The 72,089-nt window shown below is 36.6% G+C and overlaps 4 protein-coding genes across 5 annotated transcripts; 2 read left to right on the top strand and 2 right to left on the bottom strand.

Moving 5' to 3' along the window:
* Positions 1-26,376: 26,376 nt before the first annotated feature.
* On the top strand, positions 26,377-31,514 carry LOC105223534 (isoleucine--tRNA ligase, cytoplasmic). Its single transcript, XM_011201275.4, has 6 exons — positions 26,377-26,616; positions 26,677-27,295; positions 28,137-28,769; positions 28,951-29,795; positions 29,856-30,351; positions 30,563-31,514. The coding sequence occupies exons 1-6, from the start codon at positions 26,480-26,482 to the stop codon at positions 31,427-31,429; spliced, it is 3,597 nt and encodes a 1,198-aa protein (XP_011199577.2). The 5' UTR covers positions 26,377-26,479; the 3' UTR covers positions 31,430-31,514.
* Positions 31,515-43,689: 12,175 nt separating this feature from the next.
* Positions 43,690-48,503, bottom strand: LOC105223535 (DNA repair endonuclease XPF). Its single transcript, XM_011201276.4, has 9 exons — positions 48,071-48,503; positions 47,837-47,998; positions 47,173-47,769; positions 46,941-47,095; positions 46,272-46,882; positions 45,897-46,220; positions 44,613-44,852; positions 44,041-44,556; positions 43,690-43,972 (listed from the first exon to the last, which is right to left on the bottom strand). Exons 1-9 carry the CDS (start codon positions 48,364-48,366, stop codon positions 43,766-43,768), a joined length of 3,108 nt encoding a protein of 1,035 aa, XP_011199578.2. The 5' UTR covers positions 48,367-48,503; the 3' UTR covers positions 43,690-43,765.
* A 194-nt stretch (positions 48,504-48,697) lies between these two features.
* On the top strand, positions 48,698-52,195 carry LOC105223536 (uncharacterized). Its single transcript, XM_011201277.4, is given in 5 exon segments — positions 48,698-50,277; positions 50,355-50,420; positions 50,478-50,669; positions 50,672-50,752; positions 50,755-52,195. Coding segments are annotated over 5 exon segments (2,634 nt in total). The 5' UTR covers positions 48,698-48,788; the 3' UTR covers positions 51,561-52,195.
* Positions 52,196-54,061: 1,866 nt separating this feature from the next.
* On the bottom strand, positions 54,062-70,737 carry LOC105223537 (serine/threonine-protein phosphatase 4 regulatory subunit 2). 2 transcript variants are annotated; one of them, XM_049456456.1, is made up of 4 exons: positions 70,562-70,737; positions 68,882-70,367; positions 58,818-59,006; positions 54,062-56,482 (listed from the first exon to the last, which is right to left on the bottom strand). In XM_049456456.1, exons 2-4 carry the CDS (start codon positions 69,096-69,098, stop codon positions 54,675-54,677), a joined length of 2,214 nt encoding a protein of 737 aa, XP_049312413.1. In that variant the 5' UTR covers positions 69,099-70,367; positions 70,562-70,737; the 3' UTR covers positions 54,062-54,674. The 2 variants fall into 2 exon arrangements, with proteins under 2 accessions (XP_049312413.1, XP_049312414.1); XM_049456457.1 differs by having other exon boundaries at positions 54,062-56,479; positions 70,562-70,736.
* Between the last annotated feature and the right edge of the window lie 1,352 nt (positions 70,738-72,089).

Raw genomic sequence — 72,089 nt, 5'->3', positions numbered from 1 at the left:
GGACAAGTAAAATTAATGGCAAAAGATTTAGATATATCTTACGAAACTAACCGAATCCTTCTTCATACCCATGATTTGAAATGGCGCAACACAATGAAAAGCCTCTGTTGACTGAAAAACTTGTGGCAAAGCGACTTCCTTGGGCGCAAGAGAATATTGATAGAGATTTTGAAAATGTCATTTTTACTGATGAATGTTCTATATGGGCACGTTCTGTCCTCACGCAAGGCTGGTCAACTTCTATCAATAAGTTTGTTCAGCGGACCGTTGCAAAACGTGGAATAAAGGTGCATCTTTGGGGCTGCTTCTCAAAGCAAGGATTCGGCCACTTTGAAGCTCTTTACGGACAACCTAAATGCCGAGAAAAATGCTAAAAATCTACAAAAAGGCTTTATTGCCATCTGCCAAACGATGGTTCATCAGAAAAAATGAGGATTGGATTTTGCAGGAGGACAACGAACCTAAACACCGCAGCAAGCCTGTACTCAGTGGAAAACTCAATCTGGCATCGTTACATTGGATTGGCCGTCACAGTCGCCCGATGCAAACCCTATTGAAAATGTGTGGGCATATATTAAAAAGAAGCTTCGTTGAAGACGCATATACACTTTGAAGCAGTTGTCTTACGAAATTCGTCGGATCTGGAGATCCTGCCACTAGAATACGCTGTCAAATTAGTAGCAAGCATGCCTCGGAGATGCCAGGCAATTATCGACGCCGGTGGTGACTTAACATATTATTGACCAAATTGCATCATTGTTTGTAATGTGTACAATGTACATGTATATCAAAACATGATAAACTTAACCTAGCTATATGAAAAAGAAACTGCGTTTCCACATTAGTGATTTTGTTTATGTGTCTTATACTTTTGGTTTTGCGAATAAGTCTGATCTTTTGCCAAATAATTTTCATTTGCGGTAAGTCTTGATAGGTCTTGAAGATCAAAAACCTTCGAAGTCGGTGAATTGGAGACATTGCTCGAAGAGGATCCGTGTTAAACGCAAGAAGATTCAAAATTTAGCCAAACCATTTTAAAGCGACTGCATGGACTGAGAATAACTCAGAAACAAAGAACTTGCGGTCCTTAAGGTCTCAATAACAAGAGAGAAACGAAAAAGTAAATATGTTGCATGACAACGCTTGGTCTCACGTTGTTAAATCCGCTATCCCACCCGTCATATTCCCCAGATATTGCACTGTCCGCCATTTATTTATTCCGTTCGATGCCACATATTCTGGATCTGAGGTAGTTCCAGTGACAAGACGACATCGAAAAATTACTTGATTCTTGGAAAGCATCTCAAAATGAACAGTTTTACCGAAATGGTATGCGAGCTTTGCCATGGTAGGTTTTAACGATAGTCAGAAGAGACACATGCATATTTGAAATCATATTCCTTTAATATAAAAACTATTGCTTCTCCGTCTCCGAATAACCGTCAATTCATAAAAAAGATGTTTATCAAATAACAACATTGCGCGTTCAACTTATTCGTCACAGTTGGCTTTCTGTGTCTTTTTCTTACAGCTGTCACGCAAATATCCATTACGCACTGTCTTCTTGTTCACTTAAATGATTTATCTTTAACTTAAATGATTTCCATGACGCTTATGACGTCAGTTAACAGTTGACAGTTGACAGCAGCAAAGTTGCTTTTCAAATGTCACTCATTTTTGTGACGATTTTCGTACGCACAATTATTTTGGCATTTTTTTTCTCTGTTCAATCTTCACAAATTCAACGAAAAGATTTTGCATAATATTATTCCACACTTTTATTTACTCGCACAGTTTCAAGTCTAACTTTTGCGCTCACTTTCAATCACTAAATCAACTCACTTTTTCCCAATCTCATTATGTTTCCTTGATTATACTTAGATTATGTAACTAAAGTTGCCCCTTGTGTTTTTCTTGCAGCCATTTATTTGCAATTTTTTTCCACTTTCGTACATTTAACGGTATTTCGCTGTAAGTTTCACAGTCCAACGTCAATGATAGCGACTGTCGTCTGCCCTTTTCGTGTCGCTAAAAAGTAAACTTTCGTCACTTTTTATGTTGACATTACTGCTTTCGTGCCGTGTCGTGCCCTTGCCGCAGCACTCAAACCTTGTAGCCACTACCGAATTGCAGCAAAAATAAAACGTAGAGAATGCAGTATATAAATACAGAGCGGTAAGTTGAAATTTATTTTGTACCACAAAGTGTAAGACAGCGTCGGTTTATCTGCAAAAAATAGAGAAATAAAATAAGTACGGTCCGTGCGATTCCCCCAACTGATGATACCTTTTCATTACTTCATTTAGTTACGCATTACGCCACGTTTCCAATTTGGTACGTAAACTTTTTGTCATTTTCTCAGCGTTTTTTGCATTTGTTGTGCACTTTTTTGGCACTCTCTTACGCTTTTATTTGTCCCTGGCGTATTTCATTCGGCAGCGCACGTTTTGTGTGCACACCGTTACTCTTTCACTAAACTGTTGCTACAGTTTTTTGCTTATTTATAACCTAAAAAGTGCACAAAAGTAAACGCATAAAGTTTTTTGTTATCTTGTCTCTCACACCCTTCGCCTCTTTTGGGGTGCCTTATGCCCTTTTGTTTCGATTTGTTTGCAAATGAGACAATTACAAGTCCATAACTTTCAATGTCCGCTTTCCTTGAGGAACGGAGCTTTTTTTGTGCTTTTTTACGACACTCCCGCGGTATGTGTATAGAAAGTCGATTAAGCGGAAAGTATTTAAATTATCTTCAGATTACTTAAATACAGTTTTAGTGGTATAAATAGAACTCTATGCTGTTGTGGCGATATTGCACATATTGCAAGTGAAGTTGAGACCCGCATTGGTCATACTTAAAAGTAGAGCTTCAGCACAATTGCCGAAAAAATCTCTTAAATGAATTTTTATTTATAACTAACTAAAAGTTTTTTGTTAAATATAAAACTTTTTCAAATAGTTAAAACCACTTCTAAATAGAATTAGAGAAAGCAGAGTACACCAGTAAGCTCACTGAGATCGTCTAGAATAGAAAGACAGGCGTCTATATTAAAAAACCAATTGACGGATCTTAAGAATAAAAGTCGCTTGGAAGACTGAGTGAATTAAAATAATAGAATTGAGAATTTTTCTTTCAACATTATTAGCTTTATGTATAATTCCTAAATTGCCAATGTCCAATTATTTAGAGGCTCTGATGCAATTTTATTAAGGACGTAGTCGAATGTCTATCCTTACGTAGTTATAAAATTTATCTGAATACTAGTGAAGATCTAAAGATAAGATGTTAATTTCACTCTTTACATCCTTCCATTTGTTCATTAATTGGGTGTATTCCAAGACACGTTAACCATACCTTTCGATGTATAGAACTCTTCATCTAAAAAATCTCTTGCAACAACTCGCCTTGCTTTGCCGCTTTCACTCTGACGTTCTCTAGCATCGGTCTTCGTTCGAACTATTATCACTTCAGTCTTTCATTCGCTTCTCTCTTCCACTCCAACATCAACCTAACTTTGAACGAGTGAAGTTTAACCGCGATATATAAGTAGCTCATTGGTAGGGAAAGATTGATTTCATTAGAGTTCGTGTTCTAGAAATCATGGTTAGAGAAATATTGGTTTTCCCAAATGAAGGTCAGAATTTACCGGTAGCGCTTCTATCTATATGATAAATAAACTAATTCTCGTTAGCTACATTTAAGCTAACTTTAAGGGTGATCCATTTCGAGGGTCTCTACTTTTTTTTAAGAAAAAACACAGAAACTTCAAATTTAGTCGGTAATGTGCATTATCATTCGAAAGAACATTCTTTGGCATTTATTTTTTGAATATTTTCTGTTTCAAATGTTGTCTGCGGCTACGTCTCAGATGGTCCATCCGTTGGGTCCAATTCTCGATGACTCGTTCGAATATTTTGAACTGGTAACTGGCGAATGGCACTCGTGATGTTTTGCTCCAAGTTCTGAATCGAAGCGATTTTCGCGACATTTATCCTCAGAGGAAAAAGTCTAACGGAACGGAACGGTCACACGAATTATCTACCGAAGTGTTCTCTCAAAATTGGTGCGATGTGAGAGAAGTGACGCCGTCTTGTTGAAACCAAATGTCACCGGGATCACGATCTTCAATTTCAGGCATCAAATAGTTGGTTAACATGGTGCGATAACGATCGCCATTGACGGTTACGTTATTGCCGGCATCATTTTTGAAGAAATATGGACCGATGATTCCAAAGGCCAACAAACTGATCCAAACCGTTGCTTTTTCTGAATGAAATGGCAGCTCTTGAATCTCTTCAGGTTGCTGTTTGTCACAAATACCGCAATTTTGCTTGTTTACATACCCATTGAACCTGAAATGGGCCTCATCACTCAACAAAATGTGGCTCGTAAACGTCGGATCTACTTGGATCTTTTCAAGAGCCCATAGAGCGGCTTCAGTTTTTGCACCAACTGTGTTTTGTACGCTTGCAATTTAAGATCTCCACGTAAAATGCCACAAGTCGTTCTATAAGTCCGTTCCAGTTGCTGGGAATGGCGACGGTCGCTTCGTTATATACTGTTGTGGGATTTGTGAATTGATTTTAGAGGTCCCTTGTAAAAATTCTACTCTGCGAAGATCAAATGAAGACATCTAGTTTATGTTGATTAATGGAGAGAAAATAAATCAGGGTGTGCAGAATAATTCTGGATAGTTCCTTCGAATCCATTATACTTCTTGAGCAGACTAAACTACATTTTACGAGTATAATATAGGCGCTATGATATTAGTGAAGTACGAGTATGTAGTAAAGACGGCTTTTCTTAAGCTCCAATTGCTTGAATATGTAAGTACAGGGTGTTGAATAATTAGCTCATTATAATGCCTAATATCTTTTAGACAAAAAAATATTGTTTGAAAAAATATATTAATGTTAAAAATTAAGAAATCGTTGCTAATTATACAAAAATAAATTAAGAGCACATTTTCATCATTTTTATACACGAGCTCCAAGCAATCTCACTCAATAAACAGCAAACAGCAAAAGAGAACAGTTTGATATTTTTTGCTCTAAATTATTTCCAATATTTACACAATAAATTGAAATCAATTGCAATTATCGGCTGGCCTTACAACTCATTCGAATTGCATTACTGCAATTAGATACTATACAAATGTATGTACTACATTAGGGTTGGACAATGTAAAGTGTTGATTATTTTATATGTTTTTTATAAGCTACTTCATGCCTACAAAGTCATGGTAAACAGATGCTCAGAGCGTTATGCTTACTCAGCTGATGCTAGAGAGCTGAAAAGAATTTTATGAAATTCGAACACACAGTAGAATAGTACTAGAGTGGAGAGACTTGCTTTTTATTAGCCTTAAATAAATGATTTAAGTTAAATATCCTTCGAACTTTATTTGAGGAGAGTGAACTCTAGCCTACTTTAAGCTTTGATTAAGTGAAAATTCTTCCGACATGAAAGTTCCAAGTTATTTACATGGAAATTTTTAACCAGCAGAGTACCTATGTAAATACATAGAATTAGGATTTTTAATTCTTTACTCTATCTAGACTAGCGTTTCCATCTACGGAATACTTGATGTCGATAAGATCTTTAAGTTATACATTAATCTAGGATCAGAAGTGAGTATCATATTCAACAGCTAAAACAACTCACATCTCTCTTTAAGTTTCTAATATAGAAAAAAAAGTGGAACCAAGCCATGCTTTCGTTGAATACAAGCAATGGAGAGCTCTCGGAATTATCGTGAGAATACTGAGCTTGGAATTCATGAAAAGAGGTTAAAGTAAAGAGCAAGAGTTGATGCCCCAAACCTACAACAGCGAAGTTGCAAAGATCACATCACGGACTCCGTCACAGTTTAGGAATGGAGATGAGTAAAATAGTTTTTTATTTGTCATTGAATTTTCAAACTTAAACCAAAATTTGGCTGGTTTCACATCTCAGACTTTGGAAAGCTGTAGTTAACATATCACTATCTCTAATATATAATATCCATTAGAAAAACGAAATGGTATGCAGAGTGTAATGAGATATAGAAGTTTGATGCAAAGGGTCTCATGATAAAGATCACAAAAGGAATGTCGTTTTGTTTTTTGATATAAGGGTACCTGATCCCAGCAGAATCCTAAGAAAATATAAAACTGATAAGCTTACAATGAAGTGCGCTTTCGTCCAATAATCTCAGACTGGATAGAGGAGCCTTTATATGGGACATACGTTCCGATTTGCAAATATGTAACGTCAATTTCAAGCTCAAGGTAGAATACAAGTATGTTTATTGAGTTATTTGCTCTCAACAAGATTTACTTTGGTCTATTTATAGAGTATATAATCAAACGTTTCTATGGACATACATGAGAGTACAAATTAATTAGAGATTGGAACGCATATCTTCAGTCAACCATTCGAATCAATTAGACTCGATATTAATTACCACACTAGAATTGCGGCAAGCTCAAAGCTTTGTCGATCTATGATAATTTTAAATAATTTTTAGAACTACTTTCTCGGTCTACAGAAAGAGTTTAGTCTTCCAGAACTGCAGCTAAGTTAAAGTTCTCTTATTTAAATTCAAAGAGAAAATTTTTCCGCCCTTATACAACAACAAAAAACTAATCAATGGTTGTCCTAACAAGAAGCGACCCAACGGAAGCTCAAAAAGCTAATAAACCCATTTGAATGCAAGCAAATGAAGTTACATACTTACATACACTTAAAAATATTATAAATATTTACAGAACAGAAATGCCGTTATATATTTGCAAACATTTATACATATGTACATAACTGTTCATACACTGAAAGCTTTGCATTTGTTATGCAGTCACATCTCAAGTGTCGTACAAATGTTTTTTTTAGATTTTCACACCATTTCCATTTATTACACTGTTACTGCATATTTATTTCTAGTCATTATGCCATTTTTCCCATCACGACTACCATAACTATTTTTATGGCTTCCTTATGTAATCAACATTACTGTATCTGTATGTGTGCAAGTCTCACTGCTCACCCTTCAGCGCAGGCATTCGAGCGTGTCCTTTCCATTTATTACTGCGGCAATGTTGTGGAAATTATAGTGGAATTATATATCAACAAGTATCTTAAAATAGCATACAACAAAGCGCAACAAAAAAGTATCTTTAATTTTTTTGTAGCATACATTTTGGCGCGCTAAACAATTCAATTTAAAACTATGCAATATTTTCACAACTCCGGAAAAATGAAAACTTTCCGTTACTTTCACTTTGCTTTTTTGTTAGTTTAATTTTACTGCTCACTTTTGACACTTCTTGGCAGCGTGACTTTAAATGCACAGCAAATTTTCACGCCAGCGCCTAAATGTATGCCAAAAATTTCACTCTCCACTGCATTTGTGCTATTTTTGTCATTACACCTTTGCAATTTTCCATTTTCCATCACATAAAAAATGATCGGAAATGACAATGACAACGATAAACGTTAAAAGCGCACAACGATGCTTGATGTTTCGTCGCACATGCACTTGTGTACGTAGATACTTTGTAGACGCCTTATTGTAGGCAATGTTTATTTAGATGTTTGAATATAGAGAGGGTTGGACAAGGCAGGGTGCAGGCATTGTTTGTTTAGATAATGTCTTAAGTATGAGAAGGAAGAAGTTGGTAATAAAATGTAAAAATTTAGTATTGAAATATTTGAAAGAGAACAGAAAGACAGCAGACCATACATATGTAGGGCATTGAACATAAAATTTATAATATTAATGTTAAAAGGAAATTAATATAAAGTATATAACTTAGTATATAGCATATAAAACATGTAATATGCAATAACAGTAAGCGTATAAAAAATATAAAGCATAGAACATGGAATTTTTGATATGATTTTGAAAATAGCTCTGGAATGTAGGACATTGCAAAGAAAACGTAATTCATTTTCTAAATAAAACTTAGAGTAAAAAACATAGAATAAAGAATAGAGAAGATATTATAATTAACATTTCCCAAAAACACAACTTAAAACTTACATTTTGGATTTAGAATATAAGATGGTGAAATATATTGTAGATTATACATAGAATACGAGGTTTGACAATTAAGTAATGAGACTGATTTTATTGCCGCGCTTGTGGTAAACCTGTGACCTTGAAATTCCCTTTCTCTTTTTCCGGCATCCCTCCCCTCTCTATTGATATATGTACCATCGCTCTAGCTTGTTTAGTTCGCCTGCTGCGTCAAGTTGAGTAGACGTGTGTCAGACAAAGTTTAACCGACGATTTTGGGATGAAAAAGTTGTGCGCGAAGATAGTTCCAAAGAACCTTTCTGAGGAGCAAAAGCAGCATCGAATGACCGTCGCAGAAGACTGTTTGGAACAAGTGGAAAACGATCCCACGCTGCTTGATCGAGTTATTACAGGCGATGAGAGCTGGTTTTTCCAATACGACCCGGAAACCAAACGCCAAAGCTCACAATGGTTGTCTCCGCGCGCCCCCCGCCCGAAAAAAGCTCGCATGAGCAAGTCGAAGGTGAAAACGATGATTATTGCCTTTTTTGATAGCCGTGGAATCGTCCACAAAGAATTCGTTCCACCGGGGAAAACTGTGAATCAAGTCTACTATTGCCAAGTACTCGAAAGATTGCGAAAACGAGTCAACAGGGTGCGCCCAGACATCGCTCGTAACTGGATCCTTCATCACGACAACGCGCCGTGCCACACCGCCCTCAGCGTGTCCCAGTATTTGGCCTCTAAAGGGATCGCCGTGTTGCAACAGCCGCCTTATTCGCCCGACATGTCACCCTGTGACTTTTTTTTGCTTCCTAAAACAAAATCGGTGGTCAAAGGAACCCATTTTGAGTCGATTACGGACATCCAGGCGGCCGTGACGAGGGTACTCGCGGACATCCCAGTCGAAGCGTTCCAGAAATGTTACGAAGCATGGAAAACGCGCTGGAATCGCTGTATAGCTGCCCAAGGGGACTACTTTGAAGGGGATGACAGAGTTGTGGCATAATTTTCAAATATACGGTTTTTTATGGAATCAGTCTCATTACTTAATTGTCATACCTGGTAACATAGCATGGAATAGAAGTAATATAAAAGTCATAACATAAACAGATAACAGATCAATTGAAAAGTCCCCGTCCTGCCTTAGTAAAACACATTTTTTGTTAGCTAAATGCATTATTTTTTTTACAATTCTCTTACAGGGTGATGCACTGATGATAGCGATCCTCTAGCCTGTTGATATTTTGATAACATATTTGTAAAACGATTTGTCCTTTGCTTCAAAATATACCTCAGTTTCGGCGTTCACCTTTTAATTCCAGGAAATTTTCTTCCCAGACAGCATTCTTTAGAAATCTGAGAACAGAACATAGTCCCTGGGGGTCAGATATAGAGAAAACGGTGAATGCTGAAGGAATTCGAAGCCCATTTTATGGATTTCAGCCATCGTTTCCACTGACTTGTAAAACGTGACATTGTCTTGGTAAAACAGCAGTTTCTTTTTCTTCAAATGCGAACGGTTTTCACCTATTTCGTCCTTCAAACGATCTAATGACGCTATATAATAGTTGCTGTCGATGGTCCTCCTTTTTGTCAAAGTAGTCAAAATTATTTCATGCGCTTCCCAAAATACAGACGTCATAAGCCTGCCATTACGGCCTAAAATTATACCATTCCTGTAAGCACTTTATAAATACCAACAAATTTGTGTTATGATTTAACAACGCCTAAAAGCATATGTAATTTCGTTACTACCCATAATTGCACGCATACTAATTATTAAGCCGGTAAACTCATTTTGCATGCTAAGGTTAACCCAGAATCGATAACAGCGTAAATAATTGCACATCTTAACGCCACAAATAGGCCATATTAAAGGCTAATTGTAGATATTTGATGAAATGTGTAATGAACGCATATGCATAGTTTCAGGCGCTTAAGCTTATTTTCAAATATGCACACTTTCGAGCTTCGGTTATTGCATAATTAAGTGTCTAAATGAGAGCTTGGCGTTAAATAAATCAGCAAACGCTTGGTTGAGGCATTAAGTGCCCTAAACAGGGGTTGCAAAATTGCAGTTAAGAAATATTTAGATTTTGTATTAGCGAAAAATATTGAATACTGCTTCGGTCATAAAAAAGTTAAGCGTGCAATTCCAATGCCATTACAGACCGACAATTAATATCCGGTTTGCGATATCCGCTCGATTAAATAAAAACGCCGGAGGCTAAGAACTTTTTGGTTTTGGAAGTAAATTGAAATAAGGGAAGATATAAAAATACTGTTATTGTAGTGGTACGCAATTTTTTATGGGTTTGAGTTTAGAAATATAACTGGTAAGCATTATAAGTATATGTTAATGTATAGCGCAGATTTTTCAGAAATTTTTATACTGAGAAAAGGTTGGTAATTTATTATTTTAGGTAATGTATCCAATTAACCTCTGCAAAATTTTCAAATTTTTTTTTGGCTAATTTTGAGTGATTTTTCGATTATATTAAGTTCGGGTGCAAGAGAATATTTTATACTTTTGCAACTTGACAGAATCAAAGTCTGGGAAATACCTTGAGAAGGCAAAACGACAAACAGAGGATCGGAATCCAAACAATTATATATAGTATATAACCCATACCTTACATGTTCGCATAAGGTTTGGAAAGAAAATCGAAATGGACAGTCAATACATATGTAATATTATATGGGAGTCGTGTGAGGTATCAACCACGATTTTATCTATTTTTTGCCAATACTACAATCAAAAATCTGTTATACTAGGTAACAGTATTATGATGGGGCTCTCAGGGAAGTAATTAGAACTGACTCAGCAGCTTTGGACGTCTGTATACCATTGTCCAGAAAGGATTAATCCCTTAATATCATAATATATCTCTGACACACTGTAAAACTAGGCATGGTTGTTTGTCTGATTTCAACGATTTTTCGTAATTGACAGAGAATATAAGAAGAGTTCCACGTACCAAAATTTTGTCGAAATCGGTCAGTCGTGGTCCCCAAAATGTGGGATCTCACCAAAAAGGTGGGCGATGCCTACCCGCATCCTCCAATTTCCCAACACCGGCACCTCCCATAGAGGCATATTTGAACATTGATTTACAGTAGATATGCAAAGTTTTTGTTATATGCAAATTTTTCATATTTCAACCGCATTATACACGGTTTATTAATGAATTTAAATGTCTGATTATGATTTGAATTGCAGAATCGTTTATAGGCAAATATCGCGATTTTTTTAGCAAGCACTGAAATAGTCTGCATTTATTCTATTTGATTGTCAAACATATGATTTTTGTGGTACATCCACAACAATGGCGCGTCATGATCTAATACCTCACAAACCCAAATTGTCATTTTGAAAATGATTTTAAAAACTACCACGAGAGCAAATAAGTTATTGGAGAACTATATCGCGCATTGAAAATCAATGGGAAGCAAGGTATCCGCTGATCCCAGTATGAAATGAATAAGAAAAAGTCGCACACGTAAATTTATAACAGAACACTCTGTTGTACCCTGGTTTACCCAAATTCGTTTCGCAACAATAGAATTGTTTTAGCGGAGCTGTCGTTGCTTTTCTAAAGCACAATGAATTTTCTTTAACCTTAAATGAGATTATGTGCCTGACCGTAAGTTGGTTGCCAGCATTGGTGCCAGACGAAATGCTCTTAATCACTTCTCAGAGAATTTTTGGAGAAAGCTCATATTCCTTGACAACTTTCTCCCGATCGCACATTTAATGCCGCTGAAACTGTACTGATGAGAAGATCCAAAGGATCCAAAACTCAAAAGCAACGTCTGGCATTTCTGTGTTTCTTATACAAGTACAGACGTGCCACATAATCTGCATTGACAAAGTGGGCTAAGCCACGGTACTTTCAGGGAAAACAGCTAACCGGCTGGCCTGTAATATAGAATTGCTTAGATGGCGATTTTTAAGTTGAAAACAAAATTGTAAAAGATCTGATAAAAATCAGTAATTGGTTTCAAAAAGGGTCGATTTCATGTGTCAATATGGTACAGGTTTAAAAGCAATAATCTTTTTCATTACAGATATGAACGATTCCCTGAGAAGGCTTTTGAAGACATTAGAAACTTTTAATCCCTACAAAGTTCTGAAGATAACAAATGCAGAAGAAAATGAATGACCGATTTTTTGTAGTACATAACTTTTGACAGTTTTCAAATGAAATGAATTGACTGAATTTAAATATATAATTTTATTCGAATAATACATGATACGATATGTACCCGAAGTGAACATTGTTATATTTTTAGTTGCTTTATGGGGTATTATGGTGAGTAGACGGGATTATCTCCGATTTCATCGCATTATTACCAGTGTCCGGTAGGGATGCTTACTGCCCATCTGCAATAGCAAACCGTTTTTAACAATGCCGGAAAACATTTGTACCAAGTTTCATATCATCAAATTTTTACTCAGTTACAGCTTTGCAAAGACGGATGGACGGACCGACAGTCAGATCCCCACCCCGGATTTCACCTAATCTCGTCATCCCGATCATTTTTATATACAAAATCTTATATTTTTTTTAGGTGATACAACTAAGCGTTGGGTTGTAGACAAAAACTATTATAACTGGTTGTCCAAGGAAAGGTCTTTCAATAGCTTTTTTTTTGACATATTATACGTTGAGTCGTGTTCCGAAGCTGTCATGTTATGTTTGTTTGGTATATGAGCCGTATCTGCATAGTGTACACATAACCGTGGAGAATCGAATCGGTTCCATACGCAGCAAACTCTGTCTGACGTAATGGAATGACTTCGAACGTAATTTTACGTCGAGATCTTAAATTGATATGTTACAGTGTAACAGCAAAGAACTAAAGCCGCTCAAACCTTCCCAAGTGACACGCTGTCGCTCTATGGGGCTGCTTGAAAAACTCCAGGTTTTTGAAGCCAAACTTTTATGTAAAGCTATGTGTAATAAATCAGAATGTGTCGTAAGTCGAGAACCGAAGGGCAACTATGAAGAGATTCAACGGATGGATCATCTGAGGGCGTAAGCCGCGACCAACATTATGAAAGATATATATCTTCAAAAATGTCAATAATTATCCTTTCGAATGATAATCAAAATTTCCCATTTATATGTTGAAATTTCTGTTTTTTTCTTTGAAAAGTATAAACCTCGACATGGATTCACTCTTAGTGAACGCTGTATAGCACATGGTTTCATCAATAGTATAAAAAATCTAGATTTACTAGATAACAATAACTCCTAACTCACTATTGATCATTGTGAGAATAGATAATTTCCTGGTCTGTCCCTCCTGGCTGCATCGGGGTTTTATGGTAATACACTCTTTGTAGTTCTCTCCCGAGTCCCAAATCAGACAATAAAATTAACGGATAACTTTCAGAAACAAGCCATTTCCTTCCTTGAAACAACACATTTTGTTCTTCTGGCTTTTGTCCAAATTTAAGAAATGTATGAAAAGGTAGTCTAATTACTGTATTTGAACGGCCAACAAAAATATATTGACTTGGACGTTTTGCAGTGGCGCACCCAGAACACTGTGAGATATAGATATAAAAAAAACTGAAAAGAATAAATCGCGATTTCAGAGCATCAGATAAAAAACACCATTTCCATATGTCAAGCTTGGGTGGTTTTCCTCCTCCTCGGAAAATATTAGTGAATTCTTTTTAAAAGCAACGAATACTTAAAGTTATATGCCATAATATATGTTATATATAGGACATCCTTATGAGTTTCTTTTGTGAATAGATATATATGGTCTTAGGTGTAAAAATTTTAGAAAGTATCTAACGTTCCGATAAATCCACGAAAACTAGTTTCCCAACTAACCAGGTTTATCCCAAAAATATATCGTCTTTCGAATTCAGATACACAACAAATATTATATTTGATGGCGGGCTAGTTCGGTAAAATGTACTGGTGTTATGGGTAATGTTGTTGGGGATTCAAGTGCGTCCCATAGTGTCAAAACAACCAATTGCGAAGATCCTATAAATCTTTTGAAAGGATGCATTCTTATTTCTATGAAAGGACTTACTGATATTAGCATGAAATGTACGCACTTTAAAAAAAGAACAGATCTTCCTTCTTCTGGAAACTTTTGAAATCCTTCAAAATATTCTTAAATTAAAAAGAGCGTTAGAAGCAGTTTGGCTCACGCGTTCACGCACAGCCGATCCGTGAACCAGTATATGTAGCTTCCTTAATAAATACAAATATATGCACGCAACAAATTGCATTCGTATGCCTGAAAATATGCGAAAATGTTTTGTTTTTGCATTTGCATACGCAATTTTATACGAAAAATTTGCAAGTTAACAAAATTGTGTGAATATTATTGCATTCACAACAAATTGGAGGAAAAGCCAGCAATCCATTCTAATATTTATAGACATGTGCCGACAATATGCTGAGTAGGTACGAGTGTAAACAATGGCAGTGCTGGTAACTATATACAAAGGTAGTGTCGAATGCATAACCTACAAAAAGTTTTGCTATCAATATTTAAATAGAGTACACCCAGATTGTCCGTTTTGGCAATGAATAAGTCGATAACACATATCTTGAGTATTCATTAGCCTCAAACATATATCCTTAAAGTATAGTTGGATATATATTAACTGTATATTTATTTAAATTTTTCTTCGATCTTCGAAACATAATTAGAAATTATCTTTGTACTTACTCTAAACAAGAAATACTATAAATGCCTTGAAGAAAGACTTCAAATGATCAGCATGATGCGCTTAGTCGTTTCAGCCACATCAGTTTGGCTATCTGTATACACGCGGACTAGTCCCTTATATTTAAAGATTCATATCGGAAAATTCGACGAAATTTGGGGTAGATTATTTTCCAAAGCAACAGTAAAATCTACGTACAAAACATTCATATCGGGCTACTGTAGCGTACATAACTAAGCGGTCTAATACTAGAAAATTATCTTTTTATACCCTGTAAAGTAAAACACCAGCCGCTGTGTAGCCGAAGTTAACCCTCTAGTCGAGGTATGTTTAAGTAATGAGACTGATTCCATAAAAACCGTATATTTGAAAATTATTCTACAACTCTGCCATCCCCTTCAAAGTAGTCTCCTTGGGCAGCTATACAGCGATTCCAGCGCGTTTTCCATGCTTCGTAACATTTCTGGAACGCTTCGACTGGGATGTCCGCGAGTACCCTCGTCACGGCCGCCTGGATGTCCGTAATCGACTCAAAATGGGTTCCTTTGACCACCGATTTTGTTTTAGGAAACAAAAAAAGTCACAGGGTGACATGTCGGGCGAATAAGGCGGCTCTTGCAACACGGCGATCCTTTTAGAGGACAAATACTGGGACACGCTGAGGGCGGTGTGGCACGGCGCGTTGTCGTGATGAAGGATCCAGTTACGAGCGATGTCTGGGCGCACCCTGTTGACTCGTTTTCGCAATCTTTCGAGTACTTGGCAATAGTAGACTTGATTCACAGTTTTCCCGGTGGAACGAATTCTTTGTGGACGATTCCACGGCTATCAAAAAAGGCAATAATCATCGTTTTCACCTTCGACTTGCTCATGCGAGCTTTTTTCGGGCGGGGGGCGCGCGGAGACAACCATTGTGAGCTTTGGCGTTTGGTTTCCGGGTCCTGGGCACGACTAAGAGCACTATCACCATACACTCTTACAATTTTAGCGTACGTTTCCGAAGCTGTTTCGCCCAATCTGGCGCAAAATTTTATCGCGACGCGTTGCTCTTGATTTCGTTTTTCCATTTTCGTGACGAGCACTACAAACACACGTCTACTCAACTTGACGCAGCAGGCGAACTAAACAAGCTAGAGCGATGGTACATATATCAATGGAGAGGGGAGGGATGCCGGAAAAAGAGAAAGGGAATTTCAAGGTCACAGGTTTACCACAAGCGCGGCAATAAAATCAGTCTCATTACTTAATTGTCAAACCTCGTTGTCTCGTTTTATAGAGTTTCGGGTACAAAAGGCTATAGGGCTCTCGTCATAACATATGTTCCAACAAAAGCAATTAGTTCGTTTTATATTAAAAATATTACATGTGCCTTTGCGACTAACCGCGTACTCATCCCAGACTTGTCGCATGCTTTGCAGGTTACAGGCTGAGTACGAGTCTGTATAAGAGTAACTATGCAAGTTTTAAAATAAAGCAATTTATATTAATGCACGAAATTGAATATCGAGTAAACAAAATATGCTGTATCGATAGTTATTTGTAGTTATTTGTACCAAAATGCAACTCTGCGTGCACACTATTCGCAAATGTATAAGGAAAATACATATTATATTTGCTTTTGTATATTTATTTTTCAAAAAATTTCTATAAAAATGTATTAGTTGCATATTTTATTATTTAGACTTTGAGTACAGTGTTGCAAAATGTATGCATCTATCTCTATTTATGAAAGCTTTTATTATTTTAGAAACAACAACAACAATATATTTACCAATTTTACAACTTTCTTAGGAGTTGTAAGTTAGGGTGGAAGTGCGCAATCAAGGATTCACAACGCTGGGCACAAAATATTGAGACAAAGGCGTATGTTAATGGTCAGAAGTGAAATTTGTTGTTTTTTGTAGCATTTCCCAGAGGCACGGAACTATAGATTTAGATGCAATTTTATATTAGGTCTTTATTGGCAGCTTTTTTATAGTAGGAGGCAGCATCGAAGTGCCGGAGTGTGAAACTTTAATCCGCTAAACCTACTCTATTCCCATCTCCCAATAGGACCACTGGACTAAGTATTTTTTCATGGGAGAGAAGAAGACATTTAAAGCTCCTCTATTGTACGGACTAACTGACACCTAATCTGTTGTAAAAGTCTCAATCTTATCATAATTAGAGCTGCCGCTTCGCTGACAGCTTTCCATCTTATTGAGGACTCGCTCACAACTGCAGTCAAATTTTCCACCGCGAAACTACCTTCATGTGTGCGTGCCTTATACTTGAAAGGGCAACGATACAGTACGTGTTCAGAGTCTTCTATACACTCTGTACATGTCGGAAAATATGGACTAAAGTCATGACGATATTTGTATATGTAGCTTCTAAAGCACCCTTAATCACTGGGTAATTGGTTTCGGTGTAAATCCACGTCCACATGCTGTCTATCTACCCACAAATGTGTCCGGAATCAGTCTGTGGGTCCACCGTCCTTTGAGTGAAGTTTGAAACCATTGTTGGTACAATGTGATGCTTTTGATTCTCTCTTCTTTTTTTGCTGCTGTCTCTGATCATTGTATAGTTATTCACGCGAATTCGTCTCCCTGAATGTCAATCGGCGTCTTACTGGACTGGCTAATAATTACCTCAGCAGCGTCGTTTAATATGGCTCGGAAAGCACTTATCGCGTGCATTACAGAAGCTTAGTGTTAAAGAATTGCTTCAAAAAGCTACAGAGCGAAGATAAAAAAGAGAAATCACTTAAACTTCTGTAACCAGAAGTAATGGCTTCTTAATGGACGGAGCCACTTTGAGCTTATTTAGTGTCGTAGATGGCATGGATTGCTCCAGATTGTCTAATGAGGGTCGATGGATTGACATGCAGGACAACTGGAATGTAAGTGGCATTGTAACCACTTCTTCGCCTGCGAAGCCCTCTCTCTAACATATGTCGCTATGTATGAATTCGTCATTTCCGTAAAATTAATACGACTGAGTAACACCAAAAATTCTGTAAGGATCCAGAAACACTCCTTCAAGCCCTTCAATATCAATTAACAGATTAATTCAATGCTGAAGAAAATAATAAGAGCCGCTAGCTAATTAGAGAGGGTACAATCTTATAAGAGTATACTTACTGCTGACATATAGTACATTGTTGATATTGATATCATTACCTTAACAACCGCGCCGTTAGTTCTGCTTTTTCCAGACTGAATAAGGAAGCGAAGCATATGAGTCTGGTAGTGAACGACGACAAGAAATATCTTCTGACATTAAACAGACAGTTATCGCGAATTGGCTTCGTCGTAGATAATTTCGTCTATCTCGGAACCACCATTAACACCAACAACAATGAAATCCAATGCATGATCACTCTTGCCAACAAGTGTTACTTTGAGTTGAATGAAATTGAAAAAAAATCTTCTTTAGACGAACAATAATTGATGTCAAACTAGTATAATGTGGATGCATAAGAACATCTTATCCAAGCTCTCGGAGCTTCTGACAAGTCACTATCCAATTTTTGTCAGTAAAGCTTCTATATCGAAGCTCACAGTGGATTATTATATGCCAACACCAAAACATAACGGGACCACCAATCTTAGCTTGGCCACCATTTTCGTCGGCTCAACGCGATTCCAGCTGAACCTTTTTCGCTGGACGTGGTTCACTTTTTACTTCCAGTAACCAATCGTTTTAGGAATGGCTCGAATTTTTCGCGATTCAGCAGATACTCAGAGATCTAAATTCGGTACAGGAGTTTTTTTGCATTGACCCATGAAGACATACATCGAACTCCCTCTTTAATTCAGCTTTATTTGCAATGTTTTTCTTCTGGATAATCAAAATATTACTGGCAAGTTAGTCGGACTCAAGGTCTCCATTATTGTTTAGATAACAGATCGTGGTGAATCAATGATACCGGAACGTAATCGACGAAAAGCAAATGCGCACGAACAAACCCTGTAATATCATGATGATAAAGACTATTTACGTTTTCAGCTACCTGGCTTGCAATTTCGAAGAAAGGCTTTAAAATGTGGTACATTTTCTCTTTGCCGGTGGTTTTCAAGTACTAAGAATAACGCTTTCATTAAATCTGTGCAGTTTGAGCTCTTACTATTGTAGTCTTACTGCTACCACATCGTCTCTGCTACCATATTTGAAAACTCTAAATACACTTTGGTTCCAATCATTTGTCACTTCTTCCAAAAAAAAAAAGCTGCATGCAACCACCACGACTTACCGCACAAACCAGCTAAACCACAAATAAAGCACCGCAAACAGCACACAACCACAATACAGTTACCGGCAGTCATAACATGCCGCTGCAAGAGTGACAACAAGTGCAATAATAACAAAAACAACAGAAAAACAACAGTTGCAAATCCACACAACTCCAATCCACGTGCAACAACATCCGGCACACGGCCGTTGGCGAAGTCCTTGCCCTGCTCCAACTACCCACAACCAACGTGTTGTCAAGTGTTTGCGGTGCTTACCAGCAGCAACGAGCTCAGCAGCGACTGTGACACATATTTTTGTTACTTGTTTTCTGTTTTTTTGCTCCTGTCGGTGTTATTGCGAAGCGAGTCGACGTTGACCTCAAAACACAGCGCAAGAGCCAAGCCTGCAACCGAATGACCATGCAACAAGCCAACCGACCAACCAACCAACCAGGCAACCGGGCAACAGGGCTTCCATGCCATTGCATCCAAAAAATCATCGAGTACACCACCGAAAGCGATACCGAAAAAAGGGCGATTAAAAGTGTACCAGTGCATGCTCCATTTTGCCTGCATTTGTGTTTATGTTGGTGACAGTTGACGCGCTGTGTCCGCCATTTGTTGTCGTTGTCCAATGCTGCAGGGCTGCAATTTTAATTTAAACGCGCACGTTTCGATTACTTTGGCAGCGCACTTTTTTCGCGCTGCTTCCACATCCGCTTTCGATGATCCGCTTTTTCCTTTGGCTTTGACTTTGCTACAGCTGCAAATATTTCATTTGCTATGAGATTTGGATTTTCATTGCTCACCAGCTGTTGCTTGGCGCTTAGTTTGGTGGCTAATGGCAATTGATATCGTGGCTTTGAGAGCGATGATTGGATTTTAAGGTATTAAAGTGATTGTTGCGCTACTCAGAAGATAACACGCAGGTGTCAATAGTGGAAAAATTTTTAATACGAATAATAATTTCAGCAAATGCAGGATATTCTCCTAGCCAAGCCTTGACGACTGTCTTGAAAGCTGACAGTACAGCGGCTGAGATTGCATTATTATAAAATTTAAACTGGATCTATCTCGACTTCACTGACTACAGAACAATGTGGTAGAGTAAAGTTTTCGTATTGAGAGAAATTTTGTTCGACGTCTCTTCAATAGATTTGAACGTAGTCAGCTCGACTTCAAACACTCGACTAGGACATACTCTGTAACACCTGAGAACCTAATCGCTATCAACAGAAATAAATTGAAGAACACTTGTCAGTATCTCTCAAACTATTTTATCCTTTTGAACCGCCCTGTGCTTCTGATGATGTTCATCACTGCAAAGTTGTATCTCTGTAACCTTCGAAATAGCAATTCCTTTCCTATACAAAGCCTTGCGTTCACTTGGAAGATGTTCTGAAGTCTCCCTTTCTCCTACTTCTTGGCAGCTTCTACATACAATAGTCATTGTATAAGTTTATTTCCTTATAGAGTTCTTATGTCATTCCTTTTGAATTTTGCCATGATAAGCCAGCCGGCGGAAGACCTGTGACGTCGAAAACCGATCAAATCATGGAAAACATCGAGTTAGACCGGCATGTGGCATCTCGTGACATCGCCCAGAAAATGTGAGTTAGTCACCAAACCATTTTAAACCATCTGCAGAAGGCTGGATACAGAATAAAGCTTGATGTTTGGGTGCCGCATGATTTGACGCAAAAAACCTTCTGGACCGAATCAACACCTGCGATATGCTGCTGAAAAGGAACGAACTCGACCCATTTTTGAAGCAAACAGTGACTGGTGACGAAAAATGGATCACATGCGACAATATCAAGCGAAAACGGTCGTGGTCGAAAGTCGTGAATCGTCCCAAACAGTGGCCAAGCCGTGATTGACGGCCAAGAAAGTTTTTCTGTGTGCTTGGTGGGATTGGAAGGGAATCATTCACTATACCACCCAGGCGATCGACCAGAAGCGTCGAGAATTGGCCAACAGGAAAGGTGTAGTGTTCCACCTGGACAACGCCAGACTACACTTCGTTGATGACTCGTCAGAAGCTACGGGATCTCGGATGGGAGGTTTTATTGCATCCATCATATAGCCTGGACATAGCGCCAAGTGATTACCACATGTTCCTGTCCGTGGCGAACGCCCTTGTTGGTGTAAAGTTGAACTCAAAAGAGGCTTGGGAAAAGTGGCTGCCCCAGTTCTTCGCAAATAAGGAAGCGGGCTTCTACGAGGGGGGTATTCTGAAGTTGCCCTCTAGATGGAAACAGATTAACGAACGAAACGGCGCATAACTTTTGTAAAGCATTTAATAAAGAGAAAAAAGGCGGAAGGGAGATTTGACAACCAATATGAAAAAAGCGAGTGACATGGTGCTTGAAAAAATTATTAGACAAGTGTGAGAAAGATGGCATGAGGCATATCTCGCGAGTCCGTTCAAATGACTTTGATGTATATTTTAGGCATGAAACGCATTCTTGCACGACTCGATAAAGCTGATTTCTTTTTTTTCAAAAATAGTAACAGGGCTCTTTGGACATGCTTGATCGTGCGAATTCCGGTTCAACACTCATGGAGACCACCATAACTGCCAATGGAACATCGGTTTATGAGTTTGCCATGTCAACAATCATCGGAATGCAGGGGAAAAACGAGCCGATTCCAAAAAAAAGAAACCACGGCAAAGCCACCTTCTCAGTGATACTCATTGTTTTTTCGATATTCGTGATTTTCTACACCATGAATTTGTTTCGGAAGGACAAACCTTCAATAAGGAGTTGTATTTGGCCGTATTGAGGAATTTTTATAAGAACATCCTTCGAAAATGGCCGGAATGGTGGAAGAACAATTCATGAATTTTCACGATGACAGTGCACCATCGCATTGAGCCACTGTTATGACCGAATTTAAAGCCAAGAATACAATGAATACCTTCAATCAACCACCATATTCACCAGATTTGGCTCCATGTGATTTTGTGTTGTTTCCGAAACTGAAATTGCCGCTCCTTAGAACCCGTTTCGGTCGTCGATCGAGTAGACAAAACAAAATTCGCTGAAGGTGCTGAAGGGCATCCCAAAAAGTGCTTATGAAAAGTGTTTCGAGAACGGTAAAGCATAAGTATACTATATCTGGTGGGGATTACTTTGAAGGCTACAAAATAAATATTGTTGAAAAATTAAATATTTTGCATTTTATTTACAATTTCCGGGAACTTTCTTCTCACAATCTAAATACATATGTATATTTCATATTCCTTCTGTTAGTTACAAACTTCGTGACAAAAATATTACTTTAACCTGTTCAGGATATAGCTCTGCAAATTTTTCTGTATAGCTTTTACATTGAGAAACGTGATATTCTTTTAACGTTATGAATTTTAACGTAAATACGCATATACAAAAAAATTCAACTCTTCTTGTTTCCGCAGAGACTAATATACTGTAAGAGTATGAAAAATTTGTTGCGCTCTTTTTATAATCACCGGACTTAGAACAATCTAATTGCAAACGCAAAATAATTGAATCAATTTTATTCAAGCAAATTCAATTAAAAATGCCCAGCAGCAGCATGGACCCTGCAGTGGAACTGGCGGAGCTGTGAATACATTAATTCTATTTGTATTTTTGCAATTGCATGGTTTGGTCGGAAATCTAATAAGTGAAGAAAATAACGGAACATGCATTTCACTTCTGCTTTTTTGAATGAAATTGCATATAAAGTGTAAAAAGAAAAATTAATCAGTAAGCAATCGCTATCTACTGGTAAAGGAGAAAGCCTAGTAAGGCTTGGCGAAACATGTTTGAAGTGGAACTGCTTGCTTGATAACAGCACGTTGCAAAAAGTATTTTCATCTCTTAGTAACTGATAACTTTTTTGTGGTGTATAATTTTTAGAAGGATCAGTGAATTAAAGTTATTTTAAGAAATTTTAATGAAAAGTTCTTTCTGGTATAAAAAATGCATTCAAAAGCTTCTTACCACCCAAAAATAAATAACGTCTATGACAGGGTTACGAGACAGGGTTATACGTACGGACGGAAACCTAACAAACGCACACATTCATTTTTGATTAAATAATAATACATGATAGAAATAAAGTTTACGGGATATTTTTTTTTTTTCATTTTTGAAAATTTGACAATTTTTTTTTAATAAAAAAAAAAATATAAAAAAATCGACCCACTCCGGGATTAGCAGGGATATTTGTCAAATTAATTGAAGTTTTTTTTAGAGGAAACCAAAAAAAAAATAGCGAACTTCCAAAAAATTACGATTTTACTTAAAAAAAAAACGATTATTTTATATAATTGATCGTGTTAAATTTTGTGTATTTTTTCGAAAAGTTCATTCAAAAACAAAAATTTTAAAAAAAAAAAGGGTCCCCAAAAGTCAATTTTTACAAAAGTTATGGCTTTTTGAAAATAAAAAAAAAACATTTTTTGAAAAATTCATAACTTTTTTGATGTTGGGCAAAAAATCTTGAAAAAATTCTCAAAAATGTTTTTCAAAGGGTAGAAAAGAATGGATAAGTTTCAGCAAAATCTAAAGGGGGTGGGTTCAAAAGTGGTCGATTTGGTATGGAATTCCCCATATTTATATTCTTTTTTTTAAGAAAATTTATGTTTCAATTCTTTCTAAATTTTACTATTTATTTACTTCCAGATTTTTATTATATTTCGTCAAATTTTCACATTTTTTGAGATTCCGCCAAAAATCACATATCAAACATGTCTCCTCACATACTTATACATATTTATCTCAATTTTTTTTTTTTTGAAAAAAATATTAAATTGTAATTTATAACCCTAAAAATTACTATGTGCACCATTTACGAGCTGAAAATTAGTCCAAAAAGTACCAGATTTGAATCAAATGTAAACGAAATTTAATAATATATTTTATTATACGTGAATATTCTTTTATTAAAAAAAGTTTTTTTTTTGATATTACTGTCTTTATTTACTTTCAAAGGCCAAATTAGCGATTTTGATTCACAGTGAAACAAGTTTTTGAATCCCGTTATTTGAACCAGTATGAGAAAAGTAGTGCATTGTTAGCCACTACAGAGCAGTAAAAAGGATTACGAAAAGAGATATTATTTTCGGTGTTAAAAAGAACTAGTCTAAAACTACTAGTTAATGAAAATAGCCCTCTTTTAAAAATGTCATTATTATACGTCAATATTCTTTAATAAATTTTATTTTATTAACTTTTTTACTAACAAAGCTTATTAGGTTCAAAGGTCAACTAGTTTTTAAATTCCCTGCTTTGAACTAGTATGAGACTAGTAGTACATTGTTAGCCACTACAGAAAGGAGTACGATATCATTAAGGTCTATTATTTACAATTTTCGGTGTTAAAAATAACTAGTCCGAAAACTACTAGTTACTGAAAATAACCCTCCATTAAAAATGGTTAAATTCCGCCAAAAAAAAATTATTTTTTAGAGAGTTATTTTATTACGTTAAAATAATTTAAATATTGTTTGTTTATTACTGGATTTTTTCCATTTTAATACTTAACCTCTAAAGCATGCCTAAAATAAAGAATTTGTTTTTCCACAATTAAAGCAGATTTCGTTTCGCCTTTTTTGAACTAGTATGACACTAGTGAATTGCTGGCCGAATTCTTATTCGTCATGTCTCATAAAAAAAATTAAACAAGTCGTTTTGAAACTAGTACGATTCTGATACTTTTAAGACTAGTTCATTTTCAAAATGTTATTTTAGTTATACTACAAACTAGTATTTTTGATTTTTGTTTCATTTACTTCTCCACTATGTGCATGAAACAACAAACAAAAATACTAGTTTGTAGTATAAATAAAATAACAGTTTGAAAATGAACTGGTCCTTAAAGTACCAGAATCGTACCAGTTTTAAAACGACTTGTTTGAGTTTTATTTTACTATTAATAAAATTGAACTTTTACACGTTTTTTATTAGATATTTTTCACTTCATTTTCGAAGTCCACAAAAATGATTTTTTTATAACTGAACAAGATTATCTTTCGTTTCTTTTTCGAATTAGTATGAAAGTTATACATATGTTTTTGAACGAAATCTCCTTTTTTTAAATTCAACCTGGCATTACTATTTAAGTGTGGTAATACTGGTCTGAAATGTACTAGTTAATAATTATAAATTCCAATGTGTAAATGAACTGGTCCGAAAAGTACCATATATGTACAGTTCGAATATGAATTTTGAGTGAGTTTAAAAGAATAGAAATACAAACATACATGTATACCTACGAGTATTCACATACATACAAACATTTATGTATATACCGCTTGTAATAGTTATTCACTCAGCTGTTAGCGCTCTATTGCTCATGCTGCCGTTGCTTGGCTTGCTTGCACTGCAATCGAACTATATATTGCGTCATACTTTTATGCTCATGCAATTTTCTTATAAAATTTCATACTTCGGTTTGCGATTTGCAGCGTTGTCGGCAGCAGTTCACAGTAGTTATTACTCATTTGTTAGTAGTGGAGGAGTAGCAAAGTATCAGCTGATGTTATGTAAACAAAGGCACAGCTGAGTGGTGCGCATGTCGAAACGTCAAGGGGAGTCCGAGGTTGAGTTTCTATTGGATTCCAAGATGGCCGACTTTAACCGCAAAATGGTTGCATTGTGTTATTTTCTTAAAATTTATGGTAAAGTTGTCCCAAATATATTGGTTATGTATACAACTTTAATATATTTTCGAAAGAAAATCGTTTTATTTAAATATATATGCTTAAAAAATCAACAATATGAGCAAATACATAAAAATTTACGTTTTCTATTTATGCCTTTTTTTAACTATGGTGAGTTAATAAATGTTCACCACTGAAGATTGTTAGGTGCATATAAGCAACCATGCCAAATAGTGGGGTCCAAAATATGCTTATTCACAGCCAAATTTATATTTTTGCAAGACAATTTGCAAGCCAATTTGTTTTGATTTAATGATTTTAATCTGCAAGCTGCATAAATTACCTAAACGTATTAACATACACTTAAAATACTGAAGCTCAAGATGCCGACCCTTCAAAATCCCGACAATATTCAAATATCTTGCCAGTATTGCTATTGAGCCTGGCAAAATAGTGTTGCCTAAGCTAATTTTATTTATTTGGTTAAGTCTATGAACATTAATTTATTTATTGTTCAAAAGAATTATTGTGATAAGTAATACCAAATTTTTCCACAATAGTAATTTCCAATTTGTCCATGAATAAGTTAACTAGAACGCTTAAAAATATATGGAGTATTTATTTATATCAAGAAGATACAATTAAAATTTTTGAGAATTGAGAACTAGTATTTATAAATGTATAAATATAGTACTATAAATTTATAATTTAATATGATAGCATTTTCCCTTTACGCTAACCGTTTTAACCTCTCGCCACCCTTATTCACCAGATGTGGCCATGATTTTTTATTGTGAACGTACACTTGGGTGTAGGTTAAAGACTGTGAATGCTCACTTATCTTACTCCCTTGTAGCATGGTTCGGACGTGCTGAAAACCAAGTGATAGTGATACCTTCTTACCCGTGGTGATACAAGAGACGTGGCAATGGAACCGCAAAGCGATGACATTTACCGCGTGCCGGAGACGATACACTTCCCAACAGAAGAGCTAAATATACTGGAAAAATGGCGCAGAGAAAACACTTTCGATCGGTGCATGCAGCTATCCAAGCAGAGGCCAAGGTAAGCAGATAAAGTGCAGTGCTACTGACAAACTCTCACACAACATGTTTGCAAACTTAGGTATACATTCTATGACGGCCCACCTTTCGCCACGGGTCTGCCGCATTATGGCCACATTCTGGCCGGCACTATCAAAGATATCGTGACACGCTACGCGTATCAGCAGGGCTATCATGTGGAGCGTCGTTTTGGCTGGGATTGTCACGGTTTGCCGGTTGAATTCGAAATTGATAAACTTTTGAATATCAGCGGACCGGAAGATGTGCAGAAGATGGGCATAGCGGCGTACAATGCAGAGTGCCGCAAAATAGTTATGCGCTATTCAAATGAATGGGAAACAGTTGTGACACGTATGGGACGTTGGATTGACTTTCGTAATGACTACAAAACGCTCTATCCCTGGTATATGGAGTCGATTTGGTGGGTTTTCAAGCAACTCTATGACAAAGGACTTGTTTATGAGGGTGTTAAGGTGATGCCCTATTCGACTGCGTGCACAACGGCGCTTTCTAATTTCGAATCCGGCCAAAATTACAAAGAAGTAATGGATCCTTGTGTGGTGGTAGCATTTGAAGCGGTAAATATGGCGAATACATACTTCCTCATTTGGACAACTACACCGTGGACGTTGCCGTCGAATTATGCCTGCGCCGTGAATCCGAATTTGATTTATGTGAAGGTATGTACAAATATTATTGTATCTAATTAACCTATAGTGGAATGAGCTAAGCAGTGTCAAAAGTTGAGCGCGTGGTAAAAACGCAGAAATGCGCCATATTTATTGTTTTCATTTAAACAATTTTGCCATTGGTCAGTACGCATATATAGTTTTGTACACATCTAAGTTTTCAATTACAATTTTTCATAATATGAGTATAAAATATCAAAACTGAAAACAAAATATTAAAAATAGTTTATATATTTATAAATAATAGCATTCTACTCTGATTTTGAGTTATTTTAAGAAAATTGCAAACTTATTGAAGACAACTTTTATAATTACTATTACCGGCGTTGTGAGAGCAATCAGCTGACACGTTTCTACGGCAAAAATCCAAATGCCGTGGATTCCTACATTCCATTCTACAATGGATTCCTACGACAAAGAGGAAGGGAGTTACATTGCGCACCCATAAGATAGGTCGTAGGGTCTATTAGTTATTGCTACTTCTTTCACTTTGACGAGAGCCGTATATTTTATTTTTCTACCCATTTACGTCAAAATTTTCGATGAGCTCCTTTAAAAAACAACTAATAGACAAAGTTTAAATAAAGTTACCGGTTCTTTTGGAGTTTACTATCACTTTTTAAGATGCGGCATACTTTCGAAGCACTACAAAGCTCCTTTGTTTTAGTTTCAAATCCTTAAAATAACATAAAATCGAGGAGAATTTGTTCTGTAATTTTCGACTAGGATAGACAGCCAGTATATTGATCAGATTTGGCGTTACCGATCACTTTTCTTATAAAAATATTTTTATTAGCCTTTTGTAGATATTAATATTTTCTATTTCTATTAGATTCTCGACAAGAAAACTAACCGCTATTATATATTGGGTCAAACACGCTTAAATTACGTCTACAAAAGTGAAGACGATTATGAGATTATCACAACATTCAACGGCAGCAGTTTGCTCAATGAACCATATAAGCCACCGTTCACATATTTCGTCGAAAAAGGTTTAGCCGTAAATGCATTTCGTATACTAGTCGATGATTATGTAACCGATGATAGCGGCACGGGCATCGTGCACAATGCGCCCTACTTCGGTGAAGACGATTATCGCATTTGTCTGAATGCAGGTATTATAGAGAAATCCAGTACACCAATTTGCCCGCTCGACGAAGTAGGACGCTTCACGGCGGAGGTCACCGATTTCGCGGGTGTATATGTTAAGGATGCCGATAAATTGATAATAGCGAAACTAAAGAAACTCGATGTACTAGTCTCAACCGGACAAGTTAAGCATAGTTATCCATATTGCTGGCGTTCAGATACACCATTAATCTATAGGGCGGTGCCATCATGGTTTGTACGCGTGGAGCATATGTCTCGGAACTTACGTGAATGCAGTGCACAGACTTATTGGGTGCCGGAAGGTGTACGCGATGGCAGATTCGGAAATTGGTTGAAGGATGCGCGCGATTGGGCGGTGAGTATTGTAAACTTTTATTATATTTCATTATTCAGGCAAATTAAGCAAGAAATTCTACGTATATTATTTGACTAAAGTATGTAGTACTAAGCGTCAATAAAACTACACGAATTTTATGTTTCTTAAATCATCTTCTTTCCATTATCACCCTTTTTTGCGCCTTAAATCTATATTTTAGATAAGTCGCAATCGTTACTGGGGCACTCCCATTCCGATCTGGCGTTCACCCAGCGGTGATGAAGTCATTTGTGTGGGTAGCATAGAGCAATTGGCAGCATTATCTGGAGTTAACATCAAAGATCTGCATCGTGAGACAGTTGACGAAATCGAAATCCCCTCTGCCGTACCAGGAAATCCACCATTACGTCGTATTAGCGCCGTTTTTGATTGTTGGTTTGAATCCGGCTCAATGCCGTATGCGCAACAACACTTTCCATTTGAAAATCAGAGCAATTTTATGAGCAACTTTCCGGCCGACTTCATTGCCGAGGGCATAGATCAGACACGCGGTTGGTTTTATACGCTACTTGTTATTTCGGCGGCTTTATTCAACAAGGCGCCATATAAAAATCTCATTGCGAATGGGCTCGTGCTGGCCGCTGATGGACAGAAAATGTCGAAACGTAAGAAAAACTATCCAGATCCAATGGATGTGTTACACAAATATGGCGCCGATGCTTTACGTTTGTATTTGATAAACTCGCCGGTGGTGCGCGCAGAGAATTTGCGATTCAAGGAGGAAGGTGTGCGTGACATCATCAAGGATGTGCTGCTGCCATTATACAACTCCTATCGCTTTTTACTGCAAAATATTGCGCGTTACGAAAAGGAAGATCTGCGCAACTCATCGCATTACGTCTACAACAAGGAGCGCCATGTGAGCGGACAAACCAATCTACTCGATGTTTGGATAGTTTCGGTAAAGGAGTCTCTTATTGCCTTTTTCGCAAAGGAGATGAAGCTATATCACCTATATACAGTAGTGCCACGCCTTACTAAGTTTATAGATCAGTTGACGAATTGGTAGGTCCTCTATTTAATACAAATTAAATACAGCAAAAATAATTTATTTTATCTTTTAAGGTACATACGCCTAAACCGTCGCCGTCTTAGAGGTGAGCAAGGCGTCGCGGACTGTCTCCAATCTCTAGACACGCTCTATTCGGTACTCTTTGACTTGATCCATCTACTGGCGCCATTCACGCCATTTCTATCTGAATACATTTACTTACGTCTGCTACCATTTCAAGAGAAGGCAGCGAAGAACCCAGAAGCAACTTCGGTGCATCATCAAATGTTGCCACAAGCAAATTTGAAACTTGTTCGTCTTGATATTGAGAAATCCATGTCTTTGATGCAAACTATCATCGAATTGGGACGAGTTATGCGTGATCGTCGCACAACGCCACTTAAATGTCCGCTCTCAGAAATAATGGTAATTCATAGAGATTCGGAGATTTTAGCGTCTGTGGAGCGTTTGTCCGACTTTATTCTTAATGAGCTAAATGTACGCAAGCTGACACTCAGTTCCGATAAAAGTAAATACGGTGTAACATTACGTGCGGAGCCGGATCATAAGGTAAGCTATGTTGGGAAGTATAATATATTAACGTATTTAAAGTCGAGGCATTCGGAACTCGTAAAGTACTGTATTTATTAGAGTTTTTATCGACTTGAACGCCTACAATACTGATAGTTAACAGTAACATGCTCTAGCGCTTTCACGTTTAGAGTCCTGCCTCCTAGAATAAACGATATAATTTTGCTTTTCCACTTTCATTTTATTTCAGATATTGGGTCAACGCCTCAAAGCCGACTTCAAAGCTATTATGAATGCAATAAAATCACTCAAAGACGAAGAAATACAAAATCAACTCTCCAAAGGCTACTTTACTATACAAGGTCATCGCATTGAGCTCTCAGAAGTGCGTCTAATTTATTGTGTGTCAGAAAATTTGAAGACGAACTTGGAAGCAAATAGCGATAATGATATACTCGTCTTACTGGATATGACTCCAAACGCCGAGTTGTTGGAAGAGGGTACAGCACGTGAGATCATCAATCGTATACAAAAGTTAAAGAAGAAAGCAAAATTGATACCAACCGATGAGGTGGTAGTTTTCTATCGACTTATCGAAACGGATTCCCAAGAATCAGAGCGTAAAGCGTCTAACGAAATAACAACCGTTATAGGAAAATACATGAATATGATTACAACAACCGTTAAATCGGCGCTTTTACTATATAACGACGAAGATAAATGCAAGCGAAACGTTATCATAACGGAATTAGTAACTGTTAAAGGTGTAAACTTAGAACTGACTATTTGCTCAGCGAAAAAGCATAAGACAACGTCAGTAGAAAACGTGAATATTATGCTCACCGATAATCTAACACCGCGTTTTGGAAGAGATAGACGCACAAGTTTGCTTTTGAAGCATGTCGAAACTGGAGAATTTATTACACTAACACAATTACATGCCGAGATCGATTTGAACTTTGGCCTTTATGGCATAAGTTACAACGTTTACTGGTTTGATAAAGTACAACAACAATTACATACACTAACCGCTAATGATTTAAATGAAAAACTGTATGGGAAGCAACTGGTGGTGGCGCTGAAGGCGAGTGATGTGAGCAAAGCGACTTTTCTGTGAAAATTTTAAAACATCAATTATAAATTGTTAAAAAGCAGTTAGTTTCATGAAATAAATTTAATTTATTAACAATAACTTAAAAAAACTTGTTTAATTATTTCTATAAAATATAATGCAGAACGCAAATATAGACTTCTTAAGGGGGTATTCTACTCTAGAAATCAAATTTTGGGAAGTTTTTTGAATTAAAAAAAAAACCAAAAATATTTTTACTATCCATTTTTTTATGGTGTTTTTATTGATATCTTAAGAATACAGAAAAAAAAAATTTACAAAAAAATATTAAAAATTAAAATAGTTAGAGGGGGCGAAGACCGGTGTAAAAAAATGGCGCATCCAGGTGACATTGATCCTGACTCTCCTGGTGGTCTGAAAAAAAAAATCAAAAGAAATTCTTAATCAGTAAGGATGCTGTTATAGTCCCTACCTCAGCGACTGCCTGAAAATAAAAATCATTTTTTACGCTTTTTTTTGGAAATTCCTGAATTTTTTTTTAAATATTAAAAACAAAGGATAAATGATTATATAAAGATAAAGGATTATATAAAGAAGGTTCACACAAAATCAAGTAAATCGGTTGTATAGAACTTGAGATAATGCCGGTACCGTGTGAAAAAAAGTAGTGAGTCTACCTATCAACCGGGCTAGGTACTGCGTCACTAAAGTAACTATAGTTCTTAAAATAATTTTAATTTTTAAAAATCTTTTGGAGGATATGTTCTTTAGGGTCTAAAGTTTAAATATATGAAAAAAATCGAAATTTTCAAAATTCTAGAGTAGAATACCCCCTTAAAGGAATAATTATCAATGCCTTATTATTTGCTGCTAAGGTTTACTTGCAAAATCGGACTTTCTACGTTAGATGCCATGATGCTGAGTCGGATTTTAGACCTGTTCGTGCTTGTGTGCCAAGGCAGTGTACTCGCTCCTGTGCTCTACATTCTTTATACAGTAAACCTTCCTGTCATCAACTCTGACTCCACGGTAACCTACAGGTATGCTGTTGATACTGCGCTGCTAGCCTCAGGTGGCACTACTGCTTCCAGAAAACTGCAGATACAATTGAATGCTCTAGAACCATGGCTCACCAAATGAAATATTGGCATCAAAACTCAAAAGGCTGTACAAGTAGTATATGTCCTCAAGCACAAAACTTGGCCTCAAGTGGCTTTATATGGTTAGTTGTTAGCAACAAACACATGCACAAATAATTTGGGGATTACGAGTGAAGACACTTGCAAAGATCACGTAAAAATAAAAAGAACTCAACTAAGATTAAAGTTAGCGTATCTACATATACTGACTTCTGACGCCAAGATCCCATCTTAAGTAATACTTATAAAGTAATACTTAGGTGGATCCAGGATTTTTTTGTTTAGTACTCTCCGATCCAAACGGGGTTAGATCGCCGAAAAAACAGTCCTTGGTCAGATGAAATCCGAGTCAATTCCGGTGCGTAGAACCGGCTGTCATGGGAATTGCCAAAAATTAAGATCGATTCGTTCTCTAATAATCCTCCCGAACTTTTAGAACTAATTTTTATTATTATGATTTTTCTTATTTTAGAGAAATCTTAAAGAGTATTCAAGCCAAATTTTGAAAAAATTGTCCGAGTTGTTAGAGCACCAAAAGGACTATAAATAAATCAATTCAAATTATAATTTTGATTCCTTTAATGGAGATATTTTTGAATATCTAAACTATTAGGTTAGGTACGATTGATGATCTGTTGGTATGTCGAAGAGATCTCACTTAGATTGTTATGTTCAGTTCCTTGTCAGTCAAGATGAATGAGAAACTTCTGTATTTGGATATTAGCTATCGGCAAAGCGCTCTGAACTTATAACAAATCTGTTTTATTTCTATTTTCGCTTTCTCACTTGGATGTCTAAATCAATGAGGTTCCAGGTATTTTTAGCTTGATCTGGCAAAAGTGGGACATTCGAGGAGGTAGTGTTGAGATGTTTCTATGTCATATTCATCCAAGGATCTGACGCAGCTGACATATGGTAAGATGTTCACTATTGAAACATGTGAAAATATGAAAACTGGTGATATAATTTTGCAATGTCTTCGGAAAGAGTGTGATAAGATTACTTACTATAAAGGGTTAGGTTTGTTCTTCTAACGAATATTTAATTTTTTGCTAATTATTTCAAAGTGAACGTTCAAAGACCTAATAGTGAACAGCTTTTAAAAATAGTGGAGAATTTTTTCTGAAACTATTTTAAATATAAACAATTTGTAAAAGGCTCTCCAGACTACTTTAATGACTAGAAGTGAAGCTAATGAACCAGATGATAAACTAATCAGTTAGAAATACAAATTTTATTTGATGAGATTATTCAGGATAAGCTGGTTATGTTATTTCTACAATTAGCACTATTGAAATGATAGAAAGAACATAATTCAATCGCACAGATTGGATCAATGAATAGATTAACTGAGAGAAAACTTCGGTGAGCAATTAATATGATGTTTTGGGATGGTCGATTGGCTCCAAGACCGTGAGATATCACACCGTTACAGTTTTACATTAGGGGATATGTAAAGTCTAAAGTCTATGCGGATAATACCGCTTTGATTTACGCCTTGAAGCACAACAACACATGTGTCATTCGCCAGTTACCAGTCAAAATGTTCAAACGAGTCATCGAAAATTGGACTCAGCGGATGAACCATCTGAAACGTAGACGCAGCCAACATTTGAAATAGATAATCTTCAAAAAATAAATGCCAAAGAATGTTTTTTCGAATTATAATGAAAATTCCTCATTAAATTTTAGGTTTTTGTGTTTTTTTTTCTTTAAAAAAGTAGCGTACCTCGAAAATTATCGTTATTTAGTATTTTTTGTTAAAACATTATTATTAAAATTGGAACTTATTGGTATTGGAACACCAAAATGCATGGTAAAAGTCATGTTTAAAACGGTACATAGAAAATATAAAAAGTTCCTACTGATACTAGATAGAAGGGACTGTAGATTCATGACCGCAAAACTCACTGGTCACAGTCTATTGGTGGCACACACCTGCAGAATGTGGCTGACAGATGGAGAAGACAGACGTGCCAAACGCAGGCATCTTAAACTACTCCTCATGGACTTCGTTACTTATCTATACGTGGCTTATTTGCTTACCAGTCTAACCTAACCTAACCTAAGATCTTGAAGTTGGAAACTTCAGTTGAAAGCCTATGCTTATGTTATTATAAGGTTAGTGATGATTTACTATTTATGAGAGTCGCGACAAATACCAATTCATTCAACTCATGCACATAACCTTTGAACCTTAACAACAGTAACAAGGAAACAAACCCCTACATTATGCGTACATAGAGCATTATTTCTAAATTATCCAGATTTCTTACATCCTAAACAAGCACTAATGTAATTTCAAATGATTGTGTGTGTGTGTACAAATATCTGTCACACTAATTCCTGCAACAAAGTAGCAGCTCACAATGGCTCATGTCAAATACCAGCACTAAATCAGTTGCTTTACAGCTTTGCACTACATCCTCGCAACCACTTTGCACAACTTTAATGCCAGTGCACACACCCCCGCAAACGCGCTCTTCAAAAATTTCGACTGAGTCAACGCAATCTTTAAGTGCTGAAACATGTTCAAGTGTGTTGCAATTCGAGTGCTCGAACAAAGTGTTTGTATGTAGGTGCAAATGCGTATGTACATATGTATGTACATATATTTACTTATATAAATGCAACATTTCGATGTGTGTGAAGCTCAGCTGTCGCAGCATCTTCAATTTATCTTCACTGTGGCGTATGCCGTGCACCGTTATGCCTTAATGCTTGCCTTATTTCCCGCTGGAATGCAACACGATGCGAGATATTTTAATTGTTTTTGTTGTAGTTGCTGTAAAATTGTTGTTGTGTTTGCTGCTTTATATTTTGTGGGGGTTGGCTGTTGTTGCTGCAAAAAAATAGGTTGTTTTTGTAAATATTGTTGTTGTTGTAAAAAGTAAATACTGTTGTTGCTGTTGTTGTAGTAAAAAATAAAAGTGTTGTTGTTGTTTTTGTTTTTGTTGTACAAAAATGTTGTTGTAAAAGAAATATTTTGCTGTTTTTGTAAAATTTAATGTCGTAAAAACAACAATGTTGTTGTTGTAAAAATAAATTGTTGTTGTTGTTGTTGTTGTTGTAAAAATAAAATTGTTGTTGTTGTTGTTGTAAAAATAAATTGTTGTTGTTGTTGTAAAAATAAAATGCTTGTTGTTACAAAAAGTCGGTTTTAGTTGTTCTCGTAGAAAAAATAAGCAGTGTTGTTGTTGTAAAAATTAAATGATGTTGTTGTTGCATGCCCTGCATTTGCTAATGCATGCATATGCATGTCTATGTTTCCATGCAATCTTTATATGTATATGTATGTACATATACCGTAAATGCATGTGTGTTTGTTCGCCTACTTAAGTAAGTAAATGGAAATTTCCGTTGTATTTGTCAGCGGTCGCCCATGTCTGTCACAGCTCTACCACCTGCCCGCCACCCACCATTTAACCGCCGACAAGCCGTCTTCGCTCTTACTAATTCGAAATGTTATATTTTTATTTCGCGCTTCGGGTCATGAGTGTGTGTCGCAATTTCCCCGAGTATCTTTTAACACTTAGTTCCGGCAGTTTTCTTCACCTCACACACGCGCACACACATGCATACAACATTTGAATAACATATATGAGTAACATATGCGCTTATGTATTAGTATATATTGTATATATGTATGTATATAAAGTCGCTTGCAGCCGCTGGCACACATTGCAACCGCACAAGTAAGCCAATCCCGCACAGAGTTTTGTGGTTAAGTGCTTTTGGTTGCTTGTTGCCAGCTCTTCTTCAATGAAATTCCGCTTTTTCTAATATATTTGTATATAACGGTGCGGGTGCGCGGTGCAGTGAAAACCACTGACAGTGCTAATCATTGTAGAAATCTGCTGTAGTTAATTACACGCTCCGATTGCAACTGCAGCGATATTTAAATGTGTATTAATTCATCTTAGTGGCTCGCTGAAGCGTTAAGCAGCTTAATTGGTGTTTAGTGCTTAGTGGACCTTTAACGGTTTGCTTTAATTTAATTTCTAAATACTGAAAATTCAATTAATAGCCCTGACAGACGACAGCGCTAATATGCATTAGCGGGCTTAATTTACATTTATTTGCGCATATGACCCATGTTAATGCAAGTTTGTAACGCACAAAAATTCCGTGCATTTTGGTTGATTTGACTAAATTTGAGTAGGCAACACTGCTCAAAAATGGCCGATTTTTGCTATTTATTGACAGATGTCGCACTTTTGCTATCTATTTTTCCAATATTCTTAACTTTTTTGCACACTTTTTCCGCATTACAATCAATTATTGCTATTAATTTCACTCTATTTTCTTTTAACGTAGAAAATAATAAACGTATTTTTTTTTTAAATTTATATTGATTTTACAAAATTAACAAAATTTCTTTTAATACTTTATCTTATTCATTTTTGTTTCACTTTTTTTTTTTTAATAAAGAAACAAATTTCACTATCAGCTGTCTAAATGCACAGGCCTGCCGTCTGTCACCATAAAATTTCAATTCGCATTAGCGTTGCTTAAGGCGCATTAATTTTGCTCGTCTGTCAGGGCTATAACACTACATTGGCGACGAGTATTGCCCCTTTTTTTCTAACTAATGCATATCGTTATCAAATAGTACAGTTAAACATTTAGTCTAAGAGCTTATAAGTCAAGTAGTAGCCAACAAAGTAATACAGCGCACTTCTTTGGGAGACGTTTGTCCTTTATATTTACTCTTTTTATGACCTTACGTCTAAGTTTTCCACAAATTATAGTTGTATTAGCCATTAGCAGCCTTAAAAACCTCAAATTCCTGACAAATATGGATCCAAAAATGACAGAGACAAAATTTCACGACGCCACGAGCTGTACACAAACAACTATGACATAAAAAGACTTTCTTTGTCCCCCCTCAAATTTATCCCATTTAGCCCCTTTACACTTGTGCCAACGATTTTTCCAATCCTCGAAACGGTTATTAAAGGCAATTTCTGAATAGCTTCGCACAAACGATGCATAACACTCAACTAGTAATTCTTGTGGGCAGTTTGGCCGGTCGGATGACACCACACCTCGATGATCGAAGAAAACTGTCAACATAACCTTGATTTTTGACGTGGTTTTTTTGACTTCGACTCACCTTTGCCAGGATATTCGGCCGACAAATCGTCTGTTTCCGGGTCATAAGCATTGATCCAAAATTAATCGCCAGTAATAATACGTTTCATGACATCCCGGTAGTTGGAAAGCATTTTTTCACAGACCTTATTGCGACACTGTTTTTCGAAAACATGTAGTGATTTTAAAACCATTGATTATTCTTAGGCCCAAAAAATCTTTTAAAATGGTTTTCACTGATCCTTCCGATATTCCAACGATTGCAGCAAGAACTCTAAATGTTAATCGTCTATTCTCAAGCACCAAGTCCTTTATTTGATGGCTCTGTTGATCACATTTGGTCTTGACGGCCGTCCATTACGTTGTCATCAAAAGCTTTCTTCAATAAATTTGCTGTTTCGTTACCTATTTGGCATGTAGCGTCGGTTTGTTTTTACCAAACATCGTCCACATCAACACACCTCAATTCAGGCTCGAATAGTCAACATTATGACCTTTATGTTTTGAAGAAATATGGAATATCGTTCCCTCTGCCCACAAAGCACACCAACCTGTAACATTTTGAGCAGCAACGGCGTCTCAACAATGGTTTGTAGGTTATCAACACTCCAAATAGGACATCTTTATTTATTAACGAACCCATTTACCAAAAGTAAACTTCATCGCCGAAAAAACTTTCTTTTCAAAATCGGGTACGGTAACCATCTCGTTTAACCCATTCACCGAAAGTACGACGCGCTTGGTGGTCACTCGGCTTTAATCTTCCTGCAGTTGGATTTTTGTAAGTCCGTAAAGCAAGATCCTTCCACAAAATCTTCTATGAAGTTGATGGGTGCAGCAAAGTCCCTGCAAAAGACGATAAACAGTGTGTTCTACCGATAGTTATGAAAATTAAATCATATAGTGTATTTTATAAATAATAAGAACGTCTACACTTTCTTATAAGACTTTAATATGCAGAAAAAAATTGTTATTTTTTCGAGTTTTTGAGTTCACTCTACACAGCCTCTTATTCCTCTATAAAGACTATGCCTCAGCCCATGCTTAACACCTGCTTCTCGTTCGATTTTCTTCTTTCTTGCAAACATCTTATTGTCTCAACGTTATATCTTATCCACCCCAGCCACGGCTGTTAGTAATGATGATTACGTATACGCAGTGTCCTACATGTAACGAAACACCTCGCTGTTATCATTGATAGACCATTTTCTTACTAAACACATCACAGCAACGCCTGCCGCGTTATTTTTCAGCAAATTACATGTTATTATTGTTGCAGCATTTCGATTTGACTTGGCGATAATAGCTCGCAACGCTAAGCAGAATGCCAGCAGCACGGCATGTCAGTCAGCACCCACTTAGCGAAAGTTAGCTGTGCAAAAACAAGAAAATTCTCTGCCAATGGCCGCATGTTGATTAGATTTTATATTTTGTTTTGAAAACAAAAGTATTTCTACATACTTACATATATATATGTAGAACTGTGTACTTCAAATGATTTGGGTAAGTGGCCCAATTCGCCTGCGAGCTTAACAGTAATGAGGGTAAATACATGTTTTCGCTTTAAATTTTATTGCGAAAAGACTTTAAATCCATTTCTAAGACAGAAGCTATAAGTACATGTATTTGCATGATGGCAACGCAGAAGACCCTGATGAACGTTAAGCATAAAACGTCATAAAATATAGAGCCCCGCCAATAGCTAACCCCTTGTAAAAGGTTTTTCGCTATCTAGCCTACTAAGGGGAGAAAGTTTCATGGAAAGGTGCTCTATCAAACTCAGTTCTAGAAATGCGTTCCTTAATGAAGCTCTACAGTATTAAGAATCTGACACTCGGGTCTTCTCATTGCGAGCAAGCTTGCAAGATCGGATATCTCAATTATTTTCACTTTATTTCTTAAGGATAAATATGGGATATGGGCTTATCTTCGCAGCAGATTTCTTGACTTGCGAACGTGAAGGCCTTCTAAAGCCTCTCAGCAAATCTCAATTTTTGCATGAATACAGTTTTAACCTCTGAGTAAATCTCTTTACTTCACAGATATAGTTTAGACTCAGATCTGCTAACAAATCATGCTATCATTCCATGGGTTGAAATTCCCGAATAGTAAGGGTGGGCCATCTAACGTTTTAAATTTGAATTATCTATATTTCGACATTGGAAACGTCAAATACCATTCGGAAAGTGACAGATATTCAGTAAAAAGTCTAAAATTTACGAAATGGGTCACTATTCACTATTCTACAGTTCGCAGATTGGGCAGAAGATCGTTTGACCGAGGATGGTCAATTTTACCGAAAAATCATCTTTTCGGACGAGGCTCATTTCCACCTCGATGGTTACGTTAACAAGCAGAATTGTCGCATTTGGGGCACAGAAAACCCGCACGTAATCGTCGAGAAGCCAATGCACCCAGCACGAATCACTGTATGGTCTGGTGGAATCATCGGCCCATTTTTCTTCGAAAATGAAGAAGGAACCGCAACCATCAATGGTGAGCGATATCGCGCAATGTTAACCGAATTTTTCTTCAAGCAAATTGAAGAGGAAGACTTGGACAACATTTGGTTCCAGCAGGACAGCGCTACGTGCCATACAGCAAACGCGGCACTCAATCATTTACGCCCTATCTTCGAAATTTAAAATTTTATATGGCCCACCCTATACTTTCATATCATTCTGCAGTATAAATTGTCCGTTATTTCAAAAAAGCGGCAAAGGTCAAAGTAATCTTTTCCCAGCTAGCATTCCATTTGTCACATATCGACACAAAAACTCGGGTTTATTACGCTTGAACATCTCCAAACACTGATCCTGAGCTCGTACCGCTTTTGGGCGTCTAGACTTAGCATACCAGTCCTTTATGGTCAAGTCCTAAAGTCAGGTCGATATGGCTCAAGCAGCTTACGAAATCCGGTCTTAGACCAAGTATCCTGTGGGTAGCCAAAAAACATACGTTTGAAAGAGAGCTAAAGTGAGAAGGCGAAACATTCCTCCCCAGGGTTGTGCGCTGGGTTTGAACCCCAATCAACAAACAGATTGAATCTTATCAGTGTGGCTTCAGACCTGTAAAATTAGCAACTGACCAGATATTCACCATGTGCCAAATGTTGGAAAAGACCCGTGAAAGGAGAATCGACACACACCACCTCTTTGTCAATGTATCTATCATCAATGTATTTATTGAGGGAACATTTCGGTGAGCAAATAATTTAACGTTTTTGCCCGTTCGAGCCGGTGAGCATAACATAATACATGTCTTTCGCCAGTTACCAGTTCGAAATACTCGAACGAGTCATCGAAAATTGGACTCAATGGACGGATCAGAGATAATCTTCAAAAAAAAATAAATGCCAAAAAATGTTCTTGAAAGATAATAAACATTCCCTATTAAATTTAAAGTTTCTATGTGTAGGGAACATCGAAATGGTTGACCCTTTTTTATAAATGCTTCTTTTACCGAGCTTCTCTCATTTGTGGCCTACACATCGAATTTGTCGGACTTATGTAGAGGGTTCTACTAACTTTTTTTGCCAACTTCAAAGCTGAGAAGAATTGAATTCAACTCTTTAAATTTACCTCGACTTATGATGCGGCGGTTACCAACCACACAATTGAATCGATTGCGGCAGTCGCCAAAATGCCTTCAAAACTCTCTCACATCATTTAATGAGGTTTGCAAAAACAATGTACTCATATGTAAATAATTACTCAAAGTCATTTATGTAATTGAAATGCTCATTATTGCATACGTGAAATATTTGCGTTTATCTGATTGATTTATTTTAACAATTTGCCACGTGAATTAAATGGCACCTCCACATTCCAAACAAGTTTTATGTGCAGCATACCAAACCGCTGTTTGGTGTGGATAAAACCCAGCAGTAAACTTGACTCTGTGGAGACCAACTCGAAATCGTTGCATACCGGAGCAACATCGTTCCGAAATCGATGGATATTTGCATTATGACAGAAGGAGAAGGAGGAAGGACACCGCTTACGTGATTACAGCCGAGTCAACAACAGCGCGCCAGTCGTTTCTTCTCTTCGCTACGTGACGACAATTGGATATTCAAAGCGAAGCCAGGTCCTTCTTCACTTGGTCCTTCCAACGGAGTGGAGGTCTTCCTCTCCCTCTGCTCCCCCCGGCGGGTACTACGACAGCCAGAAGGAGTTTAGAATTCTGTAAAGACAATCCCATGAAAGTTGTTGATAACCGCTTGATAAGTACGAACCTTTTCAAAAAAAAAACTAATCCTAATTGTAATAAAAACAAACGTCTGAATGGAAAGTATATATTGGTATGTTTGTATCTTTCGAAAGAAGGCGAAAGAAAACGAAAGAATAAGAAATCCGAATACGAAAACTCGTAACGCAGAGTCATCAAATATTGTCATCGTCCATACCTCTGCACCATATAGCAGGACGGAGATGATGAGTGACTTGTAGAATTGTGTCTTTGTTCATTGAGAGAGAACTTTACTGCCCAATTATCTACTGAGTCCGAAAGAACACGTGTTGGCAAGAGTTAATCTTCCTTGGATTTTAGCTGACGTTGTTGGTGGTGTTTAAGAGTATACTGGTTCCAAGATAGGCGAAGTTATCTACGACTTCGAAGTTATGAGTGACGTGGGAGTCAAGTCGCCAGTGCGACGACTGTTTGTTTGATGACAGGAGATACTCGTCTTGCCCTCGTCATCTACCAGACTTATTTGCTCCGTTTCTTTGTTCAAACTGGAGAAAGAAGAGCTAACAACGCGGTTGTTATGGCCAATGATATTGATGTCATCTGCTTCTACTCTTACCACTCTACAATCTTAAGATTGTACCATCTCTATTCAGACGAATTATTTTCTCCAGGAGTAGATTGAAGAAGGCGCATGAAAGGGAGTCGCTTTATCTGAAACCTCGCTTGGTATCGAAAGGCTCGGTTGTTCAGACGTAAGTCTTTCCATGATGAAATGCCAAACAACAATGACCGAAAATAACATGACTTGACACTAACCACGCGTGATCTGTCAAAAAAACAGAACGGCAATTGAAAAAAGGACCTTTACTTGGATCACCCGTTACATTGGAGTTGAACATTTTTTGTACGAGGGCTGCTATATATGTACATTTCTGGCCTAATAATGAAAATAGGCATATTTATCAACGAAAATGTTTTTTTTTTTTCGTTGGATTTGGCTCGTCTTGGAAGACCCACACGGTCGATTGCTGTTTTTTTTTCGGGCTCATACGCATAGATCCATGATTCGTCACCTGTGACGATCTTATAAACGTCGTTTGAAGCACCACGATCGTATTTTTTCAGCATTTCTTTACACCAATCCACACGAGCTTTTATTAGAGCGATTGTCAAATTGTGCGGGATCCAACGAGAACAAACCTTTTTTACGGCCAGGTGTTCATGCAATATCGAATGTATGCTGGTGGGAGAAATGCATAGGCATGCCTCTATCTGAAGGTATGTTACATGACGGTCTTGCATTATCAGTTCACGTACGGCATCGATGTTTTCTGGCACAACGACTGTTTTTGGACGACCTTCACGGAATTCGTCTTTGAGCGAGCGCCGGAAACGATTGAATTCGTTGTAACAGTTTTTCACAGCGCTATAGGATGGTGCTTCATAGCCATATAAAGATTTTAGTGTATCGATGCACTCTTTTCGAAAGTTGTGAAAAATGATCGCACGAAAATGTTCACGAGTTAATTCCATTTTTTGGCCGAGATGAATTTTTTAATTCCCTGTAAATAAAACAATTCACGATTAAATGACAAAACGTTCTGAGTGATGTTATGCTAAAAAATGTCAAACTTTCCAATGGAAATGTCAGATTGCACCTGGCAACACTTAGTGTTGCCTAGTCCAGAAATATATATAGCAGCCTACGTATTAACTCCTTCATCGAATCCCCTGCCAATGAATGGCGTACTTGGAGGCGAAACACCAATCAACGCAGATCGCGACCTTGAATTTGCGCGTGGAACTAGAGTGACCCTTGCGAAACTTTGTTCTGACTTTGGCTTAAACTCACTTTCTTTTATTTTCATTAAAACATAGGAGTAGTCTTCACAAAATTATAATTTATAGCGTATAAAACGAAGAACAAAAGTAATTTACCTTAAACTACATAGGGTACTTAATTTTTGAAACGCCGTTGCACACCACGTGCGGCCACTGCTGCTGCAGCGCCACGCCGAAAACGCGAGTGTGTGCCAACGGACTTGCCTGCGACCAGAGCAACAGCGCCCGACACCTCATCTTTCTCGGGCAAATGAGCCACATGCAACGCGTCCCACAGCATACGGCCATTCTCCTGAGAGTCGAGCATTTCGCCGATTTCCGCCTAAAATTAAAAGTAGATTTACAATGAACTGGATATAAACTAACTACTTAGTAGGTGTGTGGGAATACCTGGGTGCGCTTCAGCAGCGCCTTCAGCGAGCCACCTTGACGCATGAGTTTGTGCACGTTGCGCGTGTTGACGCCGGGCAAACGTAGGAGAAAATCATAAATATTGGGATTGTATTTCAGCTCCTCTCCACTGGTGCCAGACTCATCGCAGCCCACAGCGGCGGCTTGCTTCGGATCCGGTTGTGGTTTGCCCAGTTTCAGCTCCTCAAAGAGTTGCGCCGTCGCATATGGGCTAGGCGACCAAATCAGACGCAGTTTGGGGAAATGTATGGTAAGCAATTGCAGCTTCTGCACAATGTCCGAATGTTTGGACGTAGTATTCTGTGAAAGCATATATTTGCCCTGCAGGTGGAAGGGTTTATTCTGATCGAATTCGATAAGCAGTATCGGTTTGGCGTAGTAACGCTGCATTTGTATGCACTGATTGTATAAGCGGCCGGAATTCAACGAGCCTATAAGATCGGAAATCGATTTGCGCTCAACGCAGATATCGGGTGTCAGTATGTAGTCGCCAATCTGAAATGGACCGATGTTATTAACGTCATGCGCTCATATTTTGAAGTTAAACTTACCGTTATAGTGACAGGTAGCACTTCCATGCCACGCCGGTGTATTAGACATGGCAGATCAGAGCGAAACTCACGCATATCTACAATAATTTGCGCCGCAGTAAACGGTACAAGACCCACTTGACCGCCAGCTTTGCGGGTAACAGCATTACCCGCCTCTCCGCCTTCATCTTCGGCATATGTTTTATAGAGTATGAAAGCTTCGTCCGTTTTGCCATCCTGATACGCAGGTACGACCATAACCTTAAAGTCAAAAAAAAAAAATAAAAATACAGTTAGTAGTAGTAAGTCAGTTCATTGCAAGACATATGTATATTTGGTATATCGGGTTCACTTTAGCTACACGAGGCAAGTCGGGGTTGTTGTTGGTGTTGTAGCGAGAGAATTATGCCGAGTTGACAGTCCTTGGACGGATAAAAATCCGGCTCTGTTCCGGTTACGTAGACTCGACAGTAGTGAGAGCAGAGACAAATCGGGGTCTTGTTCTGCTATGGTAGCGGTTTGACTGCAACAACCACATTTACTGAGAGAAAATCTATAAAAGTGTTATTGGCTCCAACGTGAACACGTTTAGAGGCTAGGAAAATTGGAATAGTAAAATCTCTTATATCATAAAAGTATTGCAGGAAGGACCTGCGGACATTCTAAGATGGCCATGACCATAAGTAGTTGGCTGGGAACATAATTCTTCTACTTAATTGGCGTAGACACCGCTTACGCGATTATAGCCGAGTCAAAAGGGGGGTCTCTCATCCGAGGCTGTTCTTGTTTTTTCATTGGAAGTGTTTTTTTTACGTGGCGGGTCCCAAACCCAGCGCAAAACCCTATGCAGGGGATGTTTCGCCTTCCCACTTTAGCTCGCCTTCAAACGGATGTTCTTAGGCTACCCAGAGGATACTTGGTCAAAGACCGCAAGTCGTGAGCTGCTTGAGTCATATGTAAAAGAATCGTTTCTGGTCACTCCCAAGTTAATGGCGAACAGAGAACTTTCCTCACTTGCGTGAACTTGTACACATGACTCCATCTTCCAACATAATTACTGCGAAAAAAACTGCTCGTTGGTTCTCACTAGGACAGATGTTCGTGTCACCCATAAATCCCTAAAAGTGGATCACCAGACCGTTCCCACAATAGTCGTGTCTACGTAACCTCACCGGACCCGTGTTTTATCCGTCAAGGACTGTCGATTCGGCAGACTACAACAACAGTGGATCACCAGATCCTCATAGATCGGCAAAACGTTTTGAGCTTAGCACAAAGTTATTATTATTGAACTATTAGGCTTACTCGCTTCGTTTCTATAATCAATTCGAAGGCCTGCTTCTCACGACGCAAGCTCGTCAAATACGATTGCTCTTCCACGGTACGCGCATGTATGAGGAAAAATACGCGCATGCGCTCGTTGACAGCGCGCCGTTGACGCGCCTCATGTATCTCCAATTGTCTTATAGCAGCCACATTACAATGGTACATGATCACATACTGTGGCTGTATCTCCTCGAGTATGCGATCAAGCGCCATCGGACCTTCATGCTCCGTTTTAAAGGTCTGTATGCAGATGAAAGGTTGATTGCGTGCCGCTACAGCTGCAGTAATGTCCAAATCTGCTAACTGTAAAAAAATAGTATTAAATTGCTTGTGATTTTGAAATGAAGGACAAACCTCTGGGAAGGGCTCAAATATGGAAGCATTCATATTAATCGCCGCAGCGCCACTAGCATTTGCGGCATCCTCAAATTCGGCGAATGTTGATGATGTGTCGCCGATATCGCTCAGTTGCGTCATGGTCAATAGGTAGCTCTCCTGAAAGAAAGTGGTTGAGAGTGGATCATCCCCATCCGAGCTAGTTAGCAATTGTGTTAGCTCATCCATGGGTGCACTTGTATCCTCGTCGACAACATCACTTTCATTGGTACTAGCTTGCGATTTCTTCTGCGTGCCACTGAGCTTTTGCGTGACTCGTGCATTCGCTGCAGACTGTTGTAGTTGTGTTAGCGCTCTTTCAATTTCTTTCACATTCTTAACTTTATCATAGCTCTCCGCCAACTTGCCAATTGGTATCTCGTGCTGCATGGCGGCATATAATAAAAAACGCTCACCGCCTTGTGTGAGAAATTGACGCAACTGGAAGCAAGTGCGTGTATCTTGACAGAGTATTAGCACTTTCGGCGGGTCCAAACAGTCCGGATGCGAACGTTTCATATCTGCAGGTATTTCTACTTTGAGTATTTCGGCTAAATGTTGCCATTTCGGACAAGGTTCGGGTTCGAATTCTGTAAAGTAAAAAAAGTTAAAATGGAACGGAAAGGCTTAAAAATTCAAACTGCTTACCGCCCTGCGCGTTGTAGACACGCTCTTTGGACAAGTTGAATATCTGCTCTGCCGAGTCCAGCAATGTCCAACCGGAGTTGCTGAGCGCGTACTCTGTCGTGCGATAGCGTTTGGTCAGCGCATAAGCCGCTACTGCATCATGGTAGATTGTGGAACTATAAAATCGGTATATGTATGTGTATAAGTATGCTTAATACAAAAATTAAATTAATTTCAATTTTGTCTCACTCACATCATTAGATTACGCAAAATCTTCAAATCAGCCACTATCAGTTTCGTCTGGGAGTTCAGTTGATGCCAAATGCAGTCCAGCTGCGCTTGCAATATTTTGTGGAACTTCTTTGTAACGCAGTTCTCCACAGTGATTTCCTCCAAATCGACTAGGCGATTAATACGTTTTATTTCACGTACTAAGTAATTCATTATATCCAGCAAATGCGTTTGTATCTGTGTCATCTTCTGCGTCATTGGCACGTGCAGCTCAATCGTTTGAGCCTCGTATGGTTTCAACGATTGCTGCACGACTGCATGAAAACGTGGCCAAATGTATAGTTGTTTTACGAAGAGATTGCGCATAGTGCGCTCTATGTGCCCGTAACCGATTGTGAATGCCTCAGCGCTACTAGAAAATGCTTTAATGAATCCAGTTTTGTTGCGCATGCGAAAGAGACGCAAGGCAAAGGCTTCCTGACACGATTCGACAATCGTATGTGCGCGCAACACTACTATGCCGGTTATCAATTCGATGGGTATACGATTTTTTAATATATCCACAACTAAAATACGTGTGCTTATGAATTGTATTCCACCTTCCAAATAGACACGTTCTCTATGGGCAGATTACATGCAGGTTAATTAATATGGCAATTTCTGCACTTATATGGTATGCTGCTTACCGCTCAGTCGCAGTTGTTGCTACCTCATGTACATATTTGTGCTCCAATTTGGCTTTATAATATTTCTCCTCCCAATCAGAAAAGTTGATTACAATCACAAGATTGCCTGGATCACTGTAAACCTTCAGTATGTTTGTAACAACGCGCGTGTAGTTTAAACCTCTGCGATATTAATTAAATGTCAATATTAAACATTTATTTAGAATTAAATATATAAAATTTATTATCACTCACTTGGCGCATACAGTAAGCCCATCCGAACCAACTATATCAAGAAACATCTGTTTCTCATATTCCAACATAATGACATCTTTACGCTGTAAATATTCCTCAGCGGTCATAACATTTGCTAAGGTTTCATCGTCGTCTTGAAATCCAGACTCCTCCACATTTGAGGAGGTTTCAGCCTCGGTTGGTAAAGGCTCCTCTGTGGATTCTTCTTCTGAACATCGTTCGGTGTTCGATTGCTCATTCGATTTCTTTAAGCTTGCTTTCGATGTTGATGGCTGATTATCTTCTTCACTTTCCATTTCGATATCAAATTAATAAATCTGCTTTATAATTTCAGTATTTCACCATTTGGCGGTATATTTTTGCCGGTTTACTCAAAACAAAAAATGTTTATATACAATACCGAGACAGCTGACATATTTTTCGCATTATGCTCTGCAGGGTGATCACAAAATGAAGTAATTTATAGTTAAGTTTTGCAACTATATTTTGTATTTATTATTTCAACTATGTTTCTAATTCTGGGAACTCATCTGCTTTTGTTTTAAAATAAATTCCCGTTTACTTTTTAGTGAAAATTTAACACACTAAAACATATTATTAAAACTCTGTAACACCCCTTATTGTGCAATTAGTCTGCAACTCTTTACAACACTGCAAAATTTATTAGTTGTTTTATTAATTTTTGGTTGCATGCAGCGTGCATTTCGCAATAATAAATATGGAAAACGATAGGAAAGAAAGCAAAGTTTGCCTTGAACAAATTGAACAAATAATGCAAGAATTGGATGCCACCAATACAGAATCCAATTCATCAACTCCTCCCGCTTTGGATGTGCCACACAGACCAATACTTCTGCCACCTGAAATCAAAGAAGAGCCTAAAGAAAAGGACACCGAAGATGTTTGTAGCAGCAATGAATTGGTTGCAGTTCCATCTCACATTATTGATAACCCGAAATCTTCATCAAATACACAAGGTCAAAACACGCAACATGTAATGCAAATAAAGAAAGAAAGGGTTGAAGACAGTAATGAAGTGTCAGTTGAACCACCTAAAACAGATAAAGACATAACAAGTAGTGAAACACAAAACACAATTCAAACACCAGTGGCGGACCACATAATACGAATCAAACCTGAACCGATAGATGCAACTTCACTGGCAACAGAAGAAATTTCGCGGCAAAAATCACAACCAAACCCAGATGCTCCGCCAGAAAATGCAACTTATAACAGAGGAGGAGAAGTACCAACTGAAGCAAATATGGATGATTCAACTGCACCCAACAGTCCAAATGGTGTGCCTGAAGCAGATGGAGCATTGCCCGATAATTTCTTTGATGACTTAATCAAAGATGCTGATAACATCACAGCAGCGGCTTTAGAGGGCAGCGAACCAAATACACTTGAAAAACAATCCACAGAAATGTTAGTCAATGTAAAAAACGAACCTGTTGATACTACAACTATTGCAGAAGCAACAGCAACGGAGACTGTAGAGTCCACCGAACCGCCACAACAACAACAAACCGCCGAACAAAATATTGCTACTCCAGAACTTATTAATGTAAAAAGTGAACCTGTTGGTACAACAGCTGTTTCAGAAACCACAACATCCGCACCGATACCAGATAACTTTTTTGACGATTTATTGGTTGACCATGTTGCCGAACGTATAGACGACGTAGTCAATCATGGACTTGAAATAAAATACTCCGAACGTCTTAAGGAGCTGGAACTATTGGAAACTAAAGAGCAGAGCTCACATAAGGCACATAAAAAACATAAAAAGAAGAAAAAGAAATCACATAAACGTACGCACAGTGAAGCAAATGAAGACGAAGAGACGCTTGATGTCAACGTAAACAAGCGTAGCAAGCACACATCCCATAGTCCTAGTATGCCACAAGCAGCGTGCATACGCGTTAAAAGCGAATTCTCTTCTGGTGCAGAGAGTACACTTTTATCTAACCATTTGAGACCTGACCCATTTAATTTAGATTCGGTTGAGCCGGAAACTAGCGCTGCAGCCGCCAGATGTATGATACGCGTTAAGTCCGAGTTTGTCACAAACCTACCTGTTGCGGAAGAAACAGATGACTGCTTACCAGTAAGAGAGACTGAGCTTTTTCAACGAAGTAGCAACGTCAATAGAAATGGTCTAATTGTGGACATGACGGCACCCTTAGGTTTCAAACGCATTAAAAGTAAACAAAAATTTTCATGCAATACTTTTCTAAATTAATATAATAATTCTTCTTTTAATTTAATTATTTTTTTTCAGTGGAAAGTGATTCGGAAGAATCGGAAGCAGAAGAGTCTATTTTACCAAAAGATAAAATGGAAAAATGTAAGTGAAAAGTCACAATATGGCATAATTTGAATATATCATAATATTCTATTGCAGCAAAACAGCGAGCAATATTGGCTATAGAGGAGTTTAACAAGGCAAGCAAAAAACGTAAAGACCCGTCTTTTATATATACGGCAACTGTGCGCAAACTACCCAATAATAGTTCCTATATCAGGCAGCAAATATACGATAATCGTTCACCATTGCACAACGTTAACAATGTTCTCTATAAGTTCAACTCCTACGCTAATGGGGTATAGAAGCACTGCCACCAAAAGCAAGTGAAGTAGCAAAAATATTGGGTTTTGATATACATGCTTTGGACAAGAAAAGAAAATATTCACATTTCCACCAGAAATACAAAAAATTAAAAGGGAAGCAATAGAACAGACTGAAAAGCAATTGATTGACCCGCAAACGTCGTTTCTAAAATCGGAGTCTACGCAAACCGACAAAGTAACCGGACATGATATAGCCATACAAACTATACCGCAAGGCTATAATATCGGTACCCAAACAACAGCTATGTCTGCCGCGAGTAGCAGTAAATACGGTGATCTGCCACTAATGCGGCAAATAAGCACATTCAATGAAAATCAACTAATGGCTTTAAGTGATTTTGCCGATTTGATACGCGAACCGGCGCTAGCGGCCGACTCAACAGAATTGTATCGTCTACAACATCGTTTGATAGAAATCTATAAATACTCACAACTACCATCTGAATTCGGACAAAATACACATCATGCAAACAAATATAGTATGCACGATCCACGTCAAAAAAGAATGAACTCGTTAGCGGAGCCGCCAACACCGCCAGCACCAAGAATGTTGGCGAGGCATGAAGCGCAACCGCAATCATGGCCACACACAGTTGTACGACCACATGCAGTTGGTCAGCCACCTTATCATCGTCCACCAGCACCGTTGCGACCACATGCAGTTGTTCAGCCACCTTATCATCGGCCACCAGCACCGTTGCGACCACAGACGACGATGTCGATACGCCAACGACTAGCAGCAGATATGTCACATACTATTCCTGTTATCTCAAATGTGGCGTCGATTCATCAAAATGGCTCACAACCGACGGATCCACGACAGAACACTTTCGGCGGTGGTGCCATGCGACGGTAATGCTAAGTTGCATTACATATCGTACAATGTATAGCCTTACAAGTCTCTACTTATTAGATAAATATTTTTTACGCTGACAATACCGCAATGTTAAAAAGTTGAGTATTTACTTTTAAGCTTAGCCTAGTCATTAGTGGCCCATCCACATACCACTTTCCTTGGTTTACTTGACAATTCGGTCTTAAGATACACATTGAAACGTTAAAAGAAATATCTGGTGGTGCTGTTGAAAAATTAGCCGGTTATTTAACCAATAGGTGACTTGCAAATATCGTGTTCGTGTTGCGAACGAATTCGTACAAAAGCACTAATTGAACTTCTCGGTCAAATGAAATGTCCAAATCAAAGTAAAATTTGTATGAGAATCAGGCATAAAGCGTATATGTAAGCAAACAGTGTTGGTACGTGAAGCTGCACGCTTAGTAAAATGTTTTAGCTGCAGAAAACACTCCCTAGATAATTCGGACGAATATAACAAGATTGTTTGGCTTAGATGATTTAAAATCCTGGTTCTATCAGCTTGACAAAATTGTGTTATCAATCGGTTAGTGAGTATCGTAAGTTTTATTTAGGTATGCTTATAAAAAAAACTAAAAATAAGTCCAATAAAACAATGTTCTTGAAGTAAATACAAATATTTTGTTTTGTTTTTGTACGATTATCAATTACATGTATTTAAATTATAAATCGTTTTTCACTTTATTTTAGGTTTGAAATCGCTTTCATTTTGCAGTAGCGAATTTTGATTACATATATACTTTTTTACTTTTTGTTTTCCATATATATATATATATATGTATATGTAATGTAATACTATCACTAAAATAATCGGATTATGCAAGTTTGTTTGCAAGTTATATGCTGCAAGCTTACCCTAATGTTGGAAAGAAAATTAATTATATTGTGCTGAACTATAAAGCAAAAAAATCTCATAAAATGTATTTATTACAATATTATTTTTAATTTTCGTTTAGTTTTTTTTATTATTTTATTTCATCTTATTTATTTTTTACTTTATTTTGTTTTTTATTTTATTTTACTTTATTTTTATTTTTTGTAAACAATGATAAATGATACTGCAGAGTTGTCAAAAATCTCCACTTTTTTCTTTTAAAGTACCAAACATAACAGAGCTGTTAAATATTAGTGGATGCTGCCTCATATGATTGAATGATTAATATGAATAATGGAATCATATGAAATTTAATTTTCATTTGCAATTGGTTTATAAAAATTTCATAAAAATAAGTCAAATTAAATATTTTTTTATGAATTTTAATAAAATATATTTTTAGCTATTAATAAATGCATTGAAAAGTGAATGTATTATGTAAAAATAATAAACCAAAGCAAAATTGAATATTTGTCACGCGCTAATTATTTACGTAGTATGCATGTAATAAAAGATTTATATTTAGTATTTATTTAATTTTTATATTTTCACGTTCACGTGATTTTGCGGCACATGTTTTTAAGCATATTTATTAATATATGTATGTATGGAACTTTCATCATTTGGAAGTCAATGGAATAATTAAATACGTCAAACAAAGGGTTGAGAATCAGGCTAGAAAGTGTTAAGGTGTGTAGAGTTACTCGAAAAAATAGAATTTAGCGGTCAGTGGATTTCCAGTTGCATTTAATTTATTAATTAATCTGTAATGCCAATTATGCCTCTTTAGATTACAGGTGCGGCTGAGAACTGGCTATGAAACCACAAACATATCCCACTAATGCACACCGCTTCTCCATCACTATTTTGTATGTTGCTATAGTAAGATTAGTTGCATAAAAATCGAGTTATTAATACTCTGTATTTATAAGATCGATTTTTGCTCAAGCAATAATAATCATAATAAGAAACGGTGCATAACCTCAAAATTTTTTTGATGTCATATCAATTTTTTTTGTTTTTTAACCAGGCAACGAAACAGCAATGATTTAAAATTTTCTGAAATTGTGTTTTAAAGAATTGCAGAGGAATAAGTTTGAATTCATTGCTTTTTATACGGCAACAATGTAAACAATGTGGCGTCAGTTAGGTTGTCACAAGGTCAATTAAACCTTTGTCCAATTAAAATATTTTGGTTTATTATAAAAAAACCATTAATTTTCGTAGGTCAACGATCACTCGTCTCAAATTGGTTTAAGACAATCGAGCCAAGTAGAAATATGTCTTTTGCAGCTTTAGAAAATAATCACAAATATACAATGATACAGATGTGGTAACTGACGATGAACTAAAAAGCTAAAGCACAAAATATCATACAACCCCAGTAAGTTAAGCTTTTAAATGCTACAATTCTACTTCTCTGTATGCTAATATATTCGGCGCGTAGAACATTTCTCAAAATAGCTGCCTCAATGTCGTCAGACATTGAAAAACCAAAATTTTCCGCACCCTCACACTTTCTGTAGCGTATTTCTCAACCAAAAGAAACACAAAAAGGATAAACATACCAAATCGGCCTTCTTTGCGCCACTGTGTGATAAAAGAAGCATTTGTTTATAGTTTTGAATTTTAAATTTTTTATTTACTATTGTTGGCTCGCATTGTTTACACAAATAAAAAATGTTAAAATACACGATTTTATTAATACCATTTCAATAACTTTTAAATTAAATCGTAAAAAGGAAATGATGCAAAGCCAATACGTATTGTTCGTTGTCCATGTGGTGTTACAAATATTCTGACAAATGGAATGGAACAGCACATATCACTGCTTATTGTATAAAGTATATGCATATATATGTATTGTGTGTATGAAGTATTTTGTTTTTATATATTTCTTGCTTGCCAACCACATTATTTTTGTTTTTTGCTTTTGTTTTGTATTTTCTTTTTAAGTTATAATTATTATGTTCTCTTGATAGTTTAAATTAGCTTACAACGAATTTCGTTTACATATTCATGTAAATTTTGCTTATGCGCCTAAAAACACGCTACATATTCAAAAAGTATTTAAGTATGAAGAAATCGCTTTGCGTCGCGCTGTCGCCATAGTCGTCGTCGTCGTCGTCGTTATCGACGTCTTTCACAATTAAAATTTTTGCTTTTGTATTGTATGCGTGTGGAAAATATTATTGTGTAGTTTGTTATGTGCTGCCACAAAATTACTGATCCATGGCCTCCTGACTGGTGTCATCCACTTCCATGCCAGCGGGTTCGTCCTTGGATGGTGCTGGTGGTTCGTTTGCGTCAGTGGCCATTTCGGTGGCAGCATTTGTTTCGGCCATAACAACTTCGTTAACAGCGGGTTGGGCCTCTTCAATCGGCACATCGTCCATGGGTTGATCGTTGAGGGCTAATGTCGGTGTAGGTAGTGGGGTGGCTGTTGGTGTGGCAGCAGGAACGGCAGCAATAGCTTCGGCCGAGTCTGGGGCTGGAGTCGTATCCGCAGCTGGGGCGACAACATCGCTTTTTTCGGCGACGTTAACACTGTCAGCAGTTGTGCTTTCTACCGCCTCAGCGGTTGTTGGAACTTCAGCTTCGCTGACCTTAGCTGCGGTGGCGGTAGCAGCAGCGGCAGCTTCTTTGTTTTCGTCCGACGCAGACGTTTCATTTTTAGCTGGCGCAGCAGCAACTGTTTCGGCTTCATCCACGGCGATTTTACTGGCGGAATCAGCCGTGGACGTTTCAATCGCAACAGCTTCTGCCTCATTGGACGTGGTCGTAACAGCTTCAACTAATTTTTCTTCGGCTGGTTTTTCCATTTCGGCAGCGGCTTCTGCATTGCTCTCAGTCTTTTCAGATTCTTTTGTTTGGGTGGCAGTGGAGTCGGTCACTTCAGATGTGGCTTTTGGTTCAACAGCGGCCTCTTTCGCTACAGCAGCGACAGCTTCAGCTCCAGCAGACGTTGTCTGTGGCACAGCCTCATCTTTTTCCGGTGTGCTAGTCGAAACTTCGGCCTTAGATTCAGCAGCGGCCTCGTTAGCTTTGACAGGCGCCGTTTCCTCTTCAACTTTGTCTACGATTTTAGCGCTATCCTTAGCACCATCACTAGCAACCGCTTCTGTCGCTTCAGCTGCAGGCTCGGCTGATTTCTTGACCTCGGCCTCAGCAGACTCTTCAACAGGCTTGGTAGTGGCTACAGCAGCTGCTACAACAACCTCTTTTTCGCCTTTCTCTATTTCCTGTTTTTCAACAATTTTTTCATCTTCTTTAGTGGTTTTTGATTCGGTTTCCGACTCTGCGGTGCCTTCTACTTTTTTAACAGCGTCAACTTCTTCAGTAGCTACTTTCTCAGTGGAACTGGCAGTTTCCTCTTTTGCAGCTTCTTCCTTATTAATGCTTTCTGCGACTGCTTCCTTTTCCTCGTTATTTTCAGACTGTTTCTCATCCGCTTTGTCTAGCACGTCCTTTTTGTCTACTTGCTCCTCCTTGTTAGATTCCTCTTTACTTTCCTTCGATTCTGTTTCTTTATTATCAACTTCTATCATTTCTGCATCCTCGGACGGCTTAGCCACCTCTGCTGCTGGTTTACTATCACCTTTCTCCGTTTCTTTCGACTTAGTTTCATCAGCTGCAGATTTGCTGTCATCCTTTTCCACCGATACACCACTCTGTTCATCTTCAGTCTTTTCAACGGTCTTCTCATCTTTCTCATCCAAATCCAGCTTTGCCTTTTTCGGATTCGGCAAAATGTCATCATCGGTTGTAGAGTGCTTGGTAGCTGTCTCGCTCACTACGGGCTTTTCTTTCGATTCGGACTCCGGTGATGCACCACCATCGGCTGCCGAAGCTGTGCCATTGCCGTTGCCAGTGCCATTGCCGTTTTGTGCCTCCATATTGAACAAAGATTCATTCTCCATATCGATATCGACGTTGACATCCAGCGACAGATCACCGTTAACAACTGAGTCCAGTGAATCGCCGTTCTCGCTCTCAGTGCGTTTACGACCGGGTTCAAAGGTGCTCACTACTAGAGTTGAAAAAAGGGAAGAAAGAGAAGGTCTTTGTTGAGAATTTATCGTAAATGCAATATTTTAGGATTAATTTATTACAAAAGTTTACACACTATAATAATAATGGACCTGAGGTTCAAAGAAAACACGCTTAAATATTCTGTGCCCTTTATCGTGAATATTGTATGCCCTTAGAGTAACCTATCATTCAGTTAGACGAAACAGGAATATATCAGTTTCAGGTTATGGAAGATACCATTCTTTTTAAGCTTATAATTTGAAAAAAAGTGTAATACTTTCAATATTTTGGTCAACTTCCTGCGGTTTATATAAGATACAGAAACCGTTATCAAGCACAACTTGGCCTCATATAAATCTGGGTATCTTCTTAACAAGAAACACTAGACTGAAGATTGACCGCCAGGGAACACTGACGACTGTTCTGTCGGTTTCAAAGAGTCTCTATGAAAACTTCCAAGCAGAAACTGCCTTGAAAAAATTCCCTATTCTCTTTAACTGGGATCATGCAGGGCTCAGTATATAGATGCCATTGAGAAAATATCAAGGGGCATCACGCAATCCTACGGATCGCTTATTTTTGATAGGTTTGAAGCTTCTTCATGTATATCCTAGATAGATGTACGCGATTATATTGAGGCGGCCTATGCTAGGATCGGACGACAAATTGCTATTTCAGATTTTTGTTCCGGCTCTACATATGTTTTATATGTCAGGGTATATTCTGGATAAGTGAAAGTTTAACCTGCTACAGTATCCAGAACGAAGCTGCGCAAGAGTCACTCTCGATTCTCGCAGCAACTCGAGCTCTTCGTCTGCAAAGGGGGGTTGTTTGACTCCAAGTACGCCACTCACTGAAAGGAGCTGCTCATTTGTCGGAACCGCCGAAGTCGGACTACTATAGCATATACGAGGTATGACAATTAAGTAATGAGACTGATTCCATAAAAACCGTATATTTGAAACTCTTTCATCCCCTTCAAAGTAGTCCCCTTGGGCAGCTATACAGCGATTCCAGCGCTTTTTCCATGCTTCGTAAATTTCTGGAACGCTTCGACTGAGATGTCCGCGAGTACCCTCGTCACGGCCGCCACGGATGTTCGTAATCGACTCAAAATGGATTCCTTTGACCGAAGAAATTGCTTCGATCAGACCACGATAACATATGTATATGGCTGTCATTTAGATTCGATTAGATTAGAAATAAATGAGGATTGCATGGTGACCTAAGGTCTATTGTGCCCTCTCCTAAGTCACAACGTTTCAACTAGCCCCAGCAAATTGATAAGTTCCAATACACTGCTAGGTACTATTGAGGCGATGTGATCTAAATTTAGAAACATGGATCCAAGGGCCTTAATCCTACGCCTACAGACTGCTGTGCAATCCATTAGCAGGCGCTCTGGAGTTTCGGGTTCCGAGTCGCAGAACCGGCACTTCGCACAAGAAGCTAGGCCCATGTAAAATAAGTGCTTCTTGAGTTTACAATGGCCGGTGTAAAAGGCGACCAGTAGCCTGACTTTGTCTCTTGGGAGATTTATTATAAGCGTTAACCTTTTGAGGTTATAACCCTTCATCAGTAACTTTGCGTGCCGCAAGCCTGGAAGGTGTTGCCAGGGTCTCTCCCTACCCACTGCTTCATCCTTACGGAGCTGTTCCTTCATGGCATGGGGACCTACCGCTATGAAAGGTTCCGGTCCTACCATGCTGGTGGATGCTGCAGATCGGGCAAGCTCATCGGCCAATTCATTTCCAGCGATGCCTCTGTGATCTGGCACCCAAATAACGTGCACTTGGTTGCATTCTGCCAGACTGTTCAGCCGGTCTACGCACTCCTGTACCAAAAGCGATTTTATCTCGTATGACGAGATCGCCTTGATCGCCTATGGCTGCCATACAAGCCGATCGATCAAAATCAAGTTCTTGTAAGAAAAACTATTTTATTTAACAAGATCGATATTTCCAGGACAACATTACACTCTCCGAAGAAATTGTTTGGACCGGACCATAATAGAAAACAACATCCCTTAAGTAATTTGGAGTAATGCTTGGTTATTGTCCAAGCCAACGCTACAGTCCCCGAAAAAAATTGTCATTTCATACATTAATAAATATATGTAACTTGATCCAGACATACCATATACTAGCACGTTGTAACCTAAATTTTCACGATTCTCTTCAAAAACTTATACTAAGTATTACTTAAAGCACCAGTTAAAGTTCAAGTTCAAAACGAACGCTAAGTCTACAAAAAAAAAAATTTATCTAACGGATATACTGCCGAATTTTTCAGATTCAATTAATTTTTTCCGTTGACGACGAAGGTGCACTCACCTAAAATGTTCTTTTCAAGAGCACGCATAAATTTATCAATGCGACTGTATTGTTTACGCGGATCAATCAAAAGCTCGCACAAGCGCTGAATGGTGAATGGTGCGGCATTGAATAATTCCAGACGCTCCAACAGCGATGATTTCATGCTCTCATAATTAAAAGGATCAACGTTCGGATATTGAGGAATCTCTGCAATGGAAGAATGAGAAGAATAATTATTAAATTTGTACATACATATGTATAGGTGTGTATATAGTCTCTTCAAATGATGAGAATCAACTTGGTAAATGCGAATATAAAGCATACAAGGAACTGGCAGTAAATAATAAGCGCTGAGTGTGTTGGCATGGCTTTGTAGTAGAAAGTGCGCTTTTTAAATCTGCTTAAGAATACACACATACACACAACTATATAGAAGGCGAAGGCTGCTTGAGCCGGAGTGAATGCCATTAAAAACAGCTGAAAGAAAAATGCACAAAACCAAAAAAAATAATACAAAAAATAACAAAAACAACAAAGCCGTCAAGCAGCACTATTAAAATCATACATTGTTGGTTCACGTACATACGTACACAGCGACATACAGACATATGTACATACATACATACATATATGAAAAGAAAACAACAAAAGCGCCTCAGGGGGGTTATTGTACTCCAAGTGAACGATTTGAGGCAAGTTTGCGCGTGTGCACGAGGCATTTAAGACACCAAAACGAACACCAAAAAACCGGCAATTGCGCGAAATTATAACGAAGGCATGCAAAAAACGATTAGCGCGACGCACACAGCGACAAACGGACAGACAGACAGCCAACCGGTCAGATTGTGAGCAACAACTCTCGCGAAAAGCAAAAAAAAAAAACACATAAAGAGAGTTATATAAAAAGAAAGCTTAAATGGAGATAGCAGGCTGGATGATTGGACGCATGAAGGAATGGCGCTGAAGCGCCTGCTGACTGGCTGTCAGGCTGGTTGTTGTGCTTTTTTCCTTGTGTTGCCTTGTATATGAGCTGAGAACACGAGGCGCGCTCTGAAAAGCTGTGTGTGGACTGCAAATGAGCGCCGAATGCCGGCTAGTGACAGTGACTACGACAGAAACGAGTAGCGTCAATTGGGAGCAGCCGGTAAATGTGCAACAACAATTATAACAACACTTTTAGCGATGTGTGAATTCGGAAGCGCAGAGCGCCAATGTGGCGTTTGTGTTACACATACGCATTTGTATATATGTAAATATGTTTGTCATTCTATCATTTGTTTGACGATGCTATAGCGCCGCCATAGCAATGCCATGCAAATTTTATCGCAATGTTGTAGCAATGATTTTTTTGTTTTTAATTTTTAAGTGATTTTTTTTTTCAGCGCGCACACACATTTATATTTATGTACATACATATGTATGTATATAAATAAGTATATATGTATGTATTTATGTATGTAAGTAATTAGCTGAAGGCGTAAGTGTGCTGATTTCAAGTGGTTTTGTTATTTATTACTTGCTTTCAAGTTTGTGTTTGTTTACTTTTTTTACCTTACACATACACACACGCACAAATGTCAAAAATGTTGCAAATCGCTTAACTTTGTTTTCTTAATTTAATGCACGCACTTGAAGTTAAGTTTAAAGTTGAACTCGTTGTTCTAAAGAGATCCTAAATGGTAAACACATTTTTTTAAAGTTACAAATAGTGTAAAAATGAAGGAGCAATCACGTAGTTATAATGAAAACTTTATTAAAACTAGTTTAAATGATTACTATTATTGGAAATGTAGAAGTAGGTTTATTTCAGGTTATTTCTTACAAAAAAAGTTATTAAATTAATATATTAAAAAAATCATTAGGGTTGCAAATGCATTTAAAAATAATTTGATTAACATTCGTGATCTCGAAAATATTAATCAAAATATTTTTTAAATTCCAAATACCGGAAGAAACATAAAAAAATTTAATTTTTGCTTTAGAATTTACATAATTCGCGTTTTCCGTTGGTGTAGTTGTAGAATTTCGCCGAATTGACAGTCCTTGGCCGGATAAAATCCAGAGTCCGTTTCTGTTCTGTCGTGGAACGCTTTACGTATTTTTTTTTATGTACCAATTCGGTTATCTTTTGAAAAGGAAAGCTTATTTTCAACAAAATATTCATTTTCAATGAAAGACGTTTGGCGTGAGAAATTAAATTTTCAATTTTTATAAAATTGTTTTTAATCCAGCGCTTTAATTGTTAGCAAAAACACGAACACTACACAACAGATTTTTAATTAATACATAAAAATTTCTATAAATTTATATCAGTAAAAAAACTGTTATTATTATTTATCAGTAAAAAAATTATTATTATTGTTCTGCTTTTTGAGCAAATTTTTTTTTTATTATGTCATTAAATTTTACAAATTACTAAAAAAAATGTATTATATTTATATTATTATATATTTATATTTAACAACTTTATTAAAATTTAAATTTATTTTATACTAAAAATATATACATTTAAAATTAATTTTAATTTCGCTATCTACTTTTTCAGAAGAAAAAATTATAATATTATACATACATAAACAAATTTAAAAAATGTCATAAAAACCATTGGTGTCAATTTATTAAAAAAAAAAATAATTAGTTACATTTTTAATTTTCCACATTATAAGTAATTTAGTTTTCAAAATAATAATAATAAAAAACACATAACAGAAAAATAATTAATTTTAAATTACTATTTATAAAAATATTTTAGGAAGGAATTCATTTTTTAACTGATAAATACGAGTTTTTAAACAAAAAAAAATATTTAAAAACATATTTGTTTATAATAATTTATATATTTTTTATTTTTTTACTCTGCTTTTGATTAACTATTTTTAATTAATTTAACGAAATTAATTAAATACCAAAATAGTTATATACGTGTATAATTTATTTTTATGTGAAAATTTTTTTTTTTATTATGTTATAATTTATTTATTTAATTTATTTATATATTTAAGCAAATTTCATAGTTTTTTAGAAGCACCAAAACCAGTTGAAACACTTTTTTATTTTATTTAAAAAAAATTAAATATTCCAAAGAATTAAAACATTAATTTCGAAATGTATGTATGTACATACATATATACAAAAATTTTATTACAACCAAAATTATAATAATTTTTTTTTTTTCAAATAAATATTTTTCACCATATTTTGAATGAATACAATTTCATTGCCTACATTACGGCGCACTCATCGTTATTTTTAAAGGTAATGTGAAGATAGTGCTCAATTAAGCAGAACAGTTTAGTTGAAACAAGGATTATGCAGATAATAGTTGCAGAGATAAAAGTAAAGTGATGTTTTCTTTTATTTAAAAGTACACAATAATCAGAGAACCAATTAATAGAGTGTAAAAAGATTATATTTCGGAAAATAAGTTCAAGTGATCGGGCCCAGCTTTTATATAAAAAAAAAAAAATAATGAAAAGTTAATTTATTTTATATAATATTAACTATCAATGAGAAATCCACTGAGAATCGATTAGTAATGCCATAAACGCTACTAAATTTGTTTTTAATACTAAAGAACAGCTCACGAACCAGATTTTATATTCGAAAAATGTTTAAAATTGAGAATAAATTTACTGCAAAAATTGTGAAGAACTCAAAACATTGTATATCCCTAAATTTAATCTCAAATTTGAGCGAAATGTATGTCGGAAAATAGAAATTTCTCCAAATATGAGAACAAAAATAAAATTCAAATCTCCAGTCTGTGGCTTTTTCAATTCCCAAATTTCGTCGCTTTCTTAAATTACTTCCAGAAACCCTTTTCTTTAATGGAATTCGCACAAGGTTAGCTCCAACCACGTTGTTATTTAGCAAGCAAATACATGAAATTGCAGCAAATAGCTCTAAAATGCTCCACAAACATCAAGTTCCAGGCGTTTTAGCCAGCTGCAAAAGCAAACACAACCGCACGTTGTTATTATATAACTTATACATACATACAAAACATATTTAACATCTTGAGTACATAAATTGTATTACATTGTTGTTGCTATGCGCCAGAGTGTGAGAAAATACATGTATGAGCTTAAATGCAACAACAATAAGTGTTATTGCAAGCAAATTGTTATTATACTAACAACAACAAAGCGCCGTCAAAGCAGTATAGTGTTAGTAAATAAATCTGAGTGTGCGTTTGTATGTATGTACATATGTGGTTGTACAAATTGGCTGGCAGAGAAGGCGGCCGCAATTACCGGCCATTTATTCCTGTGCTGCTGTTAAATTGGGGTATTCACACATGCGCACACCTAAGCGCGCACTATACACATTAGATACACACATGTGTATGTACAAAGATCTGGTTTCAGAGTACACAAACAAAACCCATTAAAGGGCCGGTAACCGAAAATTCCCCAAAAAATAAAAGTAAAACATGAAAACGCCACAGTAATGGTTGTCAGCGCAGCAGCAAGCAATTATAACAACAGTTGCAGTGACAACAACAACAGCATTGCAAGGAGAAGGCGCTCGTAAATATGCAAAACGAACGAGTTGATTAACAGTGAGCTACAAAAGTGCGCAGCGAACAGGCTTGCGAATTTTTTAGTTCAAAAATTTTGATTTAAAAATTAGATTTTCAATTTTTAATTCCAATTCCAATCTTTGGATTTTTTCTAAATCTTAAATTAGAAATAAATTTTTAATCCGATTTTTGGGATTTATGTTTATCCGATTCTTGGGATTAATTTTTCTTTCAATTTTTTCGGTATTTGGCACTAAAGGTTTGTTAATATTTTTTATATTAATTAAGATTTCGGGATAACAAAATAAAAAAATTTAATTCAATTGTTTATAAATTGTTTTTTGTTTGAGTTATAACTGTAAAATGATTTTAAAGTTTAAGTTCTCAATTTTCTTAGTACGCAAAACTGTAAGGGCTAATAACTTTCTTTATTTATATCTTATGAAAGTATATATAATATGCTTTTAAAGTAAAAATAGTCCAAGAAAAAATTATTTTTCCCTCCGAGAGCTTTGGGAGGCTCCAACTACATAACATCAATTGCATATTACCATAAAATATTCTCCAAAATACAAATTGTATCATATTTTTTTTAATTTAAAAAAAAAACGTTATTTAGCCGAAGTTCTGTTACCTTTTTTCGTCGCATGATCCTCTTACTTCATATAAAGTATATATTTTATGAATATTTCTAAAGCTAACTGTTGTTCATATACATATGTATGTACATATGTACATATCTTGCGCCTTCAATTGAAGTTGAAAATGAAAACCGGCAAAATCTAAACTAACAGCAACAACTACAACATCAACAAAGAAATCACTGGTAACACAGCAGAACCGGCGACGAAGGAAAGAAATGCAAAACCAGCACGTCACATTGGAGGAGGTGGAGGAGAAAACAAGCAGCAGCAGAGGAAAAGCTACAGCGACAACAATGCACAAGCTATATTTTATTGAAAGAACAACAAATAATTGACCAAAAGCAGCTCCAGCGGCTGAGAGCCAACTAAACAATGAAACTGCTGAGCGTGAATCCGTCGTATTACCACCCCGCCGTTTGTATTTGTTTTTGTTGGAACTGCTTGCTGCATTTGTGAAAATATTTGTTGTTGCTGTATCAAGAGTCTATAAGAAGAGTATGTAGAACATGTGCGTAGTTGTTGTTAGTGCTTTTGTTGACTTTTAATGCCCATGGCGGTTACTGCTTTTGCCAAACACATGCAAACATAAACATACATATGTACATATGTGGCTGTTAAGTGTATAAGTACGTGTATCCGTCTTACCCACAACTTTATGTACATATGTACATACATATGTATATTCCAAGCTGCTGCTGAGAGCTGTTGCTGCCCATTGTTAGCGCAGTCGTATTTTTTTTCAATATTATTATTATTATTTTTCGAGTGTCTGGCTCTTTTAGTTGTTGTCATTAAAGCCTAAAAATAGTTTGAAGCCTTTTTTTGTCCATTGTATTAATTATTTCATACTATACATGTATGTATGTATGTATATACAAACTTTTGGTTGCTTTTCGAAAAAATTCTGTGTGCTTTTCAGTTCTGTTTCTTTATAATTTCTGCTGCTGGCATTTTTTAAGCCGTCGCGCCTTCGGAAGCACCAAAAGCAGGAGCCGGAGCAAAAGCAAAGTGTATGTAATAAAATAACAAAAAAAGTAAGTTCCTCGAAAGATGCGAATGAACGCATTTAAACGAGCCGACTATGAGCGCCGCTCACTTGAAATCAGACTTTGAAAAACATGGAATTCGCCAACCAAAAAAGCCTTTGTTGCCGTCTTTTATGAGTTTCTTTCATTGCGCTCACTTAGCTGCGTGTTTTATGGCTTAGTATTTATATATTTTTATGTTTTTCTTTTTTAATTCAGCTTTTTCGAAGTAACTGGTGTATATAGTTTGTTGTTTTTTTTTTGTTTGAAAAGTTTTTAGAGACAGTAATAGTCAGGACTTGACATTGTGATTTATGGTTTATGGAACCGGTGGAAATGCACAAAATGCCCGTAAAGTAATCAAGTCCGTCACAAGGTAAGTTGTAAATTACACGGTGGGGTAAAATTGTTTCGCTTGGTAACTTTTATGAGTGATGCATAATATGGGTTAGGCTAGTTGAAGTGCTCGTCAACGAGGTTAGTCATACAGAAATAGCATCACGGCACATATTGGCAATTACAAGCATTTGCATCTGAATGATTGCAATTTGATATGAACTTAGATCTTATGATGAAGATTTTTCTAAAAATCTAAAATTTCAACTTTTGTACGTTTGTCAATGCAAATTGAAACGGTAGCCGCAAGATAACAAAAATTGATTGATACATGTTTTTGTTTTGACCTGCGGGTTGTCAAAATTGTATGACAATCGTACCAATGTGATAAAAAAACGAATTTAAAACAAAATTAAAGAAAAAACGTAAAGAAACAAATAGACAAAAAGGTAAAAAAATAATTAAAAAATAAATTAGTTAAATTAAAGTATATTATATTTAAACAAAAAAAAAAATAACATTAATTAAATCATAATTCTAAATCATAAATCATATTTTCTAAATAAAGATAAAATAAGTTTGATTAAAAAACATAACTCATTTTTTTAAGAAAATATTAAATATTGTAAAGAACCAAATAAGAGTACAAATAAATTAAAAACTGCAACTCTGCTAATGCTACCTTTCCAATGTGTTTTTACTCTGGACTGGAAATTTTTCTAACCGAAGACGGATTTCTAAGTTTCAAAAAATATTGTAAAATTAAAATTAATTAAAAAAATGCGGAGTTAAGCAGCACGTTGTTAGACAATCAGTGTTTTATATTATAGCTTCGGTGCTTAGAGAGAAAGTCAACGCATTCAACATTTTGTCCTACTTCCGAATCAGTTGGGAATTTTTAGCAAAGTAGCTTTCATGGAATATTCATGATTCACAATATTCGGCAAACTTGTATGTTTATATGTACAAATGAACATAAGTTGTGTTCGCTTACTTTTAATCATGATTTTTGTCACTATTTTAAACTAACTTCGATTCAGTTGAGCTGAGTCAACAATTGTTAATTGATTTGATGTTTTGGTATGTACATATGTATGTGTGTATGTTTATGTTAAAACGTACAATTAAAAGAGCAGCTCTTATTTAATTAAAAAAAAACTGTAGTGAAAATTTTTGGGTTTTAATTTTTCAGCATAATTATTAGCACAAGATTTGACATCATTAATCAATTATAGTAAATTATAGTTCAGTTTTAACGACATAATAGGTGTGAAAATTTCAATAATTGCGCGGAAAGAAGTGTTTAGTGAGTGCGAACAAAAACTACAAAGAGAGGTTAAACAACTTAATTTTTTTTTAAATAAATATTAGTTAAAGTAATATTGCATAATTTATGGGAGTCAAAAGTTTCTAATGGCACGTTTGCACAGTTACAGTTCTTCAAATTGTGTAGCGTCCAATTTAGGTACTACAACAAACACAATATAACTTTAATTAGTTTAGCTGAATTAAAACTTTTATCTTCAAAATTTCTAAAATTTTAATTCATATCATTTTTTTATTAAAGAAACAACAAAAGCTTGCGTATAAAAAATTATCACGATTATTTCAACTGAAGAGACACATACCAACACACAGCACTTAATATTTTATACAAATACACACAAATATTTAAATTAATAATTTCTTCATCATATCAAAGAATATAATTTATTTTACCGCAAGCATTTGTGACGCACAGGAAAGCCTTTTTCGGCGATTAGTCAGCGTTAGTGTTATAAATAATAACCAAAAAGAAAGTACAATGAAAATATTAAGGGATTTCAAGTGCGCTTAGCTACAAAATTCTATTTGATGAGCGAAAATGGAATTATAAAGCAGTTAATACTTTTTGTTATCTTTTCTTTCCACTATGAAATAAAAAAATTGCAAAAAAAAAAAGAAGCAAGCAAGAATTTGTGTAATGGGAGTAAGGTTTTCGCACGCTGAATAACAATTAAAACATTTTTTTTATTTTTTCTGCACATTTAGTTGTTTTCGCAAAAAATTCGCACAAGTGATTGTGTGCTGGTGTTAACTTAGCAAAGAAAAAATAACAATAATAATGAAGTGATATATACGTATGTATGTATGAGTGAAAGCTGGTAAATACATATGCACGTCACATCTGTTTGTGCTCACAAATACACATGGTTAAGCTATAGTGTTGATGGAGCGCAACGCATTTAGCTTTCTGCGTGCCAATCCATACTCCCACTTTAGCAAAAAAAAAGTTGAAAAATATAAAAAAAATTACATACTTGCAATCGACTTTGCTTCGATTAAGTACACATGTATGTATGTATGTATATGTGGAGTACATATTCACTTATACACATATATAAAGATATTTATGTCTGCATTTATTTTTATTTTTTCTTCTCTTTCCTTTTCTGCTTCATAATGTTTTTTGAAGGTGTGATAGGGATTTAAGCACACTCTAGTTAGAATTCACGCTGCAAAGGAGTCATTAAATCTAAATCAATTAAAAATTCCGGGGCCAGGTAACAATCGCGAAACTCAACAAGTGCCATGAAGAGTTAGAAAAAGAAAAAGATAAGAATTTTTTGTGATCACATCATTTGGCGAATTATTGAAGAATTTAGCTAGCTCTTAAATTTATATTAATCTTTTTATACTGTTTTTCTTTGATTATCAAATTCCAAATATGACAATTATTCATTAAGTAATTTGATTATTCTATCTATTTTAATTTAATTTGCAAATTCAAATTAGAAAAAAAAAATTGTACATTCGTCACTTAAAAACATTTAATCTAGCATCAACCACTACAAACGCGTGACCTTGTGTTTTTTTAATTGTTTGCAATCAAAGTAGCGATTTCGTAGCTTCAGAGCTTGTTGAATTTAAAAAAATGTGCAAAAATTTCAGACGCTGGCTGCGATGCCAATGAGTGCAAAGTTAAACATATTTTTTTTATCTCTAAGTTTATTTGGATGGAATATATTTAAAACAGCATACATTTTCATTATAAAAAAGGTATGTTGCTAAAATTGTTCTAAAATTATTACACATAGTACAAAAATAATTCTGTATTTTGTACATATGTAGTTACGAATATCCTACTTTCCACGCTTAGCACGTCTGCATTGCAAGTTTTTTGCTGCTGCAAATTTTATTCTTCTTACAACTTTGGTATTTATCAAGGAGAAAGTTGCCCCCATGTACACAGAAACAGCATTTTTATGCAGACAATTTTCGACTGCAACTTTGCGACAAAAGAATAAAACGAAAAAATGTGACACGAAAACTTCATAGAAACGGTGGTGTGATGCGAAATGGAGGAAAGCGGCATGTATACGTTTAAAAAGCCGGTTAGTAAGTATCCAGAAAAAGAGGACTTACTTGCATGGCAATAAAATTTATCAGCCACCGCCATACAATTACCACACTTATTCATTCATCATAATATCCTGCATTTTTATGAGTAGCACGATTAGTGCTTTTTAATGAGGTACATATGTACGTATATATTTTTTTTATTTCTGTACTCACCATCAACACGCGGCGACGTATCGTGGAAATGTTTAATCACATTGAGCAACTTCTCCCGGAATAAATATTTCAGGCTCGCCCATTTAAAGACCGTATCGCCGGTTTTCGCCACATACTGCAAATAATCGTCCAACTCCTTGGGTATCTCCTTTTGCTTTAGACGCGTAAAGCGCTCCAGTATTTGCATTACTTCTTCGGCGTTTTCCATATTAACCATTTATTTAAATGTAACAATAAAAACGGGAATGTAATGAATTTGTCTGAGATTCACCGTGTGAAAATTTTTGCTAGGTAGGCGTCTAGTTAACTCTAGCTTCCTCTTTTTCAGTATGATCAAAAATATATATTTAAATTTCGCAATATGTCGTCTTCCTGCTGTCGCTGTAAATGTTAATGTGGCACTGGTTAGCTCGCTCTTGCCACCACAATGAAATTGATGATGATATAGACACACAAGAACGAAGTTCACAACCGGCAATGTACGTTTTAAAATATTCGCTACTCTTCTCGCTGCACAATGACGAAGTTACTCTTGTCGTAGGAGATCGAAGTTGAGTTTCGTATTTTAGGTTGCTTGTTTTTGCAAATGTGTGGCAAAACCAGCAGCAACAAATTTGCAAAACGAAAATACGACACAGTGAATTCCGTAGACCAGAGATACACGACTGCAGTAATGGTACCGACACTACCGACTGAATATAGGTACGGGTACGGGAACCGACAATGGACACGATGACACAGATCGCGACGACTACAAAAAGGCACGGCACAACTATTTTATACGGGCGCGTTTAGTCAGACAAACGTGCACACACTCACGCACAGACACCAAACGGAACCAAAAACGATGTGTGGATGGCAAACGACAGACGTGCAATGCAATAGGTGCTCAGTGGGACGAAAACTCCAGTAATAAGTGGAGACTCGTTCTAAATGATGTTACAAGTTGGAATCTAGACTGGCTAAGACCACAATTATTGGCACGAGTGGTAATACCTACAGACAAGTAATTATTTTACAAATTTTAATGGTTACGTTCCGTGCTGGTGATGCGGTGCGTTGATGACTGCTGGATGTGCGCTCTCAGACTGAACAGAATCGTTGAATTACGAAAACCTTGACGATTATGCACTGCAGACGTTCAATTTGCAGACAGCAGGCGTCTCAGAGCAAACAACAAGGCCGGTACATAGGTGTTTGTATGTATAATAAATGTGTAACTACCCGGCTTTTACAGCTGCAACTCTTCGCACCGGTATAGTTGTTGCACGAGGTTGAAATTGGAGTTTAAAAATTTATTTTACTGTTGTTGAGTATGTAGAGACCCGTGCTTAGTGAGGAACAGGCGCAAAGAAGACAAGAGATTTTCTCTTGCCGACTTAATATGCAGCTGCTCCGGATACGGCTTACGGTCTGAATGAATAGTACGTGCTGTTTAGGTGTGTGTCATGCGTTGCAGGTAAAATTTTGATTTGCAATCTTGCTCCTGCGAAATGTAAATGCAAAGAAAGTACATAGTAGTGTTTAGAATATGCATAAAATTTTTGTATATACAACAGAATAATATTGGTTAAGAAATTGTTTAAAAAACCATTGTAGCATAATTTTTGTTAGCGAAAAATCTTGCTGTCGGCAGCCGTAGCGGCGGTGTCACAGATGTGATAAAATGTAATCACTAACCTGTTAGAAAGAAGCACTTATATTAATATTATTGAATTATTTATTACACTGCTACAATTCAAACATCAGCTAGTTAATTCTATTTGATAGTTTCGAAATATATAAAATTACTTTACGGCTTCTGGCTAAAATGATAAATTTGCAAGTTCTCTTCCAGCGCGTTTAACAAAAGAAATCTGAGTGATGTTGCCAGCTGTTATGTATGTATAGGCATACTGGAAAGGTACATAGCGCTAAGTAAATTATTTTATTTTTTCTTTACATAACTCCGTTGTATATTTACTCATTTGTAATATATTTTAAGCTTTATTTATCCATTTTAAAGTGCTTATTTTATATGCTTTCGCATTAACACAACCTAATTGCAAAAATCAGGTGGCGCTTATCACAGCTGTTTTGTGATTGTACCAGTGCCACTCAAAGTGTTTCATGGAAAGTAAACTTCCATGCCCTGTAGGAATCAGAGATAATTTTGGCAGGAACTTACATACATAAATGAGATTTTTGAATATAAAATAGTTTACGTTTTTAATATTAAGTTTACGTATATTTCAATAAGATTGTTATTATTACAGCTATTATTTTTTGTGAAGGGAAATGCAACCAATTTCAATTTATGTATTTGCATATGCTATGTACATATGGGATTTGTTTAAACATTTAAGTAGTTGTGCCACAACAACTGTAGGTGTATTCATATGTATGCAAGTAAGGATAAGACATTACGCACTTACCTGCAGTCACGTGCCCTTCCTAACCTTTGTTTTCATTCACACTTCCATATATACAGCCGGCAAACATTAACTCCTTTCTAGATGTGAATTCTTGCACATAAAAACTTACTGTGTATATATGTATGTACATATATACTAAGAAAAATTTTGAAAGAGGGAGAGAGAATGCGAACAGCTGTTCCATTTATGGTCACACCTGCCTGTTATGCTATTGAGATACCTATGGAATTAACGATTTGACATGCTTCAAATGCTAACGGGCATACATATACATACATACAATATTTGCAAGTAAAATAGTAGTTTACAACTTTGCTTGAGTTTTCTTGCATTTTATTCAACTTGCCTTTTAGGTAGGTTTAGAATAATTTACAATATTTTATGAATTACTTAAAATTACAACGATATTCGGTATATTCCGCAACGTAAGTGCATGTAACTTGTAACTAACGTATTTAAATATTATTTTTTATTGCTAAATGTATTTAGTTTTTGCAAAACAAAAGCTCGTTTGAAAAACATGTACAAAATTATTTGTTTTTAAATTATTTTATATTATTATTATTTTTTTATAAAATATAGCAGTTCAACTAATTTTAAGAGGATTATTTGTAACATATTAGATTACAATACTAATAAAAATTAAATTAGTAATAATATAATATTAATATTAAATATATAATATTATCATTCTTATAATTAATATAATACGTTCTAATAATTATTGTTTTTATTAAGTAAACAATTTCCAAAACACAAATTATGAGTTTTTATATAGTTTTTCAAACGTGATT

Source organism: Bactrocera dorsalis, chromosome 4 (genome assembly GCF_023373825.1).
Source record: "Bactrocera dorsalis isolate Fly_Bdor chromosome 4, ASM2337382v1, whole genome shotgun sequence".
Taxonomy (NCBI): Eukaryota; Metazoa; Arthropoda; class Insecta; order Diptera; family Tephritidae; genus Bactrocera; species Bactrocera dorsalis.
Note: the sequence above shows the minus strand (reverse complement) of the source record. Positions and strands in the feature narration are given on the sequence as shown.

Excerpts from the sequence above, each read along its gene's own strand:
- LOC105223535 (XM_011201276.4), bottom strand. The coding sequence starts at position 48,366 with ATGGAAAGTGAAGAAGATAATCAGCCATCAACATCGAAAGCAAGCTTA. Across the intron at positions 47,096-47,172 it reads ATTTTGCGTAATCTAATGAT|TTCCACAATCTACCATGATG; the intron begins GTGAGTGAGACA and ends CCGATTTTATAG. Across the intron at positions 44,853-45,896 it reads TGATTATAGAAACGAAGCGA|GTTATGGTCGTACCTGCGTA; the intron begins GTAAGCCTAATA and ends TTTGACTTTAAG.
- LOC105223537 (XM_049456456.1), bottom strand. The coding sequence starts at position 69,098 with ATGGTTAATATGGAAAACGCCGAAGAAGTAATGCAAATACTGGAGCGC. Across the intron at positions 59,007-68,881 it reads TACGTCGCCGCGTGTTGATG|AGATTCCTCAATATCCGAAC; the intron begins GTGAGTACAGAA and ends CTTCCATTGCAG. Across the intron at positions 56,483-58,817 it reads TCTTGAAAAGAACATTTTAG|TAGTGAGCACCTTTGAACCC; the intron begins GTGAGTGCACCT and ends TTTCAACTCTAG.
- LOC105223534 (XM_011201275.4), top strand. The coding sequence starts at position 26,480 with ATGGAACCGCAAAGCGATGACATTTACCGCGTGCCGGAGACGATACAC. Across the intron at positions 29,796-29,855 it reads ATAGATCAGTTGACGAATTG|GTACATACGCCTAAACCGTC; the intron begins GTAGGTCCTCTA and ends TTATCTTTTAAG. Across the intron at positions 30,352-30,562 it reads GTGCGGAGCCGGATCATAAG|ATATTGGGTCAACGCCTCAA; the intron begins GTAAGCTATGTT and ends ATTTTATTTCAG.